The sequence below is a fragment of the Nicotiana attenuata genome, chromosome 3 (assembly GCF_001879085.1).
Source record: "Nicotiana attenuata strain UT chromosome 3, NIATTr2, whole genome shotgun sequence".
Classification (NCBI taxonomy): domain Eukaryota; kingdom Viridiplantae; phylum Streptophyta; class Magnoliopsida; order Solanales; family Solanaceae; genus Nicotiana; species Nicotiana attenuata.
This window is the reverse complement of record NC_031991.1, coordinates 48,673,961-48,746,049: the sequence shown is the minus strand read 5'-3', so window position 1 is coordinate 48,746,049 and position 72,089 is coordinate 48,673,961. Positions and strand designations below refer to the sequence as shown.

The following is a 72,089-nucleotide window of genomic DNA, read 5'->3' as shown; positions in this document are numbered from 1 at the left end:
GATTTCATAGAGTAGAAATTGGGGTTTTGTGTAGAAATAATGGATTTTGTAAAATGAGATTTAGACCTCAAATTGAGGTCGAATCTCAAAATAAATCACATATTTAGACTTGGGGATGAATGGGTAATTGAGATTTTGTCATAATTTCGACCACGTGGGCCTGAGTTGACTTTTCCAATTATGTTAAAGATCGAACCTTTTTCGTTGAGGGATAGTTTCTAAAGCTTGTTTTGACTTGTTTGAACAATATTTGACTAGATTCAGGTGTTTGGAGCCTTATTCTAAAAGGAAATTCATGTTGAATTGTTGATCTTGTTCCGAAAAGAGGTAAGTGTCTTGGTTAAGCTTGATTGAGGGAATTAAGGTGTAATTAAGTCTATTTGCTACGTGATTTATGTGTTGGGGGCGTCATATATACAAGCTGACGAGTGTATGTGTGTTGGCCATGGGATAAACATGTGAGTAGGACTAGCCTTATTTGTTCCATGCTACTTTGTGCATTATGTCTTCCATGCTTAGATAGATTGTAAAACTCTTTGACTTCTCGTATTCTTGTTATTTGCCTATTTTGAGATTATTTAGATATTGGGTGTTGAGATCATTGAACTATTGATTTGGTTATTGGTGCAAAAGTGTTGGTAAATTCCCATATGGCGAATTGTGTTCAAATATAACCCTAATGTTGTTTATGCTTCCAACCTTGCTTGGTACTATGTATATGTGATGTTTGGTGAGGAATAGTGAAATGCACAAAGGGTGTTATTGTGCTTGTGAGGTAGAGTAATTGTACACGAAGGGTGTTTTTGTGTTTTATTCATATATCAATATCATTGCACGAAGGGTGTTTCCGTACTTCAAAGAAAGTGATGATATGAACGAAGAGTATTTCCAAGCTTGCTATTATATTGTGATGTGAGGATGAGAGTAAAAGCACGAAGGGTGATGCCGCGCCATTTGTTGGTTTCATTGATCCTTCCTTCGTTATTCGAATTGTGGACTTGGCTTTGTGGTTTTGTAATTTACCTTTGGAAGGTTGTTCAGAGTTGTTTTAAAAGCATGAGTTGTGATTTACTCAATAACGCCTTCCTTTACATTTCCGATTATTTTTCCTTTACTTATGTACTTATTAACTCTCGCACATATTGATAACCTTTTATCGTATTTGGTTCTTTACTTGCCATCTCTTTATTTCTTGATATATAACTGCACAGGTTATTTGTAGGTGTCTTGTTATAGCCTCGTCAGGGTTAGGCACGATACTTACGGAGTACATTGGGTTTGTTGTACTCATACTACACTTCTGTACTTCTTGTGCAGATTCGGGCAATGGTACCAACGGTGTCCCGAGAGGTGCTTAGCGGATGACACATAGACGACTCGAGGTAGAGCTGCATCTCATTCGCAGGCCTTAGAGTAGTTCCATTTCTGTTGTACTATTTCTTCTTTCCAGACAATTTTGTATTTCTGTCAAGACAATATATTTAGTAAACTCTAGAAGCTCATGTACTTGGTGACTCCACGTCTTGGGATAGTTGAGCGTTAATATTGATCTTAGACTTATCACACTACTAGAAATCCGGAAAAAAGCGACCACAAAAAGCGACCAAAGTTGGTCGCTTACAGGTCAAAAAGCGACCAAACAGGCCTGGTCGATATTATGCTGGTCCCTTTACCTTAGGGACCAAAGTTGATCGCTAATTTAGCGACCAACTTTGGTCTCTAAGGTAAAAGGACCAAATATTCCGGATAAACAATATACCGACCAACTTTGGTCGCTTTATTACTTTAATAATATAAATTTAGCGACCAAAGTTGGTCTCTAATCTTAAATTACATTTTTTTTATTTATTATTAATAAATATAAAGCGACCAACTTTGGCCTGTAAAGAAAATATTATATTTTAAAATCTGGAAAATGGAGACCAAAGTTGGTCGCTATTGTTTAATAGTCTTAATTTTTCNATTTTAAGAATTTAATTATTTTTTTAATATATAAGCGACCAGAGTTGGTCGCTATTCTCCAGAAAATATTATTTTTTTTGTAGGTTAGCGACCAAAGTTGGTCGCTTTTCGAGAAATATGGGTTAATTAGCGACCAACCTTGGTCGCTATTGCCCAGAAAATTATTTTTTTAGAGAGAAAAGCGACCAACTAGCGACCAAAGTTGGTCGCTTTTCTTGGTATAATTTTGGCAGAAACTGCCTGTTTTGGCAGCTACACCACCTGCCAGCATACCAAAATCCCTAAACAGGTATTTTATGCCAACAACAACAACTACAACAACAATAAACAACAACAACAACAACAACAACAACACAACAACAACAACAACACAACAACAACACAACAACAACATTAACAACAACACTAACAACAACAAAGTATAAATTTCAATAGAACTAACACATTAAGCTAACCAAACTAAGTTAACTGTTATTACAAGCCCATTCGAAACCGATTGTATTTTTCTAGTTCAAAGTGTATAAAAGTCAAGGATTGTTTTGTACATCATTATCATCACCGTCTGATGAACTTTCATCACCAAGAAGGTATCCAGAAGGGTGTACTTGTCGAGGACGGGAAGAACGATCACGGGGAGGACGGGAGAAACGAGCACTTGGAGGACGGGAGGAATGAGCACAGGGAAGGCGAGCCTCTGGCGATGACTCACGAGACCGGGGAATCGGAAAAGAGCCAGAAGCTAGGAGAGATTTGATATGCTCTTGCATGCTAGTGAACTGAGCATCTCTAAGCTTTTCTCTTTCCTTGGCCGCTTCTAGCTCGGATGTGAGCTTTGTCACAGTCTCCCGCATAGCGGAGAGGTAACAACTGACCCTAATGAACATATCACTTCTTACACATGTAGAATTAAAGGAAATGACTTGAATGATGACGAAATCGAGTCATTATTGTTAAAAAAACTTTGGAAAAACACTATCAAAAGGAGCTATGATCTGGTATCATAACTTAGCTCCTAACTCCATTGATTCGTTTGCTATGTTGGTGGATACCTTCGTGAAAGCACACGCCGGGGCTATAAAGGTGGCCACAAGAAAATCGAACGTATTCAAGATAAAACAAAGGGACGATGAAATGCTAAGGGAGTTCGTGTCCCGGTTTTAGATGGAAAGGATGGAATTACCCCTGGTCTCCGATGACTAGCAATTCAGGACTTCATGCAAGGTTTGAATGAAAGAAGCTAGATAGCATCTCGACAGCTAAAGCAAAACTTGATCGAGTATCCAGCTGTGACATGGTCAGATGTACACAATCGGTATCAGTCGAAAATTAGAGTCGAGGATGACCAGTTGGGAGCCACCTTGGGCTCAGTTCACCCGAACAGATTCACAGTCAAGCCCCCGAGGGACACATACCAGGGATCAAGATTCAACAAAGAACGTTATCAACCATATGATCGAAGAAACAATGGACCGAACCACAATACCTCTCGGAGAGATTGAAGAAGTGACCAAGGTCCAGGTTCTCGGGGGCTCATGAGCAGTAACGGGTTTGATAAGCACGTCTACCCCGCCGAAACCCCCCGATTATCAGAGTAGAATTTCAGCGTAGACGCATCAGGGATCGTCTCGACTATTTGGAGAATCAAAGATACTAAGTGGCCCTGGCCACTACAGACCGATCCATCCCAAAGGAACCCGAACTTGATATGCAAGTATCATGGCACACATGGTCACAGAACGGAGGACGGCAGACAGCTAAGGGAGGAAGTAGCTATATTATTCAATGAGGGCCACCTTCGAGAATTCCTAAGTGATCGGGCTAAGAATCACTTCAGGGAGAGGGATGCAGGCAGGAAGAGTGAACCAGAAGAACCCCAACATGTCATTCACATGATCATCGACGGAGTTGACGTCCCGCAAGGACCAATATTCAAACGCACCAAAGTATCCATCACAAGGGAAAAGCAGACTTGGGATTACTTGCCCGAGGACACCCTCACATTCAACGAGGAAGACATCGAGGCTTTATCTCAACCTCACAACGATGCACTGATAATTTTTATCCTTTTAAATAACGTTCAAGTTAAACGTGTTCTCGTGGATCCAGGTAGTTCGGCGAATATAATCAGGTCTAGGGGCGTGGAGCAGCTCGGGCTGCTCGATCAAATCATACCGGCATCTCGGGTCTTGAATGGCTTTAACATGGCAAGTGAAACGATGAAGGGAGAAATCATCCACCCAGTCAACGTGGCCGGAACCATACAAGACACCAAATTTCATGTCATCGAAGGTGACATGAGATATAATGCTTTGCTCGGAAGGTCGTGGTTCCATAGCATGAGGGCGGTACCATCGACCCTCCACCAAATGATGAAGTTCCCGACAAAGGATGACGTGAAAACAGTATATGGAGAGCAACATGCAGCCAAGGAAATGTGTGCAGTGCACGACTCAACACCGGTGTCGACTCCATCAACGTCGAAGAAATCGAAGGACGACAGGTGACCAAATAGCAATCGCAGCTCGTGCCCTCGTTTGAGCCCGAGGGACAAATGTCCGATGAACAGGTGGCCGAGAACGAAGAAGAATATTTTCCTCACCCCTCGAACTTCCGTGGCCCCCGAATAATCAGATGCAACGAAATCCACGATCGAGGAACTCGAACATGTCATATTGATCGAGCATCTTTCGGAACAAAAGGTATACCTGGGGACGGGGTTAACCCCCGAACTCAGGGAAAAACTCATTCAATTTCTCATCGATAATATTGATTGTTTCGCTTGGTCCCATTTAGAATTTGACAGGGATTCCACTGAAGATAACTACCCATCAACTAAGTGTCGATCCCAGGTTTAAACCGGTGAAGCTAAAGAGGAGACCTCAGGCTGAGGTAAAACATGAATTTATCAAGGAAGAGATAACCAAACTTCTCAAAATAGGATCCATCAGGGAAGTAAAATATCCCGAATGGCTAGCTAACGTAGTGGTAGTCCCTAAAAAGGGGAATAAACTTAGAATGTATGTAGATTACAAATATTTGAACAAAGCTTGCCCTAAAGATTCTTTCCCATTGCCCAACATCGATCGATTGATCGATGCTACGGCCGGCCACGAGATCCTCACCTTTCTCGATGCCTACTCCGGGTACAACCAAATCCAAATGGACCCGGAGGACCGGTAGAAAACTTCATTCATCACCAAGTATGGAACGTATTGTTATAATGTAATGCCCTTCGGGCTAAAAAATGCAGGAGCCGCATATCAACGTTTAGTTAATAAGATGTTCGAACATCAAATAGGCAAATCCATGGAAGTTTATATTGATGATATGCTAGTTAAGTCCCTGCGCGCAGAGGACCATTTGACCCATTTGAGGTAACATTCGACACCCTTAGAAAGAATAACATGAAGCTCAACCACGAGAAATGCACTTTTGGAGTCGGCTCGGGCAAGTTCCTGGGCTTCATGGTATCGAACAGAGGCATCGAGATTGTTAGCCCAAGATCAGTTGAAGTTTTGAAGAATGACAAATGAACTCAGTGAAGGACCAGGTCCATCTTAGGAGACACAGTTGTAATGGCCCATGCACATGAGATACACGTGAAGAAGATAAGTCCTTGGGGATCAAGCAGCAATATCTTCTGAATATCTTCTGACCTGATCGAAAAGATTGCATATGGGATAAGGAGAAGATGTCTCCTTATAAGAAGAGAACACATCCGGATAAGGGTTGGAGTTTGGATCGGTCTAGGACTCAAACTCAATGGAGGATCAGAAATTGAGTTACAATCCAACTCTAATTACTAATCTAATAAATAACTGAGTTGTTCTCTTTTACAGGTATGCACATGTGCTGAAGTTAAGCAAAATTGAGAGAAAAAGAGCAAGGCTATTTTGCAAGCAATTTATGTGAGATTGAGTGTGCACGCCTGCAGCTACTTGAACAAAGAACCAGTTCCATTGTGTTTATTCTTATTCTAGTTCAATTGTAGTAGGTGATTTAAAACTTGTACCTTTCCAGCTTTCATAGAAGCAATTGTATTAGGTACTTTGAGTATTCAAATTAGAGTTAACTTGAAAGTGTCACACCAGTTGAGGCTGTGTGCCACACTGGAATTAGAGTTAATCCTTAGGTTTACAAGAGTTTTGTAAATGCTGTTTTTGGCTCATTGAGTTTAGTGGATGTTTGGGAAAATCCTACTGAGTAGTAGGTCGTGGTTTTTTCACCTTTTGAGCCAGGTGTTTTCCACGTAAAAATCTTTCTGTTCTTTTATTTTCTGTATTTTAATTCCGCAAACAGTAGTAGTTAGAACACCTAGAAGAACCAGGGTCTTCTAGATCGAAAATTGGGTACCACACAAATCAACCCCCCCTCTTGTGTGGCATTGACGTTTGGAACATCAATTGGTATCAGAGCGGGTTATTCTTGAAGAGGCTAACACCTTAGGAAAAGATCAACATGAGTGCACCACCTGGGAACTGGGAAGGGCAATCCACTGTCAGGCCTCCACTATTCAATGGACAATATTACTCATTGTGGAAGAATAGGATGAAGGATCACATCATAGGAGAAGACTATGAACTCTGGGACATAGTCACCGATGGCCCTTTGGCAACTACAATGAAAAATGAGGAAGGAGAGGAAGTGCCAAAGACAAGGGCTCATTGTACTGCTGAAGATTTGAAAAAATGGGAGAAAAATGCTAAGGCCAAGAAATGGCTTGAGTGTGGACTGGGTCCAAATGAATACAACAGGATCCAAAGCTGTACTACTGCAAAAGAGATATGGGACACTTTGCAAGTGGCTCATGAAGGAACACCTCAAGTGAAGACATCCATAGGAACATTGCTATATTCTCAATATGAGAATTTCACTATGAAAGATGGAGAAACCATTCAAGAGATGTACACAAGGTTCACTACACTGACAAATGAACTTAAGTCTCTTGGAAGAGTTATGCTTGAAGAAGACAAGGTTGAGAAGATCTTGACAAGAGTTCTTCCAGTTGCTTGGGAAAGCAAAATCACTGCCATTCAGGAGTCCAAGAATATGGCCACTCTCAGGCTGGATGAACTGATTGGGAATCTTACTGCTTATGAACTGAGAAGGCAAACCGGGAAGATGGATACACCCAAGAAGGAGAGAAGTTTGGCTCTCAAAATTACAGAAGGTTCAGACCTAGAAGATGATGAGATGGCTATGATCACTAAAGATTTCAAAAAGTACCTAATGAGAGGAAAGGGTTCATCAAGAGGTACAAACTTCAACAAGACAAGAGCTCCTGAGAAACAGACAAATGATGGCTGCTATAAGTGTGGTAAGACTGACCATATGATCAAGAATTACCCTCAATGGGAGATTGAGTGGAAGAAAGCAAGGGCTAAACGAAGAAACAGGAAGAAGGAACAGGTTCAACCCAAGAGAAACAAAGGTTCAAGCAAGGCTATGGTTGCTGCTTGGGGTGAAACCTCTGATGAAGACTCAGAAGATGAAGCTGAAGAAGAGCAAGCTCTTATGGCCATTGGAGAATCAGATGATGAGCAAGAGGTAAGTATTCTGCATCTCAAGGATAAAATTAAATTTCTGCCTAAAGAAAGGTTGGCTGAGCTATTATTAGACTTCATTGATGAGTCTGAAATAGTTAACAATGAAAAGGAAGTTCTGTCTAAGGAACGTGTTATCCTAAAAGCAAAATGCAAAAGTCTAGAATCTAGGGCTGATGAGAGTGATAACAAAAATGCTGAGTTGAAGAACCAGGTTCTTGAACTTGACAATAGTATTCTAGAACTTAGGTCAGAAAATCTAAAACTGAAACTAGGAATAGGAAAGAAGAAAGCTGATCACTCATTTCTCACTCTAGAAGAAAATCTAGGAAAAATGAAAGATGAACTGTATAAGAAAGATGAATTGATTAAGGTTCTAAAAGAAGATCTAGGAAAGGTAAAACATGAACTAGACAGAACTTGCAAATGGAACAAAGCTTCTGATGCTCTCTCATGGTTGCAAGAGCATCACAGTAGCAATAAAAGAGGACTTGGCTATGGGACTCAAGCTCCAAAATGGGACCCCAAAAACAAGTACCTCACTCTTCCTGAAAATAAGATCTGCACACACTGTGGTAAGACTGGCCATTATAAAAATGAATGTAATGCAAAGGAAAAGGCCAGTCAAAGGAACAAAGCTTTTGTTCAAGAAAAACACAAACTGCCTAGCTGGGCAAGAAAGAATCTGATTCATCCTTTTGCCCAAAGAAAGGGACCCAAACTAGTTTAGATTCCTAAGACTAACCTATGATTTCTTTTTGCAGGCTCAAGTGAAAGAGAGTAGCCAAATATGGTACATGGATAGTGGCTGCTCAAAACACATGATTGGGAACAAGGACCAGTTCCGTTCACTCGAGAACCTGAAAGGAGGTAATATCTCCTTTGGAAATGGAAAGAAAGGTGAGATCATTGGGGTTGGAAAGGTAGGTAAGACAGACTCTCATTCCATTGAGAATGTCTACTTGATAGATGGCTTGAAATATAGCCTAATCAGTGTGTCACAACTGTGTGACAGAGGTAATCTTGTAGCCTTCACCTCCACCAAATGTTTTGTAATTAACCTTACCACTAACAAGATTGTTTTGCAGGGAAGAAGAGTTAACAATATTTACATTGTAGATTTGTCAACTCTTTCGGAAAATGAACTCACTTGTCTAAGTGTGCTAGTTAATGATCCCCTCCTGTGGAACAAAAGACTTGGCCATGCCAGTCTAAATCAGCTAAACAAATTAGTCTCCAAGGACTTGGTGATAGGGTTACCTAATATCAGGTTCAAGGAAGACAAAGTTTGTAAGGCATGTGCAAGGGGGAAGCAGGTAAGGTCATCCTTCAAATCCAAGAAAATGTTAAGTACGTCCAAGACGTTGGAACTGGTTCATATGGATCTTTATGGTCCAATGAGAACCTTGAGCAGAGGTGGAAAGAAATATGTGATGGTGCTTGTTGATGATTATTCTAGATTTACCTGGGTACTATTTCTAACATCCAAAGATGAGGCATTTGAAATGTTTACTGCCTTTGTTAGAAAAACTCAGAAACAATTAGGAAATCAACTTGCATCCATTAGGTCTGATCATGGAACTGAATTTGAAAATGTAAAATTTGCTGAATATTGTGATGAAAATGGTATAGATCACAACTTCTCTGCCCCTAGAACTCCTCAGCAAAATGGTGTAGTTGAAAGAAAGAACAGGACTCTTGAGGATATGGCAAGGACTATGCTTCTCTCTAGCAAATTACCCCACAGCTTCTGGGCAGAGGCTGTAAACACTGCATGTTACATAATCAATAGATGCATGACTAGACCTCTTGTTGAGAAAACTCCCTATGAATTACTTAAAGGGAGAAAACCAAAGGCATTTGGTTGCAAGTGCTATGTGCACAATAATGGAAAAGACTCCCTAGGTAAGTTTGATCCCAGAAGTGATGAGGGAGTATTCTTGGGATATTCTTCACATAGCAAAGCATATAAAGTATTTAATAAAAGAACTCTGTGTGTAGAAGAAAGTGTGCATATTGTATTTGATGAAACTAACATTCTTTCTGAGAGACAGGAACATGAAGATGAAGCCATTGGCTTGGTAAGAGAATTGACTGAAGCAGCATCAAAAGAAGGAACAGGTGATGGAACAGGTTCTTCCAGTCTGGGCAACCTGACAGGGGGAACTAATAAGGTAGAAAATGAAACAAACTCTTTATAAGAACCTGTTCATGAACCTGTTCCTCATCAACAGAACACAGGAGAATCATCTAGTAGAAACCAGTTGTTGGTGAAATCTCACAAGTATCAAAGTTCTCATCCCATTGAGAACATCATTAATGATCCAACATCTGGAGTCAAAACTAGATCACAATTAAAGAATCTGTGTGCATTTGATGCTTTTCTATCTCTTATTGAACCTAAAAATGTTGTTGAGGCTTTGCAGGATGCAGACTGGGTCAATGCTATGCAGGAGGAACTCAATCAATTTGAAAGAAGTCAAGTCTGGCATCTAGTTCCTAGACCCAAGGACAGGTCAATCATTGGCACCAAATGGGTCTTCAAGAACAAACTTGATGAAGATGGAACTGTTACAAGAAACAAGGCAAGGCTGGTGGTTCAGGGCTACAGCCAAGAGGAAGGCATTGACTATGATGGGACCTTTGCTCCAGTTGCAAGACTAGAGGCAATCAGACTCCTCATTGCCTTTGCAGCACATATGGAATTCACCCTCCATCAGATGGATGTCAAAAGTGCCTTCCTAAATGGCTACCTCAAGGAGGAAGTGTTTGTGAAACAACCTCCAGGATTTGAAAGCAAGGAATGTCCTGAGCATGTGTACAAGCTGGACAAAGCTCTATATGGGCTTAAACAGGCCCCAAGAGCCTTGTATGAACGACTATCAAAATTCCTACTGGAGCATGAGTACAAAAGAGGTAAAATTGACAGCACTTTGTTCCTAAGGGAAAAAGGTAAAGACCTCCTTGTTGTACAAATATATGTTGATGACATAATATTTGGGGCCACTACTAATAGGTTGAGTAAGGACTTTGCAAAATTAATGGGAAGTGAGTTTGAAATGAGTATGATGGGTGAACTAAATTTCTTCCTAGGCTTGCAAATCTAACAAAGTCCAAATGGGACCATGATCCATCAGCAGAAGTATACAAAAGAACTAATCAAAAAGTTTAAAATGGAGGGCTCCAAAGAAATAGATACACCTATTGCAACTGCCACTAAATTAGATGTTGATGAACCTGTTTCATCAGTTGATCAAAAGTTGTATAGGGGTACGATTGGTTTACTTTTGTATCTTACTGCTAGCAGACCTGACATTGTTTTCAGTGTAGAACTTTGTGCTCGTTTCCAGGCAAATCCAAAGGAGTCACATTTGACTGCTGTAAAGAGGATACTGAGGTATCTAAAAGGCACCACAGATTTGTATCTTTGGTATCCCAAAGGTAGTAATTTTGATCTGGTAGGATATGCTGATGCTGATTATGCAGGTTTCTTAGTGGACAGGAAAAGTACTTCAGGTACATTTCCTGGGGTCATGCCTAGTGTCATGGGCTACCAAAAAGCAAAATTCAGTAGCCCTGTCTAGTGCTGAGGCTGAATATGTTGCTGCTGCCTCTTGTTGTGCTCAATTGCTATGGATCAAACAACAACTGGTAGACTTTGGAATTGAAGTAGGGTGTATTCCAATATTTTGTGATAACACTAGTGCTATAAGTATGACAAAGAACCCTGTTCATCATAAAAGGACCAAGCACATAGATGTTAGACACCACTTCTTAAGAGATAACTATGAGAAAGGGTTAATCTCCATAGAATTTTGTGCTACTGATAAACAAATAGCTGACATCTTCACTAAAGCACTGAGTAGAGAAAACTTTGAAAGGAACAGATTGGAATTAGGGATGATTAAGATCACCTAAAAGGTCCAGTTCATAATGCACAATAAAAAAAATTTGAAAATGAAAAAAAATGAAAAATAAAAAAAAAACAAGTGAAAAAAAATTGGTTAGGAGTTCTTAATTCAATGTAAATATCTAGACTAATTCTTACTCAGTCTCATACTTTAATTAGTATACTCCTGTGACATGTGTTTATATGAATCTTTAATCTCTTACAAAGTTTTTCTATTCTGACATTTGAGGCATGATCAAGAGAAGTTTTACTTGAAGAACCTGGTTCATCAGTATATGCTCATGAGAAAGTTCAGGTATGTTTCTATACTTTGCATAATTAGAAAGATAAAATTACCAATCATGAGCAGAAGTCCTAATTACACCAAACTTTCAGAAATTCTATCCGTTGAGCAGTGAACCAGTTTCATTATCCTAGGAGTCTAACTAAAACGGGATTTTTTTTTAAAAAAAAATAGAGTCACTCATTAATCTCTAAAGAGACCGGAATTCTAATTTGATTAGACTCCTAATTGACTACTGAAAAGGCTGTCGTTATAGGCTTAATCATGATCCTTCTTTAAATACACTCCGCACCTTCTCTCATCACTCACAACCGTCATTCACTTCTCAAATACTTCTGATAAACCCCTTTCTTCTCCAAAAATTCCCAAAAGATTTCCAGAAATTCTCCGCCATGACTAATCCTCAAGACAATCCTGGAACTCCCCCACCTGTTTCCCCTAATACTTCATCATCAACACCTCCAGTTGAAACCCCAAAACCCAGATTTCGCCGGCAAAAGATGTTAGCCAGAAAAACTGTAGCATCCGGCTCTCTCAGAAAAATCTTGAACGAGAAATTAAAGGCCAGTCAAAGGAAAGAGGTTTCAGCTGAAGAATCTGACTCAAGCTCTGAATCTGAAAAGTTCATCTCTGCTAGTGAAGGAGAAGAACCTGGGTCTTCTCATAATGACAAGAGTCAAGAAACCCCAGGTGAGGTAAACACCTGTTATGTATTTTCTGATGTAGTAGAGAAGGAAGATAGTAGGTTTGTGTTGGTGGGTTCTGTAAAAAATGTTGAAGGGGCCGAGTCTAGTAGGAGGAGAAAGAAAAAGAAAGGAGCGGTTCTTGCTATTTGTGGTGGAGGAGAAGAAGGTGGCTTAAAGTCAGGGGGAAGCGGATCAGGAGAGGCTGCTAAGGGACTTGTTCAAATGAATAAGCAACAAGAAGAACATGGTTCTTCTGTGGAGGAGACTTTAGCAGATATGCTAAAGAAAGTAGGGGCCAGTTATGACCCAAAGAAGCGCAAGGCGTCTTCACAAAGGACCCAGTTGCTTCTGAACCCTCAAAGAAAAGCAAAGTAACATCTCCCAAGACTGCTGCTACTTCTGTACCTAGGGGAAGAGCTATAAGGAGCAAAGTAAGGCAAAGTGAAGCAGAACTACAGGAAACATTAGAGAAGAGTAAGAAAAAGAAGAAGGAAAAGGGAAAAGAAAAGGTAGTGGAAAGTTCTGAGGCTGCTGAAGAAGAGGAGGAGGAGGAGATGGAGCTGGTCCATCAAGAGAGGTACAACTGTGGAGGTTCCCACTGACAAACCAAAAAGAACCAAGACTCCTGCAAAGAAGTCTTCAAAATCTGTACCTGCTGAACCTTCTTTGGCTAGAAGAACTAGGTCTGCGGTAAAGGGAAAACAAGTGAAAATTACTGAAGAAGAAGATGAAGAGTGGAGTGGAGAAGAAGAAGAGGCGGAGTCTGAACAAGAGCAAGATCGTTTTGTTATTTTTAGCAGGAGGAAGATATTGAAGGGAAGGCTGCTAAAAGACCTGAAGGAGCCAGGCATGCTTAGGTTGTTGGATGTTTTAGCTGCACAGGGTTGGAAGGACATGGTCCTTCAGATGGATGGAAGACTAGCCAGAAGAGAGCTAATTGAATTCATGGCAAATGGCTCTGTGAAAAATGGGCTAGTGACCAGTGTGGTGAAAGGTGTGAAGGTGAAGTTTGATGCACCTGAATTGGGCAGGATTCTAGACATTCCAAGTGAGGGCTATGATGATTACACCAGGCAAAGGTGGCCTTGTCTAGATGATCTGCCCACAGCACTCCAAATCACCAGGAACTTCTGTGATACAAAGGATGCTGAAGAGGTGCCTGAAGCAAGATTTGTTCAAAAGAGTGAAATGAAGCCAGAACATAAAGTGATCTTTGAGTTTGTGAACAAGTGCCTGCTGCCTAGACAGGAGAGGAGGCACACTGCAAATTACATGGACCTGGTTCTCATGGAGTGTCTTGTGAGGGGTAAGCAGATTAATTGGCCTGCTTTCATAGTAAAACTGCTGGACAGAGTCATCAATAGTTCAAAGGCTCATGCTACTCCTTATGGATTCATTCTAACAACTGTACTGGACAGGCTGAACGTTCCTTTGAAGAAATGGGAAATGGCCTCCAGTAAGGAGCACTTTGGAATCAAGAATCTCCAGGCTTGTGACTATCTGCTAAGTGTAGCCCCTATTGAACCTGGTTCATCAGTGAAGACTCCAGTGAATAGCAAGGTTAGGGCTTTGGTTCAAGAAGTAGGACCAAAGATGCCGAGATTGCTAGGCTTCAGGCTCGTGTGGCTGAGTTGGAAGAAGAAAGGAATGGGCTGAAAGCAGAACTAGCAAAAGAGAAAGAAAAGACTGAAGGGATGCTACAAACAATGCTCAACTTACTCCAATCCCAACCCTCTAGTTCTTCAAAGCCTTAGCCCTCTTTGTCCTAGTTCTGAACCAGTTCAGTTAACCCCCAGTGACCCAGATTAGGGATTTTTCTTGTTTTTGCTTATGGTTGGTTGTTTTTGTTCTTTCTTTTTGTGGACTGTTTTGTAGAAGCACTGCCTTATCAATGACAATTTGCATTTCTCTTATTTTATGATGATTCTGCTCTTAATAGTTATATTTGTCAAGTTGATTTTTGATTAACTAAAGCATGCTTTCACTTGCAGTTGCCCCAGATGTTTATGCAACTTTTACCTAATTAAATCTGGCCCTTAATGATAAGTTAAAGTTTTCAAGTGATGATATTTTAGCTGAGTTCCACAGGTTTTCTGATCAGTAAAAGCACAGAGTTTGTCATCATCAAAAAGGGGGAATTTGTTGGCCCAAGATCAGTTGAAGTTTTGAAGAATGACAAATGAACTCAGTGAAGGACCAGGTCCATCTTAGGAGACACAGTTGTTATGGCCCATACACATGAGATGCACGTGAAGAAGATAAGTCCTTGGGGATCAAGCAGCAATATCTTCTGAATATCTTCTGACCTGATCGAAAAGATTGCATATGGGATAAGGAGAAGATCTCCTTATAAGAAGAGAACACATCCGGATAAGGGTTGGAGTTTGGATCAGTCTAGGACTCAAACTCAATGGAGGATCAGAAATTGAGTTACAATCTAACTCTAATTACTAATCTAATAAATAACTGAGTTGTTCTCTTTTACAGGTATGCACATACGCTGAAGTTAAGAAAAATTGAGAGCAAAAGAGCAAGGCTATTTTGCAAGCAATTTATGTGAGATTGAGTGTGCACGCCTGCAACTACTTGAACAAGATAGAAGAACCAGTTCCATTGTGTTTATTCTTATTCTAGTTCAATTGTAGTAGGTGATTTAAAACTTGTACCTTTCCAGCTTTCATAGAAGCAATTGTATTAGTTACTTTGAGTATTCAAGTTAGAGTTAACTTGAAAGTGTCGCAAAAGTTGAGGCTGTGTGCCGCACTGGGATTAGAGTTAATCCTTAGGTTTACAAGAGTTTTGTAAATGCTGTTTTTGGCTCATTGAGTTTAGTGGATGTTTGGGAAAATCCTACTGAGTAGTAGGTCGTGGTTTTTTCACCTTTTGAGCCAGGTGTTTTCCACGTAAAAATCCTTGTGTTCTTTTATTTTCTGTATTTTAATTCCGCAAACAGTAGTAGTTAGAACACCTAGAAGAACCAGGTTCTTCTAGATCGAAAATTGGGTACCACACAAATCACCCCCCCCCCCTCTTGTGTGGTATTGACGTTTGGAACATCAGAGATCAATCCCGATAAAATCAAAGCCATTGAGGAAATCATTATGGTGAATAATGTGAAAGCCGTGCAATGGCTGACCGGATGAATAGCTGCCCAGGGTCGACTCATCTCGAGATCATCGGATCGGAGCCATCATTTCTTCTCCCTCCTTAAAAAGAAGAACAACTTTTCATGGACCTCTGAATGCCAGCGAGCCTTGGAAGAATTAAAATGGTATCTCTCGAGCCCTCCTTTGCTCCATACTCCGAAGGAGGATAAAACACTCTACTTGTATCTATCCGTGTCGGAGGTATAGGTAAGTGGCGTGTTGGTTCGAGAAGAGCAAGGTACGCAATTTCTTGTTTATTATGTGAGTCGGACCCTAGGGGATGCTGAAACCAGGTATCCACATTTGGAAAAATTATCTCTTGCATTAATAAGCGCATCTAGGAAATTAAAATCATATTTTTAATGCCATCCTATATGTGTACTAACTACATATCCACTTCGAAATGTCTTGCATAAGCCCGAATTATCGGGCAGATTGGCCAAGTGGGCCATCGAACTTGGGGGATATGATATCGAATATCAGCCTCGGACGACCATCAAGTCTCAAATTTTGGTAGACTTCGTGGCCGACTTCGCACCTGCCCTTGTACCCGAAGTAGAAAAGGAACTCTTGTTAAAAATGGGTACATCGGGGGGGGGGGGGGTTTGGACCCTCTTCACAGATGGTGCCTTGAGTGTGAAAGGTCCGGGCTTGGCATCATTTTAAAATCGCCTACGGGCAGTGTTATTAGACAATCTATCAAAATTTCTATATTGACTAACAATGAGGCCGAGTATGAAGCCATGATCGCAGGTCTTGAACTAGCCAAGGGCCTCGGAGCAGAGGTCGACGAGGCAAAGTGTGATTCCCTTTTGGTGGTAAACCATGTAAATAGAAGCTTCGAGGTTCGAGACGATAGAATGCAGAGGTACTTGGACAAACTTCAAATAACACTACACTGCTTCAAGGAATGGACACTGGACCATGTACCTCGAGAACAAAACATCGAGGCCGACGCACTAGTAAACTTGGGATCGTCGGTCGAAGAAGACGATATCGTCCTGGGGGCTGTTATCCAGTTATCAAAGTCAGTGATCAAAGAAGGCTATGCAGAGATTAACTCGACAAGCTTAACATGGGATTGGAGGAATAAGTACATCGATTATTTAAAGCATGGGAAGCTCCCCGCGGATCCAAAGGAGTCAAGAACACTCCGAGCCAAAGCGGCTCGATTCTTTCTCAATGAAAATGGAATGTTATACAGAAGAACCTTCGATGGACCACTGGTAGTATGCTTGGGACCTGGTGATACAGACTATGTGCTACGGGAAATCCACAAGGGCTCTTGTGGGAACCATTCTGGTGCAAACTCTCTGGTTCGCAAGGTGATCAGAGCAGGATACTATTGGGATAACATGAAAAAAGATACCAAGGAGTTCGTTCAGAAATGTGATAAATGCTAGAGATTTGCACCAATAATTCATCAACTCGGTGAACAACTCCACTCAGCCCTATCCCTGTGGTCATTTATGAAATGGGGGATGGGTATCATCGGCCCCCTACCAATGACGCCAGGTAAAGCTAGATTCATTTTGTTTATGACTGACTACTTCTCAAAATGGGTTGAAGCGCAGGTCTTTGAGAAGGTAAGAGAAAAAGAAGTCATCGATTTCATATGGGACCACATCATATGCCGGTTCGGGATACCCGCTGAAATAACATGTGACAATGGAAAATAATTCATCGGCAGCAAAGTGACAAAATTCCTCGAGGACCATAAAATCAAAAGGATTCTATCAGCACCTTACCACCCAAGTGCAAATGGCCAGGCTGAGTCCACCAACAAAACCATTATTCGAAACTTGAAGAAAAGGCTAGATGATGCAAAGGGGAAATGGAGAGAGGTGTTGCCCGAGGTATTATGGGCATATTGGACAACATCGAAGTCAAGCACGGGGGAGACCCCGTTTTCTTTGGTATATGGGTCCGAAGCTTTAATCCCAGTCGAAGTCGGGGAGCCTAGCGCAAGGTTTCAGTATGCCACCGAAGGCTCAAAACACGAAGCAATGTGTCACGCCCCAACCTCGGGAGGCGCGACCGGCGCTCAATCGAGTGAACCCAACTAGCAAGCCTTATTGACTCTTTCTACCCAACTCAATATGATTAAGGAATTCGACTTTCTATTAATTAGACAATAGCAAAATCGAGCATTCTACATTGTTAGTTCATTTTTATATCACAAATCTTAACCCACGGCTAAGTTTCCAAGATTTTATACAGTCATAGCTTAGACGAACTAGAGAATAGAGCTATAACACAGATCATTAAACCATCCAACACCCATACATAACCCACACAACGTCTACGGAGCCTCTATGGATACAAAAGACGAATCATGACAACGCCGGCAACAAGGCCCCGGCTATACCTCAAAAGTGAAAGTCTACAACAAAAGATGCACAACGTAACCCCTTAAAGGAAAAAGGGGCTCACCAAGTCTTCGAGAGGAGGACACTCCGCTACGCGCGATCGACACTGTCCGCTATAGAGCCACCTACATTCGTTTAAAAATGTAGCGCCCCAGGCAAAAGGGACGTTAGTACCATGGAATAGTACTAGTATGTATAACTAAACACCATCTAGTTAGAAAGAACTTTCATACAAGAATAAGAAATCACATGTATAACTCAAAACTTCAAACGATCACCACATTATCAAATAAAAGATTCATACAACTTTCACATTATTTTTCCATAGCTTTTAGTTTGGGGCATTTCACACTATTCATCATTGTTCAAAATACCACCGCTATCTTGAGCGGAGTCCGATCTCGACCCAATCGGCTAGGTTGCCTCATTTGAGACATGTACTTCAATCACAATCTCATTTTCCCTTTTTTCGAAATTCATTCACAATACCACCGCTATCTTGAGCGGAGTCCGATCTCGACCCGATCGGCTAGGCCGCCTTACCAAGGCATTGTTCCCTTCTCATTAATCATTTCGTTTCACATATATCATTTCATAGGCACTTGAGGCCAAAACTTATCACATCATTCTTTGCACTAGGCCGCATTTTACATCGTTCCCAATTTCAATATTAGCTTTGCCATTTAAGACAGTAGGTGCACACAAGAGCAATTTAAATTGTAAGCATAGATAATACTTCCCGTAGGTGGCACAACAATGCAACTTCAATCTACATTTAAGGTCCAAGCATTTCAATACATAATTTATTTCTTTGCCCCTTTCAAGTTATCAAGATAGCACGTTGATCATGTTGAGACACATCTTTCACGCATATAAGGTTACAACACCAATTCATGTAAATCAAGCAATGGAACAATTCAACTTTAATCTTACCATATTCACACAAACACCAATGAAGCTCAATTTCTAAAAGACGGGGTTTTAGCCATACATACCTCAATAAAGCTTTCCTTAATTCATACAAAATTTCGGGACTCTTAGCACTTCAATCTATAGTATAAGAATTACAAATCGAACCAAGAATTAGAGACATGGTTAAGATTTTAGCTCGTTCAGGTATACTATCAAGCACCAAGTGTGCATTGTGATCTTAGGTCCCTTTTTGAAAGAGATTTCTTCAATGTTATACTCCAATTGTTGTCTCTTTAGTTCTCATCCTCCCCATACCCCATTATCTCTTATGCATGCAAGATTATTAGCCCTTTTTACCCAAGAACTCAATTGTTAATCACTTATCTTAAATAGAAATTTCGAAATTACAGATTATGGAACAAGTTCTTACCTTTTTAGGGTGAAGACCTAGCAACTCTCATGGCAATCTTCAAGATTTTGGGGTAAGAGTTGGGTAGGGATTAGATGAAAGTCACTCCCTCTCTCTCTAGAACTCCTTTTCTCAATTTTCAGTAAAAAATAACATAGAGAAGGTCGGATGGGGTGTTTTTAATGGGATGAGGTCGGGTTTTAAAAATTAGAAAATAGGAGCCCCGACTCAGATCTGCGATCGCATAACTGACATTTGGCCCGCAAAATGGATCGCAAAAATGGTCCCAAAAACTGAACACACTGCCTGGGTATGTGACAAGAATGCGGTCCGCATACCTGTTCTGCGGTCGCATAATGCACCGCAAAACTGCTCCTTGCAAAAATCCCAAGGGGATTATGCGACGACTATGCGTCCCGCATATTGAGTATGCGATCGCATAATTGGCCACATAGTTGACCACAAAATCAACCATCACACTGCTTGACTCTGCAGTGACTATGCGGTCCGCAGAGCTGTTATGCGACTGCATTCTGGACCGCAGAATCGTACTTTTCTGGAAAACATTATTCCTTGACTTTTTAATGCATAAATCAGTCCAAAGGGTACAAATTTCTAACATGTATTCCTAACTTGGCACTACGAGCCCTCGGGTTTTGAGTAGAAATTTTCACGGGGCCTTACATTGAGACTCCATGTATGTTTCTAGACCCGTTCAAGGACGAACGTTTGTTTAGGAGGGGGAGGATGTAACGACCCGGTCGGTCGTTTTGAGAGTTGTAGCCCCGTTCCCCCATTTTCTGCTTCTTTTTGTGTTCTACAACTGTATTATGACTTATCGGGTTAGTTGGTTTGGGTCCGGAGTGATTTCAGAATGAATTGAGACACTTAGTCTCTTAATTGAAAGCTTAAGTTGGAAAAGTTAACCGGATGTTGACCTATGTTTAAACAACCTCAGATTTGAATTTTGATGGTTCCGTTAGGTGATTTTGGACTTAGGAGCGCATCCGGATTGTGATTTGGAGGCCGGAGTAGAATTAGGATTGAAATGCCGAAAAATTAGAATTTTGGAAAGTTTGACCGGGAGTGAACTTTTTGATATCGGGCTCAGATTGGATTTTCGAAAGTTGGAGTAGGTTCGTGGTGTCATTTATGACTTGTGTGAAAAATTTAAGGTCAATCGGACGTGATTTGATTGGTTTCGGCGTCGTTTGTAGAATTTGGAAATTTCAAAAATCATTAGGCTTGAATCCGTGTGTACTTCGTGTTTTTGATGTTGTTTGAGGTGATTTGAGGATCCGACTAAGTTCGTATGATGTTTTGGGATTGGATGGTATGTTTGGTTGAGGTCTCTGGGGCCTCAGGTGAGTTTCGAGTGGTTAACGGATCATTTTTGGACTTTGGTTGATGGTTGATATCTGTTGGTGTGATTTTTCTGGTTTCCTTGTACGCGATCGCATAAAATCATTCGAGATCATGTAAGCTTATCTGGGGCAGAGGTGAGTTTGTTCTATGCGGTCGCAGAGTCAGGAATGCGATCGCGTAAGTATGTTAAGTTGTGCTTCGTGATTGCGTGGCTAAGGACGCGTTCGCATAGAAGGATTTGAGCAGAGGAGGATGTGAGGCAATTACTCTACGCGATCGCGTGAAGCTGGGTGCGATCCCGTAAGCCTGAGAGGAAGTAGTCCGCGATCACGTGGAGGTATCCGCATTCACGAAAGGTAAACTGAGGGGCAGTCTGTTTTGTGCTTCGCGATCGGGAAAGGTAAATCTGGGCAAACAATAAATTTAAAAAACGAAGGTTTGAACCCATTCTTCATATTTTAAGCTAGAGACCACAGATTTGGGCCATTCTTGAAGGGATTTTCATGAAGTCGATTGGGGTAAGTGATTCTTACTTGGTTTTGGTTAAATCCCATGATTATGTCTTTGATTTTATCATCTAATTTATAATTTGGGGGGGGGGGGGATTGGGGAAAAGAGGAAGTGTTCTTGAGTTAGATTTTTAAGGTTTTGAATGGGATTTTATTATCGGATTTAAGTAAATTTGGCATGGTTAGACTCGTGAGTGGATGGGGCTTTCGGGTTTTGTGACTTTTGTCGGGTTTCGTGACGTGGGCTCGAGGGCCGGGTTCGGGCCGATTTTGGATTTTAGGCTATAATTTAGTACTTTCCTTGTAGAATTGATCCCTTTAGCTTATATTGATTGTATTATACTACTTGTGGCTAGATTCGGGACGTTTCGACTCGTCACGACCCAGATTTGCCACCCTGGGGAGTCGTGATGGCACCTACTCATGAAAGCTAGGCAAGCCAAATTATGGTTTTAACCCATTAGCAATCAACCCAAACATAACAACAACTATAGCTAAACAAATGAAAATCGTGGAAGAGTTATAACAAATCCAAATAATCCAATACATGTCTACCCATGAATCTGGTGTCACAATATCACGAACATCTACGAATTACTACAAACAATGGTTTGAAAAGAAAAGTACATTGTTTCGGAATGAAAAGAGACAGAAGAAAGCTAAAATAGGGAAGGGGGACTTTAGGCTCTGCGGACGCCAGCAGATCTACCTTGGTCTCCCTGGACTGAAGGCAGCTACCTCAGCTACTCACCGGGTCCGGTACCGAAATCTGCAAAAAAGAGTGCAGAGTGTAGCATCAGTACAACCGACCCCATGTACTGAGTAAGTGTCGAGCCTAACCTCGGCGAAGTAGTGACGAGGCTAGGACACGACAACCAATAAACCTATACAGTTAAATCATATACAACAAGAATCATAATAACAGGAATCAACAGAATAAGGTGGGAAGGGGACATGCTGCGGGGAATGTCTGATTCTACAATAAACCAATAAAGAGGCATCAATAAAGAAGCATAATGAACATCACATCTATATCAACAAGAACAATGAAACGGTAACACGTGCACGGCATCACCCTTCGTGCTTTTACTCTCGTCCTCACCATATGAAACAACAGAAACGGCACGGCATCACCCTTCGTGCATTACCTCTCATAGTCATGGCACGGTATCACCCTTCGTGCATTAACTCTCAAATCATGGCACGACATCACCCTTCGTGCATTAACACTCATAAAATCGGCACGGCATCACCCTTCGTGCATTACACTCACTCACAATATCATGCACGGCATCACCCTTCTTGCTTTATGCTCTTCCTCACCCAAAAAATAGAAACATTACATCCCGGCAAGGGAATCAACAATATCAACAATAACGTCTTGGCAAGGGATTCAGCTATAACCAATCTCGTTTTCAACAATTACTTTACAAAATGAAACTCAACTTGAGTCAATACTCAACAATAGTCAATTACCAAGAAACTGTCATAAGCTTTGTTCAACATTGTTAATCATCAATTTGAGCATGAACGATACATAATAGAGTCACAAAAATAATGATATAAGACTCACGGGCATGCTTGACACTGACGTATAGATACTCGTCACCACACCTATACGTCGTACCCAATACTAACACATTGCAAATAAGACCACAACTCCTATTCCGTTAAGCTAAGGTTAGGCCAAACACTTACCTCGATTTCACGGACAAGATTAAGCCTCAATTACCGCTTTACCTCTCGGCTCCACTTCTGATCCGCTTGTATCTAGTCATAATTTACTTAATAACATTAATAAATGCTAAATAAACCAATTCTAATGCATGAAAATAGGTTTCCCATTATTTTCCCCAAAAAGTCAAAATCGACCCCGGGCCCGCTTGGTCAAAACCCGAAGTTCGAACCAAAACCCGATTACCCATTCACTCACGGACTCAAATATGCAATTAGTTTTGAAATTCGACCTCAAATCAAGGTCCAAATCCCCAAAATTTGAAAATCCTAATTCCTACCCAAAAACACCCAATTTCCCATGAAAAACCGTAGATTTTGAAGTGAAATTATGTAATAAGATGGATAGATTGAAGAAGATGAGTTAGAAACCACTTACTTATGATTTGGAGAAGTTTGAGCATTTGAAAAATCGCCTAAGGGTGTTTAGGTTTTGAGAAAGTTGAAAATGATGAAAAATCCCGTCTGAAATCCCACTTAACAGGTGCAGTTATCGCAATTGCGACCAGGGTTCGCAATTGCGAACCCTTTGAAATCTTGCTACCTTCGCATTTGCGAAGAATATGTCGCATTTGCGACAGAGGGCCCATCGCAATTCCCAGCCCGGACTTCGCATTTGCGATGAGGGTCTGCCCAGGCTTGGTTCGCAATTGTGACACTTTGGTCGCATTTCCCAAGCCTGACCACTTCTCAATTGCAAAGCCTGATCTCGCAATTGTGAGATCAGGGGCCTGTTACACAGCTGCAACATACCAGCAATCTCCCTAAGTCCAAATTCACTCCGTAGCCTATTCAAAACTCACCTGAGCCCTTGGGGCTCCAAACCAACATGCACGCAACTCTAAAAATATCATACGGATTTGCTCGTGCGATCAACTCATAAAAATAACATCAACAACTACGAATTTATCAAATTCATGAAATTCCTTAAGAACATTGAAATTTCAATTTTTCTCAACTAAAGGTCCGGTTTATACCAAATCAACCCTGATTCTTATCAAATTTCACAGATTCGACTTAATTATTATTCTAAACCTGTACCAGGCTCCGAAACCAAAAAACGGGCCCGATACTATCAAGAAAACGCATCATTTCATTTCAAAATGTCTTTATATTTTCCAGTAAATAATTTTCTTTAAAATTCTTTTCTCGGGCTAGGGACCTCGGAATTCGATTCCGGGCATACGCCCAAGTCTCATATTTTACTACGGACCCTACGAGACCGTCAGATCATGGGTTCGGGTCCGTTTATCAAGAATGTTGACCAATGTCAACTTTAATCAATTTTATAGGCCAAATTCATTGTTTTTCTTAAATTTCACATACAAGCTTTCTAGAAATGCACCCGAACTGCGCACGCAAATCGAGGTGAGACAAAAAGAGGTTTTTTAAGGCCTAGGAACATAGTTTTGACTTCTATAAAAAGAGATGACCTTTCGGGTCATCACATTCTCCACATCTAAAACAACTGTTCGTCCTCGAACGGACATAAAAAAGTACCTGAGTCGGTAAAAAGATGAGGATAACGGCTCCGCATATTGGACTCGGACTCCCAGGTCGCTGCCTCAACAAGCTGACCTCTCCACAGCACGCGAACTGAAGGGAAATTCTTTGATCTCAACTGACGAACCTGCCGGTCTAGAATAGCTACCGGCACCTCCTCATAGGTCAAGTCCTTGTCCAACTGGACAGTGCTGAAGTCTATCACGTGGGATGGATCGCCGTGATACTTCCGAAGCATGGACACATGGAACACTGGGTGAACAGCTGATAAACTCGGCGGCAACGCAAGCCTGTAAGCCACCTCTCCTACTCGATCAAGAATCTCAAAAGGACCGATGAATCTAGGGCTTAGCTTGCCCTTCTTCCCAAATCTCATCACGCCCTTCATGGGCAGAAGCCGAAGCAACACTCGCTCTCCGATCATGAATGCCACATCACGAACCTTACAGTCGGCATAACTCTTTTGCCTTGACTGAGTTGTACGAAGCCTATCCTGAATGATCTTAACCTTATCCAAGGCATCCTGTACTAGATCTGTACCCAACAACCGAGCCTCTCCCAGCTCAAACCATCCAACCGGCGATCGATACTGCCTACCATATAATGCCTTATAGGGAGCCATCTGGATGCTCGACTGGTAACTGTTGTTGTAGGCAAACTCTGCTAATTGCAAGAACTGATCCCACGAACCTCTAAAGTCAATAACATTTGCTCGGAGCATATCCTCCAAAATCTGAATAGTACGCTCGGACTGTCCGTCCGTCTGAGGATGAAATGCTGTGCTCAACTCGACCCATGTGCCCAACTCACGCTGAACTGCTCTCTAGAAACTCTCTATAAATGTGAGGTAAACTGTGTACCTCGGTCACAAATGATACACATGGGCACACCATGAAGACGAACGATCTCACGGATATAGATCTCTGCCAATCGCTCCGAAGAATAGGAAACTGCCACAGGAATGAAATGTGCTGACTTAGTCAGCCTATCAACAATAACCCATACCGCATCGAACTTTCTCTGAGTCCGTGGGAGTCCAACAACGAAGTCCATAGTGATACTCTCCCACTTCCACTCAGGAATCTCAATCTTCTGGAACAAACCACCAGGTCTCTGATGCTCGTACTTTACCTGGTGACAATTCAAACACCGAACTACATACGCAACAATATCCTTCTTCATCCTCCTCCACCAATAATGCTGCCGCAAGTCCTGATACATCTTAGCAGCGCCCGGATGAATGGAATACCGGGAACTATGGGCCTCCGCTAGAATCAACTCACGAAGTCCATCCACATTAGGCACACAAATACGACCCTGCATCCTCAAAACTCCATCATCTCCAACTGTAACCTACTTGGCACCCCCGTGCCGCACCGTGTCCCTAAGGACAAGCAAATGAGGATCATCATACTGCCGATCTCGGATACGCTCAAATAATGAAGAACGAGAGACTGTGCAAGCTAGCACACGGATGGCTAAAAAACATCCAACCTCACGAACTGATTGGCTAAAGCCTGAACATCCAAAGAAAGCGGTCTCTCACGGACTGGAATTTACGCAAGGCTGCCCATACTGGTTGACTTCCTACTCAAAGCATCGGCCACTACATTGGCCTTCCCTGGGTGATACAAGATGGTGATATCATAGTCTTTCAATATCTCCAACCACCTCCTCTGCCTCAAATTTAGCTCCTTCTGCTTGAACAAGTATTGCAAACTCTTGTGATCCGTGAACACCTCACACGGCACGCCATATAAATAATGCCTCCAAATCTTCAGCGCGTGAACAATGGCTGCTAGCTCCAAATCATGAACTAGATAATTCTTCTCGTGGATCTTCAACTGTCGTGAAGCATATGCAATAACCTTGCCATTCTGCATCAACATCGCACCAAGTCCAATACGAGATGCATCACAATATACCGTATATGGCCCTGAACCTGTAGGCAATACCAACACCGGCGTCGTTGTCAAAGCTGTCTTGAGCTTCTGAAAGCTCGCCTCACACTCGTTCGACCACCTGAACTGGACCCTTCTGGGTCAATCTGGTCATCGGGGCTGCAATAGATGAAAACTCCTCCACAAATCGACGGTAATAGCCCGCCAAACCCAAGAAACTCCGGATCTCTGTGGCTGATGTGGGTCTAGGCCAGTCCTTGACTGCCGCAATCTTCTTAGGATCCACCTGAATACCCTCTGCGAATACAATATGACCCAAGAATGCAACTGAACTCAACCAAAACTCATATTTCGAAAACTTAGCACATAACTGACTGTCCCTCAGAGTCTGGAGAACGACTCGAAGATGCTGCTCATGCTCCTCCGGCTGCGGGAGTAGATCAAAATATCATCAATGAAGACAATCACAAAGGAATCCAAATAAGGCTTGAACACTCGGTTCATCAAATCCATGGAAGCTGCTGGGGCATTTGTCAACCCAAATGACATCACTAAGAACTCATAATGCCCGTACCGAGTGCGAAAAGTTATCTTAGGGACATCGGATGCCCTACCTCAACTGATGGTAGCCAGATCTCAAATCAATCTTCGAAAACACTTTGGCACCCTGAAGCTGATAAAACAAATCATCAATCCTCGGCAATGGATACTTATTCTTGATTGTGACCTTGTTCAACTGCTGATAGTCTATGCACATCCTCATCGATCCGTCCTTCTTCTTAACAAACAATATCGACGCACCCCAAGGTGAAACACTAGGTCTAATAAAGCCTTTATCAAGCAGGTCTTGTAACTGTTCTTTCAATTCTTGCAACTCTGGCAGGGCCATACGATATGGCGGGATAGAAATAGGTTGAGTTCCCGGAGCCAAATCAATGCAAAAGTCAATATCCCTGTCGGGTGGAATACCCGGCAGATTTGAAGGAAATACCTCTGGAAACTCACGAATAATGGGAACAGAATCCATAGAAGGAACCTCGGCACTAGAATCGCGAACATACGCCAAATAGGCCAAACATCCCTTATCAACCATACGCCGAGCCTTCATATATGAGATAGCCCTACTAGTAGAATGACCAGGAGTCCTTCTCCACTCCAAACGAGGCAACCCCGACAATGCTAAGGTCACGATCTTGGCGTGACAGTCCATACCACATGATAAGGGGATAACCAGTCCATCCCCAAAATGACATCGAAGTCTACCATATCGAGAAGTGGGAGATATAGACGGGTCTCAAGACCCCCAATAATAACCACACATGAGTGATAGACTCGATCTATAACAATAGAATCACCCACCGGTGTAGACACATATACAGGTGCACTCAAAAAATCACGAGGCACAACGAGATAAGGGGCAAAATAAGATGACACATAGGAATATGTAGACCCCGGATCAAATAGAACTGAGGCATCTCTACTACAAACTGAAATCGTACCTGTTATAACTGCATCGGAGGCCTCAGCCTCAAGTCTGGCTGGAATAGCATAACATTGGGGCTGGGCTCCACCACTCTGAACTACATCCCGAGGACGGCCTCCTGCTGGCTGGCCTCCACCTTTAACTACCGGACCTCCACCTCTAACGGACTGACCTCCACCTCTAATGGCCTGACCTCCACCTCTAACACCTCGACCCCTACCTCTAGCTGGCTGCACGGGCGGTGGAACACTCGGTGCCTGAACCATGGCATGGGAACCCTGATGATGAGAGCTGCTCGGTGCTCGAGGGCAAAATCTAGCAATAAGCCTTGTATCGCCACAAGTATAACAAGCCCTCGACTGCTGGGACTGCTGACCCTGACGGCCTGAGTAACCACCCTGAAAACTCTAGAGCGGTGGTGCACTCATAGGAGCTGGTGGAGCACTGTAGGGCAACTGATCAGAATACTGCATATGAGAACCACGGCCACCTGGAGCACCGTGAGAAGCCTGAAGTGCTGAATGAAACGGCCTGGAAGGATGGCCTTTACCAAAAGAATCCCTGCCTCCAGATGAGGCACCATTGAACCTGCCAAATGACGAGGCCTCTTGTCAGACCCCTAAACACTCCCCTGTAATAGAACCATCTCGACTCTCCGGGCCACATTGGCCGCATCGTGAAAAGAAATCTCGCTCCCCGTCTCCTTAGCCATCTGTAGTCAAATAGGCTGAGCGAGTCCCTCAATGAACCTCCTCACCCTCTCTCTCTCTCTCTCTCGGTGGGAAGTATAATAAGAGCATGACGGGCCAAGGCAATGAATCTGGTCTCGTACTGAGTGACGGTCATAGGACCCTGCTGGAGATGCTCAAACTGCCCTCCGATAATCCTCCCTCTGAGTGATAGGTAGAAACTTCTCCAAAAATAGCTTAGAGAACTGATCCCAAGTCAAAGACGGTGACCCAGCTGGTCTAGACAAACAATAATCCCTCCACCAAGTCTTGGCGGAACCTGACAAACAAAAAGCAGCAAAGTCGACCCCATTGGTCTCCAGTATCCCCATGTTCCGTAGAACCTCATGACAACTATCCAAATAGTCCTGGGATCCTCTGAAGATGTACCACCATAAGTAGTAGTGAAGATCCTTGTGAACCTGTCCAAACTCCACAATGCATCAGCAGACATAGCTGCTCCATCACCGATCTGAGCCACAACATCCAGCTGAACTACCCCTACTGGCTGAGCTGCTGGAGTCTGAAACTGAGGAGCCATCTGCTCCGGAGTGCGAGTAGCGGGAGTGTGTGCTCCTCTCCCAGCCTGAGAGACGGCTGGTGCTACAGGAAGTAAGCCTGCCTGGGCGACACTGTCCATAAGGCCCACTAGACGGACCAGAGCATCCTAGAGTACCGGGATAGCGATGAACCTCTCTAGGACCTGGGTTGGCCCTACTGGAACGGTCTGGGCTGGAGCCTCCTCCTCAAACTCTACAAGAGGCTCCGCCGCTGGTGCTGCTGCTCTAGCTGAGCCCTGCCCCTACCTCGGCCTCTAGCACGGCCTCGGCCTCGGCCTCGTCCTCTGCCCCTCGTAGGAGCTGCCATTGGGGGCTCGGGCTCCTGATCAGCGGATGAAGAAGCACGTGTTCTCTCCATCTGCGAAAGAACAGAGTAGAAGTTCAATTAGCATTGAGAAGTCAAATCGCACGACAGATAAGAATAGATGTGAAGTTATTCCTAAACTCTGTAGCCCCTGGAGGATAAGCACAGACGTCTCCGTACCGATCCCTCAGACTCTACCTAGCTTGTTCGTGAATTGTGAGACCTAAGCAACCTAGAGCTCTGATACCAACTTGTCATGATCCGAATTTCCCACCCTCGGGAGTCGTGATGGCGCATACTCGTGAAAGCTAGGCAAGCCAATTATTAAGGTTTTAACCCATTAGCAATCAACCCAAACAGATATAAACAACAACTATAGCTAAACAAATGAAAAGCACGGAAGAGTTATAACAAATCTAAATAATCCAATACATGTCTACCCATGAATCTGGTGTCACAATTTCACGAACATCTACGAATTACTACATACACTGGTCTGAAAAGAAAAGTACATTGTTCTCGGAATGAAAAGAGACAGCAGAAAGCTAAAACGAGGAAGGGGACTTGAGGCTCTGTGGACGCCAGCAGATCTACCTTGGTCTCCCTGGACTGAAGGCAGCTACCTCAGCTACTCACCGTGTCCGGTACCGAAATCTGCACAAAAGAGTGCAGAGTGTAGCATCAGTACAATCGACCCCATGTACTGAGTAAGTGTCGAGCCTAACCTCGGCGAAGTAGTGACGAGGCTAGGACACGACAACCAATAAACCTGTGCAGTTAAATCATATACAACCAGAATCATAATAACAGGAATCAACAGAATAAGGTGAGAAGGGGACATGCTGCAGGGAATGTCAGATTCTACAATAAGCCAATAAAGAGGCATCAATAAAGAAGCATAATGAACATCATATCTATATCAACAAGAACAATAAAACGGTAACACGTGCACGGCATCACCCTTCGTGCTTTTACACTCGTCCCCACCATATGAAACAACAGAACCGGCACGGCATCACCCTTCGTGCATTACCTTTCATAATAATGGCACGGCATCACCCTTCGTGCATTATTCCTCACAATATCGGTATGGCATCACCCTTCGTGCTTTAACTCTCAAATCATGGCACGGCATCACCCTTCGTGCATTAACACTCATAAAATCGGCACGGCATCACCCTTCGTGCATTACACTCACTCGCAATATCATGCACGACATCACCCTTCGTGCTTTATACTCTTCCTCACCCAAACAATAGAACCAATACGTCCCCGCAAGGGAATCAACAATATCAACAATAACGTCCCGGCAAGGGATTCAGCTATAACCAATCTTGTTTTCGACAATTACTTTACAAAATGAAACTCAACTTGAGTCAATACTCAACAATAGTCAATTACCAAGAAACTTTCGTAAGCTTTGTTCAACATTGTTAATCATCAATTTGAGCATGAACGATACATAATAGAGTCACAAAAATCATGATATAAGACTCACGGGCATGCTTGACACCAACGTATAGGTACTCGTCACCACACCTATACGTCGTACTCAATACTAACACAAAGCAAATAAGACCACAACTCATATTCCCTCAAGCTAAGGTTAGGCCAAACACTTACCTCGATTCCACGGACAAGATTAAGCCACAATTACCGCTTTACCTCTCATTCCACTTCCAATCCGCTTGTATCTAGTCATAATTTACTTAATAACATTAATAAATGCTAAATAAACCAATTCTGCTACCTTCGCATTTGCGAAGAATATGTTGCATTTGCGACAGAGGGCCCATCGCAATTCCCAGCCGAGACTTCGCATTTGCGATGAGGGCCTGCCCAGGCTTGGTTCGCAATTGCGACACTTTGGTCGCATTTCCCAAGCCTGACCACTTCGCAATTGCGAAGCCTGATCTCGCAATTGAGAGATCAGAGGCCTGTTACACAGCTGCAACATACCAGCAATCTCCCTAAGTCCAAATTCACTTCGTGGCCTATCCAAAACTCACTCGAGCCCTCGTGGCTCCAAACCAAACATGCACGCAAGTCTAAAAATATCATACGGACTTGCTCGTGCGATCAAATCATCAAAATAACATCAACAACTACGAATTTAACCTCAAATTCATGAAATTCATTAAGAACATTAAAATTTCTATTTTTCTCAACTAAAGGTCCGATTTATACCAAATCAACCCCAATTCTTACCGAATTTCACAGATTCGACTTAATTATTATTTTAAACCTGTATCGGGCTCCGGAACCAAAATACTGGCCCGATACCATCAAGAAAACGCATCATTTCATTTCAAAAAGTCTTTATATTTTCTAGCAAACAATTTCTTTAAAAAAACTTTTCTCGGGCTAGGGACCTCGGAATTCGATTCCGGACATATGCCCGAGTCCCATTTTTTACTACGGACCCTACGGGACCGTCAGATCACGGGTCCGAATCCGCTTACCAAGAATATTGACTAAAGTCAAATTTAATCAATTTTAAAGGCCAAATTCATTATTTTTCTTAAATTTCACATAAAAGCTTTCTGAAAACGCGCCCGGACTGCGCACGCAAATCAAGGTAAGATAAAAGGAGGTTTTTTAAGGCCTCGGAATATAGGTTTGACTTCTAAAATAAGAGATGACATTTCGGGTCATCACATGAGACCGATTTGAGAGGCTAAGGTATTTCGGAGTAGAGATTTGCTTGGTTTTAGGTGAGTAACGCTTTCAAACTTGGTTTGAGCATCTGAGAGTGTGAGCACATGAGGCTGTCAACATGGTGCATCACATACAGCATGTGCATTGGCATGTAGAAATAGAAGAGTTATATTCTTTACATTGTTAAGCTCTTATCTATTTTTACTATTTAGAGCTATCTGTTTAACTTGAGAGCATGCCTACATTTTTGCACAGTTATTTCTGTATTATCTGTATCGGTTGAGTTCGTCACTGCCTTTCAGTCCAAATGTTGGACTTGTTACTTACTGAGTTGGATGTACTCACGTTACTCCCTGCATTTCGTGTGCAGATCTAGGCGCTTCTGGTCACGGCGGTTGCTGATTGAGGTTGTAGAGTTGGGAGACTATCGAGGTAGCTGCACGGCGTTCGCATGTCTTGACTCTCATTCCTTATCTCTATTTGTATTTCAGTTTTATTCTCTAGACACTGTAGTGGATTGTATTCTGATTTAAACGCTCATGTACTAAGTGACACCCCGATTTTGGAACAAATTATATCGCAGTTGGTTTATTTATGTTTTCATAAAGGCTTTTCTTAAATATTAAATTGTTTCCGGCTTTTTGTAGAAAGATTTTTACTGTGTTGAGTTGTTGAGTTGAGGCTGGCCTAGTTCCACGATAGGCGCCATCACGACGGTTGATTTTGGTTCGTGACAGTTCCAACTTGCTTGTTAGATAATTGTATCGTAATTGGTTTATTTATTCCTAATGTTTTCCTAATGTTTTTAAATTGCTTGCTGGCCTGTTTTTGAGCCTGTGATTCGGGCTCTAAATAACGCGATGCGACGATTTTAACTACTTGTTAATATCTCCCTTGCTTTTGAATGTTACTGAATATTATTTATCATTTTTAAGTTATATTTTGCTCAAATTCAATCTTTATTTCTTCTTTTTAACATTTTTGCGTTCGATAAGACCTCATTATAAACGAAATTGCAACAACATCTGGAAAGAGATAGCACAATCTACTATGCTAATATCAGAACATTTGTTACAACTTACAAAAAATAAAATAGCCTATTATGCTAATCTCAAAAAAATTAAAATCTTTCTTCCATTTGTCGTTTTACCAGTATTTTTTCTTAGATGAAGTAATATTTTGATACTTGAAAATTGGTTCAACGTTCCAAAGCGCAAGGATTATCAAAACTTAAATATTAAATCATGAACTGAATATACTTTCTTTTTATATATTTCTCAACATTACATTTCTGAAGTTCTTGAGGTTTAAACGGAAGGAAGAAAAAAAAAAGTTGAACATGTATTAAATAACTCTAAAGTCTTTGGTCATGAATTACATATTCTGCACTTACTTTTGCACAATTATTTATCTAGATTTACTAGTCATTTAAAGTAATTTTTTTTGTTGCAAACCTTACAAAGAACGAATCATAGACTACTCTCCTAAATAAGAGATAACAACACGCACTTTATGAGCAATAATTATTCTTTTTTCATAAAAACATATTTAGATTCCTACAATCTCCATACACTAATATCAGCATAATCTTCTCCATTAATGTAGAACCATAAATGTGGATATTATATGCTATAAAAATAGTTCAATGACTCAATCATGACTTAGAAAACATATGAAAAATGAATTCAATGAAAATATCATTAGTGATGTTCTTTATCACTCTCTCTTTTGTAAATCTTTCTTTGGGCGATTTGATTGAAGATGTTTGTCGAAAGTCCAGTGACTACAAATTATGTGTCGAATCTCTTAGAGCAGACCCAAATAGCTCTTCTGCTGATCAAAAAGGCTTGACACGTATTATGCTTCAATTGTCTTTAGCTAAGGCTAAGAACATTTATAATGAAGTCATAATTCTATTGCAGCAAACAAAAGAAGCCGTTCTCAAGCAATGTCTTCAAATTTGTAAGGACAATTATGATGAAGCAGTGGATGACATTACATCTTCTATTGAATATTTAGATGCAAATGAGTTCTTTTTTGCCGGGAGTTTTGCAGTAGATGCCACAGATGATTCCAGTTCTTGTGAAGATTCATTCACTGAACCGCCTATTCGCAAATCTCCATTAAAACCAAAGAGCGACGATTTTCTTCATTTTGTTGAGGCTACAATATCTTTGATAAACTTGTTAAGAAATTCGTAAGAGCATCTCGTTTAGCGTTGCGCCCTAAAATAAAGACTTAGTAAAGCTGGATAAACAAGCTTTCATCTTAATTATAAGATGTTGTCATAATTACTATTTGATGATTTATCCAAATGTTTGCTTTACAAGTTATTTTCTTCTTTATTTTTTTACCCTTATATTCAATCTTTATATTAAAACTAACTTGCTAGAAAAATGACATTCAGAATTTGCAACAGGTATTTTATGATTTTTGCGAAATTAAAACATCTAAAGTGTTCCCTGACTTTGATCCTATGATTCAGGCTTTGAATACCGTGGTACAACAATGTTAACTACTTGTATCATCTCCCTCACTTCTTAATATTACTGGATCACGTTAGTGTAATATTTAGCACGGTTATGTTTTGCATTTTGCTCAAATTTTAAAACCAAACGGACCAACAACCTTGAATGCGTGCCAAGTGTCTAATCATATAGTTATGTGTATATATGTTCATCAAGTTATGGGTATATATGTTTGACTAATAAGATAATAGAGGTTCTTTTGATCCAATAATATAACATAAGGTAGTTTTACAATTTCTAATAGTAAAGGGTTATACTAGAACCTTTTTCGTTAGATCAATTTTAAGTACTCGTGTGTTTGTTGAAGTTATGCTTTGCCTCTTATATGCTTTTATTGTTTGATTATTAGAATTATTAAAGGACGTTTTGGATAATATTAAGTTGTTATAACCACGCTATGTAAGTGAATACGTGATCGAGACAAAATTTATTAGTTTATCATAATCGCGTCTTGCAAGCGAATCCGAAATCATGATAATTAATTATTTAAAGTTAAGAAGTAATTAAAGCTATTGAAAAACAATATGAGATTATTTATGTATTAATTATTGAATATAAAAATCACACTACGCAAGCAAATCCATGAAGGCAACTAATATTACTTAAAACGTGCCTAATGATTGCTTAGCGCTTTTGGAAAGATTTAATTATTTATTTATTAATAGTGAAAAATAGGCAACACTTTCTTACAAGAATGTAATCCAATTTATCATTAAAATAGGGTTAACCCATTATTTAAAATATGTGCTAGCTATGAGAATTTGGGATACCGGGCCGTTTTGGATAGGGATTCTTATATACCTATACACTATTTGAAACTTTATTACCCTCTTTACTCAAGTTTTAATTTAATTACATCTTATATACGAATTTACCAATTATATACACTTTACGAATTAAATGAGTATCCCTTTATATTAGGAATCAATTATTTCTCATCCTTATTCTCTCCCTCCTTCGCTCTCTCTCTCTCTCTCTCTCTCTCTCTCTCTCTCTCTCTCTCTCTCTCTCTCTCTCTCTCTCTCTCTCGACGTCATGCTCTCTCTCTATCTCTCAATCCCTAATTCCAGTAATGTAGAGCAAAAGAAAAGAACGTAGCAATTCCACCATTGACAGCCATTAAAAAGTTTTAAAGCTTTGAATTCGAATTTGGGTTTTCGAAAATCATTGTTTGTTTGGATTGCTTGTTGCCAACAATTGAGAATATTGTTTGGAGTTTATATCTCAATTTTGAGAGTGTTTTGGTGAATATTAGACTTGATTTTGGCTGAATTTCAGATTGAAACTCGAAGAAGAAGAAGAAGAAGACGACATGACATACATTACGAAATTGAAGTAAAGTTGTAGAAAAATTGTATTCTGTTGTTTATATATATTTGTTTATTTAAATATTGTATGAAAATTGAACAATATTGTATAAAAATTATATTTTAAGTTGTATGTTATTGTAGTTGTATATAACTGGGTAGAAATAATATATAAAAATTGTAGATAAGTTGTATGATATATAATTAGTTGTATGATAGAACCTAGAAGAAACTAATTTATAATATCAAAAATAATAGAACAAGTTTCCTTCAGCAGAACACAGTAGTTTTTAGAGCTTCAAATAAAGAGACAACATCCACATAGAACATTTTATACCTTAGATCTTTAATATCTCAAATGACAAACAACTTGGTGCTTACTGCTCCTTTAGTTTCTATTATAATTGAAAATAGAAAATTCACTTTCATGTGCGTTAGGACCATTTTGTGCTTAGTGTTCTGTTCTATTGCATTTCAAATGTAAATATTCTCTTACTCTACATAGAGGCCTGAAACAGAAACTCTTATAAAGTTCCATAGAGAGTTCCTTATTAACGACTTTAAAAAATGAATAAAATAAATCATAAAGAAAAGTAAACTATCATGCTAGAAGGTTCAGAGATGAATATTTCACTTCCCTGGAAGCTAAAACGATAGAAAGTAACATAACCACTCCGAAAAAATTGAACAGACAATTTTTTCCTTAGAGAAGAGTAAAATCACTCGTTAGCTTCAATTCAAGGAAAAGCGATGCTATCTCTTTTATTCTCAAGTAGTTTAATAATCTTTTGTACTTCATAGATAGAATTAAGGAGCACATTTTCTTTGGGAAAAGCTTCACTCAATAATTTCAATAAAGAGTCAAAAGAAGTATTACTCCAACCATGCAGGCACTTCATTTGAAAAAGACGCATTAAAATGAGAGTTTGGAGAACTTTGCACAATCTGGATACAACTTTTGCTCTGCATCTTTTAGTAACCGATAAAAACTTTTAGCTTCTATATTTGGCTCTTCGTACCTAGACTCAGTGGTCTCATCAAACTCATGACTATTAGAGGGAATACCACGCATGTCATGCAACATTTCAAAAGTACGAGCATCATCATTCCCTAAATTTGAATCTGTATCAAAATTTATTTCATCATCTGAAGATAAATCTGACTCGCCGTGATAAATCCACCTATTATAAGTTGGATCTATTCCCCACCTAAGTAAATCCGTCTTGACCTCACCGCGTGATTTTCTAAGCATATTATTACATTTAATGCACGGACACTGGATTCTTACACCAACCTCAGGTTTAGAAAATACAAAGTTCAAAAAATATTCCACAACATTCAAGTATTCCGGTAATGTCCTATTCTTAATAAGTACCCAATTCTTATGCATCATATACTTACCTACAATGAAATATAAAACTATATAATTAAAATTGTAAAACTATATATTTAACTTTCTCTTGCTGCAATTAATGGCACAAATGCAATTTAATAGGGCCACAATGCAAGAACGAACACCGATTAAAAACTAAAAAATGCGCATTATTAACCTTTTCAAGATTATACAGATTTACTCCCAAACATCATACTCAGGCTCAACCCGAGACACCAATAAATAACTATAATAAAATGTACATTATTAACATCTTTAATATTATGAGTATAAAGTAGAATCCAACAAAATAACTTGTGATTTCGCAAGTGAATATTGGGTACCATCAAAGAAGAAATTATCAGACAGGATTAACCACTTCTAAAAATTTTATTCTATTGCAACATCAACTTAGAAATTCCATAACTTAAAAAAACAAAGAAAAAAACAAAAACTAACAAAATAATTCTAACGAAAGTCCAGAAAAGTAAAAAGAATGAAAATCAAACTTGGACACGCGCGTCTCTCTCATGTTTGTCTCTTTGCATGATTTTGTATTCTGTTGTCGTTCTAAAGTATGGCTAGAATTTCCAACTTATAAGAGAGACCACATTATTGGACGCGAGCAAATGATCAGTCGGAAAAGATGTAAAAAATACATTCAGTAAAAAAAAATGGATTCTATCTCAATACAAGGAAGACTACTTCATAGTTCTATCCAATTAAGCTCAAGAACAGTAATTTATGAAATCCTTCAAACCCAGTGGAAACACTAGAAATACTAGTACTGGTTGGGTTAATCAATGGCTAGCCCTTCATTAATACAACCAATTATTTATGATTTTTCCGAACGCCGACAGGGTATTTCAAATTAAGGTGATGATTGACGTTGTTGATCAATTGATACAATTTCTAACTTCTTTTCCCACTAACTAAAAGACAAAATTTTAGACTTTTTTTTAGTGAAAGTGGAAGAAATTGATGATTAGAAAAATTTAAGGGGAATATCTCTTGATAATTTACAAACTTTTCCAGAAAAGTAAAAACAATGAAAATCAAAGTTTCTTTACTTTCCTCAACCAGAAAATAAGCCACTAAATAGCAGCAAGAGAAACTTCAGTTTGAGGTATAAAAACCCCCTTCTCAAAAATCCTATCTTCTCCAATTCTCATCTTTTTTCCTAGTCTAAAAATTTTGAGTTGTATCATAAAAAGAAAGAAAAAAACGGAATAGATTCCATAGGTATCGCAAATTAAGAAGAAGAATACCCATTAAACTAAATCAAAAGCTCAAAGCAGTAGAAACGAAATCAAAAGCGAGAACTCACCAGATTCTGGGTTGAACACAACAGAAGAGATGGAAGAATTGAACACCAGACCTTAGTTTAGCAAAACAATGAAAAGAGAAAACCTACAGTGGAAACTAAAATTGGGCGCTAAGAATTTGGGGAAAACTGGAAAAGTAATAGAACGGGAAAATTTGGCGCGTTTGTTTTGGCGGAAAACTATTTTGGCGTAAAATTTACTAAATTTTAGGCCACAACTAAAGGGGGTTGTAAAGAAAGTTTTGTGTTTAGCAACAACTAAAATTTGTTGTTGCCAATTATTTTTATATTTTATATTTATTATATTACTCCTGAGTTATAAATTATATGATACAGCAACAATCTAATCCCGTTATTGCCATTTAATAAACTTAGCCAACAACCATAATGTTGTTGGTAAGAAGTCGTTGCTGGTTTATATATATGTAAAATTTATTATATTATTTTTTTAAAATGGCAACAATATTAAAACTTCTGCTAACAAAAAAAATTTTGTAGGTAAAAATTTTATGATATAGCAACAACTAAATGAAGTTGTTGCCATTAATTATATTTTGCAACAATATTATTGTTGTTGTAAAAAGATTGTTGCCAATTCTAAACTTTCTTGTAGTGAAAAGACATAATGTATAAAATTTATATAAAAATTATATTTAAGTAGTATGATATTGTAGTTGTATATAACTGGGTAGAAATAATATATGAAAGTTGTATAATATAATTAGTTGTATGAAATTTATTTTTAATATGTATAAATCAGATAAAAAAATAAACAAAACACATATTGTATAAAATTTATATACAAATTGTATTTACGTGGGATCACAATTATTAATAATAGAAACGAGAATCTACAAATCAAAACTAATTGGCGAAAAAATAGCGTTTCGCCGGAAAAGAATTAACTGTTCAGATCAATAATTATTTCTTCATCTTTAGACAATTTAGGCATTCACTTCTCTTTACGTATTCAAGAAGAATTTTGGTACGCGCAACCCAATGATCCAAAGTCTCCACTTGTACATAGAGATCGGCTTCGAATTTTTACGTCAAAGTCGACGACTCCAAGCTATTTCCAACAAGATTGAGCAACACTTAATTGATTTTCAACACAAACATTTGAGTTTAATTGAAACCAGATGAAGCTTCAACGTGAGGAGAGAAAGGTATAACGGAAGATCCGGAGAGAAAAGGGGAAAGAGGAGAGAAAAAAGGAAAAAAGTATAACTAAATTCCTTGATTAAAGGCACGGATTGGGAACCTTATAAGGTGGAATCTATATATTTTAGATAAAACTTGTTAAAGTCGGGTTAACTAAACGTGGACATTTTTGTAATAAAGTTTCAAATAGTGTATAGGTATGTAAAAAACCCATTCTGGGGAACTTAGTCCAAAAAAAGCTTACTATTTCCTCAATCCCTCGGCCCAAATTAATTATAACTGATGGACCATTATATTTGCAAGACCGACATTTGCTAATCATCCTTTTCATCATTTAACTACTATATTTCATGCTCATAAAAATATAAATCAACACCCAAATACTTATAAAACAACAATTACAGTAAATAGCACATTAACCCAAATAGTAAATGACGTCATGGAATCATTGACCAAAAATCTCAAGAATATGGATAAACAAAATAAACTCACTAAACTAGTGAAAGGAAAAGACTATAAAACTAAAAGAAAGCATTCTTCATGAAGCATGAATTAGACTAAATCATGAGATACTTCTCTAGCTGGAAGTATACACTGCGATGAACACATAAACAGGGATTCCTCATTCACAGATAAAGAAAGGATCTTAAGAAGCTTGTTTTAGCATTGAATAATTAAAAAATACTTATAAAGCGTAACACAAATTGTCCTTTGGACATGAACAAGAAATTGAGTACAAATTCAAACATGTCTATCAACACACTAGCTTAATATTTACAACTAAAGCTCAATACTACCAAATGTTAAAAAACAGACTCCAAGAAAGAACACAACATGTAAGATCAAAACTACTCTATTGTGAAAGAAATTACTTTAGAAGGTTAAGAACATTACCTAGTTGCAGAAAATACTAAACAGCAGCAAAAGAATGGCAGTTACCAACAAGCATTCAGCAAATAAGACTCCAACAGCAACAATGAGACTCAAGACTCAAGACCTCTTCTCCAAAATTGAACCCAAAATCTGTCCAAAGGGTGAGAAAGGACAGTGCTCTTCTCCAATTTCAGACACAAGCATAGAGTAGATGTACTCCCAGCAAACATGTACTTTACTCTCAAGTATTCCTATATTACCTAAGCTTTTGTCAATACCAAACCATCCTACTACTTTAACAAGTACAAAAACAGAAAATTTAGCATTCCAAACTCCAAAAATTAAACTAATGCTAATACAAGTAATCAGAGACAAAATAAAATTCAACGATTAGGCAAACAATGTATTGACAGAGATTAGCTAATCAAAATCGATTAACTAAAACAACGGCGAAATCAGATATTAGACCGAATCATGAATTATATCAAAACGAAACTCACTCTCAACTAAAACCTACAATCAGATAAAAGAACAAATTAAAAATCAAAGACGAAGAAGCGAGGGGATAGGATTTCACCAATCGAGGGCACTCGAAGCGGATTCAGGCCACCAGAAGAGGCCGAAGACATGGAGTAGCAGCTGTCCAACCTCAAAACACGCCTTTCTTGTTGGAAGAGACTGAAATTGTGGACCTCGATGAACTAGAGATCAGTTATAGTCTCATCACCAACAGGAAAAGCCTGTTCGAGACTGTTTGTGGCCAAAAAAGGTCGCTGGGAAATCTGCCGGAATTGGTCACCGGAAATTGGGTTCAAAACAGTACCAATTGACAGATCAAGTAGCGAAATACACTCTCACGTAGGTCTTATGGGGGTAAAGGCAACCGAAACTTGACAAATTTCATAAAGAAAAGGGGGCTAGGGTTTCTAACTTTATCAAAATCGCGAAGATGAGGTAAGAATTGAGGGATATGGGGCTTGGAATCATGTAGAGGAGAGTGAGATGAAGAAATGGTGTTATTTGGTGGTGGTTGAAGGTAATCCGCGGCCGGTAGACGGTGGCATGGGCGGCGCCGGCGATAAAGGGAAAAAAGGAGAGAAGAGAGGGGACCAAGGTTTAGGAGAGTGAAATGAAGCCTAAAATCAGATTATAGGATCTTTTATATGACAAATAAAATTAGTTCTGGACCATTGGATCAAGGATAATGGAAGCCTGAGATTTGATCTATGTAACCTAATCAAACGGCGTAGTTTTACACGTCGTTTAGCCTCTCCCCTGGCAGCCCTCTCTGTTGGCCTTGATATTGCATTCTTGGCCAATATCTCTTTCGAATTTGGCCTAATTTCTCCCCTATCCCCTTATATTTAAACCATTCAAATTATAATCCTATTTGATCTATCAAACTACATAAGTACAGTTAATTATTAATCATCTAGTCAATTAATCAATTGATTTAATTACTTGATCAAATAATTTTACACAAACAAATAAGGAAAATATTATGGTATTTTTTATTTAAAAATGCAAAAATTTTGCATTTACAATACATATAAACTATATTTGCATTCTGATAACTAGTGGAACTTGCATGGGTATTACACAAACTCTATTCCTAAAGATCTAAATAATGCGGAACATCGGCAGGAATCCATTTGTCACCTTTTATGAAATGTTTGACCGTGAAATTTGATGCAATCTCTGAATTTCTAGTGGCAGACGCCCACTTCACTCGTCCCTTTCTAATTGCGCCAGGTCCTCTATTCTCATACTCAAGATAGTATGGTTGAACTAACGGCCTGGTTATAAATTCAATCCATCCTTTTGGATTGATAAAATTGTCAATGTAACTTTGCATGACCACTGTTCTAGAGAAATCACCCCATGGTCGACCTAAATATGTGGTAACATTGCCCATTTTCTCCAACTCTTGAGTTGCTTTTAGTGTGCAGTTTTGCAGCACTACTCCCGTTGTGTTGTTTACAAATCTTCTACGTTGGGCTGTGATTGTATTATATTGATTGGGTAGCGGCAGGCGTGCTTCAATTAAGCAGTTCTGAAACACCGCGGTTGCATCACCACAGATGAAATCTATGGTGCCAAATATTTCACAATCCCTATAAAATTGTAGGCCCTTTTTTGTGTATAAGGTGTCTTGAAAGCCATCGAAACGACACCTATAGAAAGTGAGATATTCAGCTTCTGCTCTTAATGCTACTGCTTGTTGGTTCTCTCGTCTAGCATTGTTCCTAAATGTGATATCTTGGGCCATGAAGCCCTTTCCATTGACACCTAATTGAAATGAAACAAAGAATATTCACATCAGCAGAATTAAAAATATCATACTATGGTTTGAGTATAGTAACAATCGATCACTTACCCACAGTAGCAGTGAGACTTGTCTTGATGCCATCGCCACCGTAACTCTTATTCCCTGAAATTATGGTATTATCCATGCCTTCACCGATTAGGACTATGTTTGTCTTCCATTTATCTACTTGAATATATTCATAATACGTCCCTTGCTTAATTATGATGTAGTATTTATTTAGACTATTGTTTGGTGCTGAAATTATGGCATCCGTTATTGTGGTGTAATTCCCTGAGCCATCTTTAGCAACAATTGCGTGAGGTGTTTTCACTTGTTGGCCTTCACCACATAAAAGGAGTGGCAAAATGGCAATAACTGCAATAAACCACATAGCTCCGACTGAGATTTTCCTGCACTTGATGAGCCACGTATCAAAATATTATTCAAGTCAGGAAAAATATTATGGACTAGAATATACAATGAACTCAAGTTTAATTATGGTCATCGATTATAAGATATGCAACAAGATCTAATAAACAAAACGGCTATATAACCTTGATTGTTTTAAAATTTGTCACTGGCAAAAAACAAAATTGAGCTTCAACTTCTTTCGTGATGCTTCTATAGAGAAAATTAAAGTATGTAGCCAACTTCAAATGTAAACATTCGTAGTAATGGTATGTTTAGTGGAGATGATTTCACCCAATTTATAGTGAATTTTGATTTCCATATTTGATAGTCTGCATATGCATTAATGGAATCCTTCAAATGGAACATTTCGATGTTTTTCGTATTTTCCAAATGCCTCCATTATCAGCTGCAATGTGTATACTTTTTTCGTTCATATAGTAATTATAGTATATCTTGCTTTAGATGTAGCATTTCTTATTTTAGATTCTTTTTTGGAGGAAGGGGATGAGGGAAGGAATGACTTGTAAATGGTAGAAGAAAATGACATGAATTAATACTCTAATAGTTAATGGTGTTAGTTGAGTGGGAACTGAAAATCTGGAATTATTTTTTATTTAGTATATGGGCTTATTTGGTTAGAGATGCTATTATTATTTTCTGTTATAGCACGTAACACTAATTACAGAAGAGAACATTAATTTTTCTCTTTGGAGAAATTGAACATATATTGACAGGATTGTCTTTATATAAAAAATCGGATTACTACTCCTTTGAGGCGGAGCTATACTTCGACTTATGAGTTCGGAATAATTCAATAACTTTGGCCTAAACTTTGTATTTGTGTTTAAAATTTAATTAATATGTACGTACAAAATATTCAGAATCCCAAAATTATTAAATTTTAGATCCGCGTCCACCTACAATGTCATTGTGCAGTTGTAGAAATATTTTCGTTCATATAGCAATTATAGTCTATCTTGTTGATATGTAGCATTTCTTTTTTTAGATTTTTTTTTTTTTTTTTTTTGGAGGGATGAGAGAATTAGGAAAGAGGCAACAACCATATAACATTATTAAAATAAAAAATTGGGGAAGTTACTAATATCTGGTCTATTTCTCAAATGGCTATCGTCCTTTAATCAATATTTATTTTGTGTTTAGGCTTATTTAGTATTATGTTATTAGTGCTATTATTTTCTGTTACAATACTAGCACTAACAGCAGAACTTCTCCTTATAAGAAGAAAAATATTATACAAGTTTCAGACTTCTTCAACGTGGTGATGCATTAAGGTAAACATTAAACTGCAATTGCCCATCAATTAATTGGTTTGTACCCCCTTTTAGTCTTCTTTTCGTAAAAGTAGTTTTCTTGCGTGTTCCCCTTATTTATTTTCCATTAATTATCCCTAAAATAATGGTGTAGACGCTTTCCTTAACAACAACAGATCATTAGAAAAAAAAGAAACTGAAAAAGCTACCACTTATCGGTCTATTTTTCTAAACTAGTATTAATATGGTCTTTTAATCAATTTATTATGATATTTAGTCTAAATTAGATGTCTTTTATGTTTGTTAAATAATACTCTTTGTACCTTTTGATTGTGACCATTTACTTCCTTAATCTTAAAATCAGTTGTCAAAATATTGGCCCGTTACTTGGACTTTGAAAATATAAAAAATGAACCTTCACTTGTAAGGAATTGTTGCACATTTTCTTTTGAAAAATGAAGATAAAAATATCCAAAATACCCAATAGTAATGTATAGAAATGAATAATATCTATCTAATTGCCCTGAATAAACATTACCTTAGGTGACATTAACATGGACCAATTAGTTTGTGCCACAATAATGTTATTTTAATTAATTTCACTTCATAGTATTAACCAACCAACTTATCGGCATAAAGATATGGTTTAAAATTTGGATAATTCGAATCGCGATTTTTTATGATTTAAATCGAGAACCAAAGGGAGGAGTTGGTTTATGCATTAGACAAACAAAACAAGTGAAAATTCTGTTTTTTTGTTAACAAGCAAAATTCTGAAGTTATCGAATGAATATTTCGGAAAGATTCTCTCTACCTTCAAGATCGAGGCATAGTTCTTTTGCTACAGTTTCATCTGAATCTATAACTTTCGACGTTAGAGTATAAATATATGTAAAAACTTACTAAAATCTCAACAAATATTAGATATGAACCCATAATTTTAACAGTACAATGAGTTCAATGCTGGGAATCTTAAAGTAGAACCCGTTAAATTTAAATCTTGGATCTGCCTCAGGGGATAAGATATGCGTACACACTATTCTCCCCAGACTCCACCTGTGGGATTATACTGGATTTGTTATTGTTGTTGTATTATCGAATGAGTGTTTCGCTTTTTCAAGGGTCGACTGGAAATTAACCAAGATTTTTCAATGTATAATCTATGTATATCGGCTGGAAAAAGTAAATATTGAATCTGCCACCTATTTATATAACATGTAAGCATAAACTATAATTCTACCAGGATCTTGAACATGATAATCTTACATGTAATCGTCATAGAAAACATACCTGAAGCGGAATCCATTATCTTGAAGCGGAAGCGTTAATCAGTAAATTGGTTTCTCGCCCCTTACCCTAGCTTTCGTTACCGCCGCCTTTAGTGATGGAAGAAAGAAAAAAAAATGGTAACCCTAATGGGTGGGGAGAGGACCAATTTATAGAGGTTCTCACTTAATCTGGTACGTCCATCAAGTAACCAATCGGACGGATGAGTTTTGATAATTAATTAAATATTAGTTATGGGCCTTAACCTATTGGGCCACATACACTTAGGAAAATAACTTACATTCTCCCACTTGGCCCAATAATCACATAATATTAATATTTAATATATGAACATTAGTTGCGCATAAACAAATCTCTTCTATAATGTCCATCATAAATACCATAATACGATAAACTACTAAACGTGAGTTATGGCGGTTATATATAATTTGTCTACATACTCCCTTCCATATACTACAACATTAGCAACTCACCGCACTAGGTCCATAAGCTATAAAATATTATGGTCCACAATAATATCTCATTGAGACTTATCCTGTAACATCTCAAAACAATAATGTGTACACCATTATGAGAAACAAGAAATCACTAATGTATATCAGAAACATATAAATGAGCTCAGAGTGTCAAAACATCATAAATACATCAATCATAAATACAGCCAAGACCCATTCTATGTACATGTTCTTTAAATATCTTTGGCTGTAAACCTTTCGTTAACGGATCTGCAATCATGAGATCAGTTCTAATATGCTCAAGTGACACTCTTTGTTTCTGAACTTCCTCCTTGACGGTAAAGTACTTTAATTCCATATGCTTGGAACCTTTGGAGTATTTATCGTTCTTGGAGAAGAATACTGCTGCAGAATTATCACAGTAAATTTTCAGCGGCTTGGTAATGGTGTCGACAACCCCAAGTCCTGAAATAAAGTTTCGCAGCCATAATGCATGAATTGTGGCCTCAAAACATGCTACAAATTCTGCTTCCATCGTGGATGTAGCAATGACAGACTGTTTGGCACTCTTCCACGATATTGCTCCTTCAGCTAATTGGAACAAATAACCAAATGTGGATTTTCTAGTATCAATACATCCAGCGAAATCTGAATCCGAGTATCCAACAACTTCCAAATGCTTGGATCTCCTATACATGAGCATGTAATCCTTCGTTCCTTTCAGGTACCTCAAAACTTTCTTTGCAGCTTTCCAATGATCAATTCCTGGGTTACTCTGATATCTTCCTAACATTCCGACCGCAAAACTGATATCCAGTCTTGTGCAAGTCTGAGCATACATCAGACTACCAACAATAGAAGAGTAAGGAATTGATTCCATTTCTTTTCGCTCTACATCATTCTTAGGGCATTGCATGAGACTAAATTTGTCCCCCTTTTGAATTGGAACAATTCCTGCTGAACAATTGTTCATATTGAATCTCTCTAGAATTCTTTCGATATAGCCTTTCTGAGACAATCCCAATAATCCTTGTGATCTATCACGGAATATTTCTATTCCTATCACATAGGATGCCTCACCCATATCTTTCATTTCAAAATTCTTAGAAAGAAAATCTTTAGTCTCACGCAATATGCCTAAATCATTAGCAGCAAGTAGAATATCATCAACATATAGGACTAAAAATATAAACTTGCTCCCACTGATCTTTTGGTATATACACCGATCAACGGTATTTTCCACAAATCCAAAAGATGTTATGGTATCATTAACCTTTATATACCATTGTCGTGAGGCTTGTTTAAGTCCATATATTGACTTCTTCAGTTTACACACCATTTGACCTTTTCCTTAAGTTTCGAAACCCTCTGGTTGGTCCATATACACTTCCTCCTCGAGATCTCCATTAAGAAAGGCAGTTTTCACATCCATTTGGTGTAACTCTAAATCATAATGAGCCACCAAAGCCATAATAATTCTTAACGAGTCTTTCTTTGAGATCGGTGAAAAGGTCTCTTTATAATCAATGCCTCCTTTCTGAGTATAACCCTTGGCAACAAGTCTGGCTTTGTATCTCTCAATATTGCCATTTGAATCGCATTTGGTCTTAAAGACCCACCTACACCCGATTCTTTTAGAACTTTCTGGCAATTCAACAAGATCCCAAACTTTATTGTATTCCATGGATTTTAACTCTTCCTTCATGGCATCAATCCATTTGTTAGACTCATTACTTTCTATGGCTTGTGAAAATGAAACCAGATCCTTATTAAGACCAATGTCAAAATCTGACTCTTGCAAATAACCCACGTAATCATCCGAAATAGCCGATTTTCTAACTCTTTGAGATTTTCTTAATGGCATTTCTTGTGGTTCATTTGTGTCAGATATTTGTGAGTTAGTTTCCTCGTGAAGTGTTTCATCCAAATGTTGCTCGGTGTTATCAAAGTATTCTTCAACAACTGGAACAATATTTGGTATTTGTGTGGAAGTAGGCACATTTCTGGGTAATAGAATATTGACCTTCACCTCTTTAATTTTCACACTTTGCTTTTCAACACTCCCACTAACTTCACCATTTTCAATGAATCTTGCATTACCGGTTTCAACAATTCTCGAACTATGGTTTGGACAGTAAAACACATACCCTTTAGATTTCTCTGGGTAACCAATAAAGTAACCACTTACTGTTCGAGAATCTAATTTCTTTTCTTGTGGATTATAAACTCTAGCTTCCGCTGGGCAACCCCAAATATGCAGGTGCCTCAAACTAAGTTTCCTTCCTGTCCACAGTTCAAAAGGGGTCTTTGGAACTGCCTTACTAAGAACCCTGTTTAATAAATATACAGCGATTTTAAGAGCATACATCCACAATGATTTGGGTAATGAGGAATTACTTATCATGCTCCTAACCATGTCCATAAATGTTCGATTACGCCTTTCTGCAACACCATTTTGTTGAGGTGTTCCTGGCATAGTATACTGTGCACATATGCCACGTTCCTCGAGGAACTTTGCCAATGGACCTGGACATTGTCCTGATTCATTATATTTTCCATAATATTCACCACCTCTATCTGACCTAATGATTTTCACCTTTTTATCTAATTGTCTTTCAACCTCATTAACAAACACCTTGAGAGCATCTGCTGCTTAAGATTTTTCTTTCAGCAAATTGATGTATCCATAACGTAAAAAATCATCGATAAAAGTGATAAAATATTTCTCTCCACCAAATGATGGAACATCAAAAGGTCCACAAATATCGGTGTGTATAATTTCAAGAAGCTGGGTGCTTCTTGTGGCACCTTTCTTACTATGCTTGGTTTGCTTTCCCTTAATGCAATCTAAACATATAGTAAGATCAGTAAAATTTAGATTCGGAAGAATCTCATTATTTACTAATCTTTCTAACCTTTCTTTGGATATATGACCCAAACGTCTATGCCACAAGTAAGCAGAACTTTCATCTAGTGAACTACGTTTAATTCCAACATTATGTTGAACAGTAAGAAGGGATTCAGAAAAACCAATATCGAGTTTCAATTTATATAAACCATCACTAAGAAAACCAAAACCATATAAAATAGCATTCTTATATAAATTGAAACATCCATTTCCAAACTTTAAATCAAATCCAGAAACATCAAGTCTTGAAAGAGAAATCAAATTCCTAGAAACTGAAGGTACATAAAGAGTCTGTAATAGATCAAGGTGACGTCCAGTCTCCATGATCAAACGATAAGTCTCTATGCCTTCAATTGGAGCCTTCATACGATTTCCCATGAACAAGAAATCCTTATTTGGATTTATAGTTTGGATCGTAAGGAATCCCTGCAACGTAGTAGATACATGAGCAGTTGCACCAGAATCAAGCCACCAAGTATTATTAGGAACTTCTACTAAATTTGATTCGAAACATACAAAAGCACTAAGTACCTTTCTTTTCAAACCAAGCTTTACGTTTCAGGCAATCTTTCTGATAGTGTCCTTCCTTGTTACAGAAACGACACGTATCTGCCTTATGTTCCTTGTTAGCATCCTGTTGAGCTTTAGCAGGTGTTTTCTTCTTCTTGAACTTGTTGGCCTTCACTTTAAGTCCTTTACCAGCTCCTTGACCCATGAGGTTAATTGAATGACTCCCTTGTTACTTAAGTCTTGACTCCTCCTGAGTAAGCATACTGGATAATTCACTAACATTCCACTTATCCTTAATAGTGTTATAGTTAATTTGAAAAGGTCTATACTCAGGAGGTAACGAGTTCAGAATAAACTGAACCAAGAAGGAGTCATCCACTTTCATCCCCAAGGTCTGAAGTCTTGCTGCAATGTTAGTCATCTCGATGATATGGTTTTGCATACTACGGGACCCATCAAACTTCATGGTCGTGAGTTCAGCCATTAGTGTACCAGCGAGAGACTTATCTGCAGAACGAAAACGTTCTTCCACAAACTTCAGGTATTCCCTGGCACTTTCTGTTTGTGGAATAGTACTCTTAATGTTGTTGGCAATATTCATTCGCATAAACATAAGGCTTAGCCTGTTAAAGTGTTCCCATGCTTTATGAAAAGACTTCTCATCCGCACTGCTCGAATCAGTAATGGCAGCGGGCTTATCATTCAGTAGAGCCAAGTCAAGATCCATTACACCTAAGTGGAACTGGACTTGTTCACGCCATTCAGAGAAGTTCAATCCGTTGAACACAGTAACAGACGAAGCAAGCGAATGAAAAGGAATAACTGCAAAATAGATAATACATGCTCACAAATTAATATGGATTCAACAAAACAGTTAAAGCATATCGCAATTCTCTTTTGGGTAAATACTACGACACACTATCATAATTTAAATGCCATTTAGTCTTTAATAGGTAATTAAATATTTTTAACCAAATATATATGCCATCTTTGGACAGACAATATATATTTGAGTAAGAATGTTAATTTACCTCATCATATTCACTATTCATAGAATAATTGATTCACCTTTGGGTAAATCCTTAAGTTCTAGCAATGGTGAAAATTAATTTACCCACTAATTTTTAATTATAGGCATTTCAATAATTTCATGGATAAACTATATTTTATGTATGCATATTTTTCATAAACATACTAGTTTGGCTACTTTGGTGACTAACAAACTATATAAACATAAATTCACACATAAAATAAATATCTGAAGATTTTATGCATGTGAATACTTTAAACAATCTAGTTTGATCACTTTGGTGATTAACAAACTATATAACTTTAAACACATACATAAATAATTAATGGCCCTGATTTTAAAATAGTAGCCTAAAGAAACAAACATAATTTCATGACCATAATTATAAAACAGGGACATAATGGGATAACTTAGTAACAACATAATCCCTATACGGCACTGCAAGGTGAAACCACTGAATTATTCTTCAAGATATAGCAGTTCTATGCATAGTATGTCCTTTTCCAACAACAAGGTCTTTTTAATTTGGTCGTCTAGTCAGATATAAAGCATATCAAAAGTTGTAGCAGCAACAACTACTGAGAAATTTCACATTACCCATAGAAGCATGACGCTGATGAGCTTAAGCTCAAAAACCATCTTGTAATATATTATTAGAACAAATTTCTTATTGAAAATTTTGATCTGGATCGGTAACTTTATAACTTTAACAACAAATCTTATTTTATTTTACTTAATAATTTAATGATGGACATCATGAACCAAATTGCTTAAAGATAGTAACAGTCATAAGCGTTTTCTATCAACAATTACTTTTAACAGTATTTTGTTGATTTCAAAAGGAACACGAAGTCCAAAAATAGACACATAATTCATACATGAACACACGTTATACATATATGTGTTTAGCAATTATTCTTTCACGAAGATTATCGGTCCAAGTAATCCAGGCTCGTGATACCACATGTAAGCATAAACTATAACTCTACCAGGATCTTGAACATGATAATCTATACATGTAATCGTCATAGAAAACATACCTGAAGCGGAATCCATTATCTTGAAGCGGAAGCGTTAATCGGTAAATCGGTTTCTCGCCCCTTGCCCTAGCTTTCGTTACCGCCGACTTTAGTGATGGAAGAGAGGAAAAAATACGGTAACCCTAATGGGTGAGGAGAGGACCAATTTATAGAGGTTCTCACTTAATCTGGTACGTCCATCAAGTAACCAATCGGACGGATGAGATTTGATAATTAATTAAATATTAATTATGGGCCTTAACCTATTGGGCCACATACACGTAGGAAAATAACTTACACCAGCTTCCAACATTCTATTGCTTTTCCACCCAAAATCACAAGTTTCGAAAAACAGCTCTCTTCTACTTAAGAAACTATAGCAAAGAGAATAAGTTTTCTCTTTTCAATTAGTACACAACACTGGAGACATTATGAAAAAGAAGTACTTTAATAAATAAAGGATCAGGTCGATCGAGCTAAGGTCGAAGTGTCATGACTCATGATAGCAAAATCCGCTCACACATGAAATAACTGAAAGAAAGTACAAATGCATACTTTGTATTTACATCCGTAACACTTTCATTTCACTTGCTTTAGTTAAAAAAGTATACCAAAATCTTCAAGTTTTTACTAAAACAATGAGATGTGGTGCGTATGACTTAAGAAATTCTGATCAGTCACATAGCGGTGGGTCCAAATTTTGGTTCTCTGAATGAAAATCAAATGGCAAAAATACAGTCAAAGCTCTACCCTTTTTTCTCTTAAGAAGATTTGTGAATAATCCTAGAATTAGTAATCTAGTTTTAAGATAAGCTGAGTCATGTTGTTATCTGAGGAAAATGCTTTGATGCTTCCACTATCAGAACTGGTCTTCCATAGATATCAAAATAGTCATGCACATATGCTTTTAACCGACTCTTCTTGACAAGTCTGATACACCAAATTCATGACGCCATCTCTGATAAATAAGGTATGAAATATGTCATTGTTAATATCCCTTCTTACTTTTGAAGCTTAGAGTAACTATTATAGCATTGCAAATATTCAATTCTGATGCAGCTTCTATGTAATTTCATGATAATTGAAACAAAGAATTGACTCAGTGAAGCATCAAGTGGCAGGCAAGAAGAACGATATTCCTATTCTTGTCATCACCATTAGGTAATGGAACGTTTGTAGTAATCTTAGCAATCCAGTGTCCCATGTTTATGATTGAGAAAACCTCATGGGTGCAGATATCATGCTCCATCAAATCTCTCCTTTACATACAGCACAAACTGCAAAGTTGAAATGTGGCCCCATCAGATTCAGTCACAGCATTGTCTGTGTAAGAAGTGCATACACGGTCTCATGAGATGAACGGAGCGAACATAGTTTCTAGCATTTAACTAAGAGTTTTCAATCAAAAGAGGCTATCACATTCAGTAGATCATGATATGTACTTCCCTAATCTCGTTGAATTAGCTAATAGGGATCTCATAATGTTTCATGGACTCGCTTATTCATTTGAGAACATTTCTATTGTTTGTCCCAAAGTCAGACACACATTCAGAACCTTGCGGATAATTACTTCAAATCAAATCATTGCATAGAAATTCAAGAGCCTAAGAGGCTGAGAATAAGATGGAACAATAAAGGTTGAGAAACTTAAGCTTGTTGAAGAGCTACTTCTAAGATGACATGTTTGTAGTTAGCACACTAACAATGTTGAATATGTAGTTAAGGCTCAAGTCGTTCACTTAAGAAAGCAAATATAGGATCAGCAAATTGACTTCTTGAAGAGCTGAAGCAGATACCAAGCATAAAATCTAAGAACTCTTATCTATTCAACAACTAAAAAGGCCAAAGACATTTCATATCCTCCTTTAGTGAATTGAGAATATACATACCAACACGATTTAGATTAGGTGAATTTTGAGAATCTTTTCACTATAAGAATGACTTTTTAAATTTCGACAAGTTAGAATAAAAATGAGGTTTATTGGTAATAAGTTGGGAATTTAATCTGGGATAATATCGCATCACTAATTTCTATGGGGCTGAGTGTTGGCCCGTCAAGAAGTTCCATGTCCAGAAGATGAAAGCAGCTGAAATGAGGATGTTGAGATGGATGTGTGGTCATACCAGGAAGGACAGGATCATGAATAAAGTTATTAGGGACAAGGTAAGAGTAGCATCCGTGGAGGACAAGTTGCGGGAGTCGAGGCTGAGATGGTTCGGGAATGTGAAGAGGAGAGATATAGATGCTTCCGTTAGGAGGCGTGAGAGGTTGTCCATTGCGGGTCTGAGGAAGGGAAGGGGCAGGCCTAAGAAGTATTGGGGAGAGGTAGTTAGGCAGGACATGTCATTGCTCCAGCTTACTGAGTATATGACCCACGATAGAATGACGTGGAGGTCGATGATTAGGGTTGTAGGTTACCGGATAGTAGTGTGTTCCTCCTAGGCTTACCAGTAGTACTAGGACTATTTTTGGATTATCTTATTCATGATTCTTTACTATTACATGCTGTGTCATTCGTGCCCGTTACCTTAATTATTTTTTTTTGATAAGGTGCCCGTTACCTTAATATATTATTGCTACTATTGTTTGCTACTTGTTGCCTTATCTCCACTGTTTCTTGAGCCGATGTAATATACTAGATTAGGAAATTATAGAAGCAGCAAATGCGTGTATTATTGATAGAAGAATCCAAATTACACTCAATTGTACAGAAGAATGTAATATAGTAGCTAAACTAATGAGCTCTAATCAGCTGCTCCAATGGCGGTTACCTGAAATTAGAGAAGGAAGAAGAGGAGTGAGGAAGAGAGAGAGAAATGAGAAGTGAGAAGAGAGAATCAGAAGTAGTTAGGAATTTACCAGAATCATAACTCCCCCTGAAAGTTCTTCAACGATTTTATTTAATATGTTGAAGTCTAATCTCAACCCTTGGCTTGTAACTAAGGCTTTGAATCTCGACCGTTCACTTTTACTGAATGCAACGACACCGTTCTATTAATAGACATGTGTAGCTCACGTGACTCACTCCAGCAAACCCTAATATACACGCCTCTTTCCCATTTCTTCTAGATATTACCACTCCCCCTTTCCTAATTCAGCTGCGTTCGTAACAATACCTCCCCCATTGAGACAAACCTTGTCCTCAAGGTTGAAGCTGAGCTACAAAGTCAGGAAATTGACTCCTTATATAACCCCAATCCTCCCATGTGGCCTCGTCTGGGCTGAGATTCGTCCAGTGAACTAACACCTTGACCTGGACAACATTATTCACCTTAACCATTTTGCGTTCAAGGATCGCTAAGGGTTGGACTATTATCCGACCATGCACATCACAAGTCGAAGGCTGAAGTTGTGGATTCACCTCCGGTCCTACTCGCTTCTTCAATTGGGAGACATGAAACGCAGGATGGATCTGGGAAGTTGCTAGTAGCTCCAAACGGTAAGCAACACTGCCTATCTTTTGTAGAATCTTGTAAGGCCCAAAGAATCTGGTAATGAGCTTAAGATTCTTTCGAACTGCAATAGATGACTGTCTATATGGTTGTAGTTTGAGATAGACCCAATCTCCTACCTCTAAGACCCTCTCAGACCTATTCTTGTCAGCATAAAACTTCATGCAAGCCTGGGCTTGTACCAAGTTGTCTTTGAGGCTGAGTAACATCTGTTGTCTTAGAGCTAAATTAGCTCCCACTTCTGTCTGTGTTGACTGAGGTAATGACCCTAGGGGTACCTGTGTAGGAGGAAACCCATAAAGTGCTTGGAAGGGAGTAGTTCGTAGAGAACTGTGATAATTGGTGTTATACCACCATTCAGCCAAGGGTAGCCATTTCAGCCACTTTTTAGGATTAGCAAAAACCATGGATCATAGTTAGGCTTCTAGGCAACGGTTGAGTCTTTTTGTCTGACCATCCGATTGAGGGTGATAGGCTGTTGACATGTTCAACTTAGTACCCATAGCTCTGAAAAGTTGTTGCCAAAATTGACTGGTGAAAACAACATCTCTGTCAGTGACTATAGACTTCGGTAGCCCATGCAACTAGTAAACCTCTTGTAAGAATACCTCAGCTACTTCTTTAGCTGTATAAGGATGTTTTAAGGCCAAGAAATGACCATATTTGGTCAATCTATCAACCACCACTAAGATTACATCCTTATGATAAGAAGAAGGCAATCCTTCCACAAAGTCCATAGCTATGTCTTGCCAAGGCATCTCAGGTATTGGCAATGGCTGAAGTAAACCAGGAGAATGGACATTCTCATTCTTCATCCTCAGACAGATGTCACATTCAGATACCCATTTGGAAATATCTGTCTTCATGTTTGGCCAGTAGAATACCATTCCAACTCTCTTCTAGGTCCCCAATTGACCAGAGTGACCTCCCAAGGGGGATTGATGGAGTGTTTCAAATATCTTAGTCCTCAAATTAGTTCCTTTGCCCACCCAAGTTCTATTGTCAAACCTGATAATACCTTGTTGTAGCTTGAGCTTAGGTTTACCAGAAGGGGCTGCTATCAACTCAGCTATCAGTTGTAGTGCATCAGAGTCACCTTCATAGCTTTGACATACTTCTTGCATCCAAGTAGGATCTGATGAGGTAATGGCACACAAATTAGAGTCACCTTCCTGTCTCCTGGATAGAGCATCTGCTACTCTATTCTCTGTTCCTCTTTTATACTGAACCTCATAATCTAAGCCCAATAATTTAGTTAGACCTTTCTGTTGTAGTGCTGTAGTAATCTTCTGCTCCAATAGGTATTTGAGGCTTTGATGATCAGTTCTTATAATGAAATGGCCCCCCATTATATAGTGTCTCCACCTTCCTACTGCAGTTAGTACAGCCAGGTATTCCTTCTCATAAGTAGATATGCCTCTATTTCTGATTGATAAAGCCTTGCTGAAGTAAGCAATAGGTCTGCCCTCTTGTAATAGAACTGCCCCCATTCCTGTGGAACAAGCATCTGTCTCTATGATGAAGGTTTTAGTGAAGTCAGCTAATGCTAACACAGGGGCTATTGACATGGTTGTTTTAAGCTGCTGGAAGGCTGCTTCTGCTTCATCAGACCACTGAAATGAATTCTTCCTCAATTGATCAGTAAGAGGTCTGCTAATATTGCCATAGGCCCTTACAAACCTTCTGTAGTATCCTGTAAGCCCTAGGAAACCTCTCAATTCTTTGACAGATTTAGGCCTTGGCCAATTGGTCATGGCTTCAATTTTGGCAGGATCTGTAGCTACCCCACTTCCTGAAATAATATGCCCCAGATACTCTACACTATCCTGTCCAAATGAACATTTAGATAACTTGGCAAATAGTTGTTCTTGCCTCAGAATCTCCAGCACTTGTCTTAAGTGTATACTATGGCTATAGACTGAAGGACTATAGACCAGTATGTCATCAAAGAAGACCAAAACAAATTCCTGAGAAATGGCTTAAACACATCATTCATAAGACTCTGAAATGTAGCAGGAGCATTAGCTAGGCCAAAAGGCATGACCTTGAACTCATAATGACCTAGATGAGTTCTGAAAGCAGTCTTATAGATATCAGTCTCCTTCATTCTGATTTGATGATAACCAGCCCTAAGGTCAATCTTAGAATAAATGGAAGAGCCACTCAATTCATCCATTAAATCATCTACAAGTGGGATAGGAAATTTGTCTTTGACAGTCAACTTATTCAATTCTCTATAATCAATGCAAAATCTCCAACTACCATCCTTCTTTTTAACCAATAAGACTGGGAGGAAAATGGGGAATGGCTGGGTTGTATAATTTGATTACTTAGCATCTCATTAACTTGTTTCTCTATCTCATTCTTTTGAAAGTAATTGTACATGTAAGGTCTCAAGCTAACTGGATTGGCATTGTTCTTCAGGGGTATGTGGTGATCATGAGCTCTTTTGGGAGGCAGCCCTTTGGGTTCAGCAAACACATCTGGGAATTCAGCAATGACTTCAGAGATTGCCACAGGTATCTTTTCTTTCTCTTCCTGGTTCTGGCTGGGCTGTTATGGTAAATAAATGAACCCATATAGCTTGCCCTTTCTTCAACATCTGTTTGACTCCTGTGACTGTCATGCTCTTCAGTTCTGCTTGACTGTAGATTCCTTTCAACTCTACCCTTTTACCCTTATGAGTAACCTGCACCTTATACTCTATAAAATCTAAAAGTACAGGGTTGTGTCCCTTCATCCAATCTCATCCCAATATCATGTCATTAGCTCCTAGTCTCACCAGTCTGACTGAGTTTTCAAATTCCACTCCTTGAATTTTCCATTTTAACTTTGGGCAAGTGTGGAGGCTAAAAATGTGATTTCCATTAGCCACAGTTACTCTCATAGGGACTGCATCTCTAATGGTGCACCCTATCTTTTTAGCAGTTTCTAGGTCCAAGAAGCTATGAGTGCTTCCGGAGTCTAGGAGAATAGTAATTCTATTCCTTTTAGCCTCCCCCCTCAATATGATAGTATTAGGAACCTCAGTCCCTGATAAAGCATTTAAGCAAATGGCCTCATCCATTGGTTCTTCCATTGTTTCTACATTATTGTTCATAGTATCCCTTCAATTTCTCCATTTTGTTCCATCTCTTGATGTTCATTTGTAGCAAATATAGCATTCAGTTTCTGCTTGCACTGATGTCCTGGCTGATATTTGTCTCCACATTTATAGCATAATCCCCGAGCTCTCCTAGTTTCAAACAATCTGTTACCAATATTTTCCATTGGTAACCCTCCTCCTCTAATATTCTGTTGGTGATTTGAAGTGGTAGCTTTGTTCCACTGTCCTCTTTCTTTTTTACTTAATGTACTTAGTAAATTCTCTTGATGTCTAGCCTTATCCACAGCTTGGCTTAAAGAAAATGGATTTAGCATTTTAACAGTATGCCTAATTTCCTCTCTAAGCCCTTCCACTAAGAATTCTAAAAAAAATTCTTCAGGAATAGTAGGATTCCTAATCAGTGCCCATGCTTTCAGGTCTTCAAATTTCTCCAAATACTCATCTACTGGCCCTTTCTGTTCAATTATTTTAAATTTCCCACTAGATTGAATTTACTATTACTAGCTCCCTTAAATCTTTTACAAATCTCTTCAGTGAACTCATGCCATTTGATTGTTCCTTGGCTAATTTGATAGGAGAAAAGCCAGGATTCAGCCTTACCCGTCAAGTGAAGAGCTGCTACCTCTAATTTCTCCTCTAGATCCAGGATGCGATGATAGTGGAAGTACCTTTCACCTTTCCTCAGCCATGAACAGGGATCATCACCATCCAAATAAGGAAACTCGTACTTAGCATAATGATTGCTCCTCTGAGATCTGCCCTACTCGCTGTACTCCCCTTTATAGGGTCGACTTGTTGAATTATCCAGCTGAAGTCCATCCCTAGGTGCACTGCCCAGAATTCCATCATGGTGGTGAACCATTTTCTCCATCAACAAGTCTAATTTGCTACCCAGTTCCTCCATTTTTGAGTCATTGGACTCGATGTAACTTTGAAGCTGGTTTCAATCTTCTTCACTGTTTCTTCTGTAACTTTTGAACGAGTTTCTGTTATTGTCGTGTTGCCAGGATTAAGCTCTGATACCAAGTTGTAATATACTAGATTAGGAAATTATAGAAGCAGCAAATGTGTGTATTATTGATAGAAGAGTCCAAATTACACTCAATTGTACAGAAGAATGTAATATAGTAGCTAAACTAATGAGCTCTAATCAGCTGCTCCAATGGCGGTTACCTGAAATTAGAGAAGGAAGAAGAGGAGTGAGGAAGAGAGAGAGAAATGAGAAGTGAGAAGAGAGAATGAGAAGTAGTTAGGAATTTACCAGAATCATAACTCCCCCTAAAGTTCTTCAACGATTTTATTTAATATGTTGAAGTCTAATCTCAATCCTTGGATTGTAACTAAGGCTTTGAATCTCGACCGTTCACTTTTACTGAATGCAACGACACCGTTCTATTAATAGACATGTGTAGCTCACGCGACTCACTCCAGCAAACCCTAATATACACGCCTTTTTCCCATTTCTTCTAGATATTACCACTCATCTTTCCTAATTCAGCTGCGTTCGTAACAGCCCAGGGTCTATCGGAAACATCCTCTCTGTCTTTATAAGGTAGGGGTAAGGTCTGCGTACACACTACCCTCCCTAGACCCACATTTATGGGATTACACTGGGTTCGTTGTTGTTGTTGTAGTACTAATTTCTATGCGTTAGAAAGTAAAGACAAGGATAATAGTGACAAGTTATGATATTTGATATCAAGAAATGATGACGGTTAAATTCTCCAAATTATGTCAATTCTAAAGAGAGTCCTCTGATTCTCGTTTTCAAAACTTGATTTCTTGATCTTGAATTTGACAGATTTGGGCTGGTTTCAAATGTTTGAGAGATCAATCTTGAATAATATGTATTATCCATCTCGAACAATTTTATGATTATCATGAACAATGATTCGTGATTCAACTGGCACGGACGGATGATTTTGAACCCTCACACTTCGAATATTGATATGAAGTTGTTTATTGAGCTTTAATCATGACTGCAGGCAAAGAATTTAAATGTTTCGTTCTTCAGAGCTTTCTTTAGTTTTCTCGAACCCTCTTGATATTTATATATTAATTTTATTAATTTATAAAATATGAAAAATTAAATACTCATGGAGCTTGCGCCTGCGCCTCAGGACTTATGACTCGCCCGTGTTAGATAAAGCGTCTCGCCTTACACCCACGCCTTTTAAACATTGTTCCCAACTTATCTGTTATGACCCTGATTCCCTGAAGACCTTTGTTAGGCAAATTTACTCTCATGCTTGTTTTGCTACTCACTCTCTACCTATATATATTTATTCATTTGTTTATTTATGTATTTATTTTGACTTTTCAAAACCCAAATTGAACAAAAGTTAAACACGTCCTTAAATAAATATATACCCGTTTAGAAAAATCTTCTATATTATAATACTATCTACGTAATTTATCTTTTTTTCCCTCCTAATATACAACCATGGTATCCGGGCCAGTTTGCACACACCTCATCTAATTCCACAGGATATCTGCTACCTCCCACCGGCATTAGGTACCCGATAACTCTGTCTATTAAGGTTCTAGTTTGTCTTCAAAAATTGTGAAATTCAATCCCGGAAATGGTTTTGACTAAAGCCAAGCTTGAGCGGAGAAAGTCAAATCAGATAAACATTTTGGGATAAAGTACAAGAATAACACGCATGGTAATGCCAAAGTTCTTTATCAAGGGAATTACAGTTATCCACTCAGTTTTCTGCAGAATTGATCACAGTTCCATTAAACCATAATAGAAGTGCCAAATATACAGAACATGAGCATCATCCGTCGTTTGGATTCATGTTATTTTTTGAATTCAATATGTACATAGGAAGCAACCTTTCATGCCTCTCTGGTTTCTATAAGGGAGACTTACAACAACGATCGAAGAAGCTTCAAGCTCACGCCCAAAATCAGTATGCAGCAACTAGATTGGATTCACAACCACTTGCTCTAGATCCAGTGACATCAACCCACACTTCATTGACACGCCCAATGATCCGGAAAGGAGAATTATACCGCGCTATAGAGTAAGCATATTCACTTGTAGAAGCAGTGGAGTTTGCCCATGGAGATCTACTCAAGCTCAATGCCAGTTTCTGAGCTTCTTTAACGATATTGCCATCTCTTGCAAATCCTGAAAACTTCCTAACAGCAATGCAATGACTAGTCCATGGATCAGGTTGAAGGTTCAGTTCCGGAAGGGGAAGAGGTGGATCAGTTTGGAACTTCACAGGCAAGTACAGTTTAACAAAGTACGCTGATGAGTGAAGAGGACCAGCTCCTGGGACAATGCTTGTCAAAACTGGCTTTGTCATATAAATACGAGAAAAGTTCAAATTTGCACCTTGGATGAACTGGAATAATCTGTATGACAATGAGGGAACACATAAGAAATTCAAATGTAAGCTTTCAATTCATCTACACAAACTTGAACTTTGCTAAAATCATAGCCAGTCCCAAACTTAGATAAAGTAGGAGGGATGTGGAGGTTGTTTGCCAGCTTAAAAATAGTTAAATTATGTTAGATCCTCTGAATACTACAGTTGTTGAGACGTATTCACCTAGACATATTACCTCAAATAGAACATAATTAATACAGAGGATTTATATTGCTGATCCAAACCACTTCCCGAGTTTCTTGTGCATTGGTCAGTACAACTGTATTTGTTCGTATTTGCAACCAAAACTGAGTAATGCTAACTAAAAGAACGTCTCTAAATCTTCATACGCCATTAGAAGAGCCACAAACCTAACTCTGGTACCATTTACTAGAAGCAAATATTCTCTGGTGATTAGGTGGAAATTTCTGTTTAGCATATATCATTAGGTAACTGGTTCAGAGATATATATCTGTAGCAGCCCTAATGGCTCGAGAAACATAAGAAAGAACGTAGCATATAGTTGACAGTGTGTTTAGAAGATAATCTAAAGGTCAAATTGATATCAGAAGACCTCAGTAGTCTATAGTATTTATGTGCCAATAAGACGCTCATATACCTCTCATACTAAAACTTGTCACAGTTTGCTAGTCAAAGAAAAATGTATTCTTGATTAGATACTTCCATTTTGACACATGCAAAGCCCACAAATATCCTTTTTTTCCTCTTTCCAATACAACAACAACAAGAACAACAACCCAGTATAATCGCACTAGTGAGGTCTGGGTAGGGTGGTGTGTACGCAGACCTTACCCCTACCCTGACGTAGAGAGGCTGATTCCGATAGACCCTCGCATCCCTCCCTCCAAGAACTCCCCACCTTGCTCTTGGGGTGACTCGAACTCACAACCTCTTGATTGGAAGTGGAGGTTGGAAGTGGAGGGTGCTTACCACGAGAGCAACCCACCCTGTCCTCCCTTTCCAATAGAGACTTCAAAACTTCTAAGTAGTCAATTTATTTTAACAATAAAGTCCAAAAGGGAAATTGGTGTACAAAATTAGGCATAATACAAGAAGAAGAAAAGGGGAAAGATTGTTAACCCTCAATAAGTTAGCTAAAAGAAGAAGCTAAATAGTTAACTCCAATTGTCGTAACCAGTGAAAATTACCCATTTAATAAACAATTAAACAAATTTAAAAAAGGGGTACCTGTGAAAACCATCTCTGGTGGCTTTTTCGAAGGAGATTTCGTTGACGGGTGCCGTCATCCATACCGATTCCCTGTAACGTCTGATTTCAAAATCTGATTCTGAGTGCACCACTGTGTACCCTGGTGATTCGATCGCTTTGCACAAATCCGTCGAACATGCAATAGTTATCGCCGATAGGATTATTATTAAAGCATTCTTCAAACTTGACATTGCCATTTTGGTGCAGGAAGGTAAACTTTCAGTGATAATTTATGATTTATCAGCTTCTTTTGAGGAAAATTCACTAAGGCCCTCAATTTACTATTCAGTTGCCAAATGCATCGGTTTACAATTTCTGGATTTATGATTTAACCCCTAAAGTTTAATCATTCCTCAATATTGTATTCATCAAGCAGTTTCCTGGTGCATTTTGCTCCTTAAATTGGCTGTTTCTGCACAATTGAGTGTCTTCGTGCAAGCATTGAAAAGAACGTTGAAAGATCAATGACTTAGTTATTATTTAAAAAACATGCAAGAGATGATTTTACTACTCATTCTTTTTTATAGGTATAGAATAAGCAAAGTAAAGAGTTGTGAACTTTAAGATAAGTTCCTGTTTGACCATAGATTTTGGCTACGTTTTAAATAAATATTATTTGTTCATAATGATCAATTTTTGAAAAAACTTTAATTTTTTTTTTCAAGTTCCCAAAAACTACCAGTTTTTGGGTAAAAGTTTTTCTTCCACTTAGAAAACTTCAATTTTTTTTCCAAATAAAATGCATGTCCTAACACAATTTCAACTTATAAAGGTTATTTTTCAACATAATTTCAAAAATTCTTTTTTCAAGTTTCAACCAAATCTAGCTAAAAGTTCGTCTGAGATAAACAAAATATTGTACAGTATTTTTTGTTTATTAAAAGGTTGCACCATTTCCCAATGGCCTTAAGAGGAAATATGGAACTTTAATTTGAGATGGAAAGATTTTTCTGGAAAAGAATTACAGTATATTGGTTATATTCTTGAACCTTAAGGAGTTAAGTATTACTCTGAATTTTCTGTAAAAAACTTAAGAATTTGGAGTCAAGCTAAATCTTATGGAGTAGAAAGAACAACAGAATGGCTCTAATAAGAGTGTGATAATAGATTTGCTTAGATATAAACGAGGACACACAAGTAAGTTCCTTTGACTTAAGATGTCATTGCATTAACTTTTTTTCTTTTGATAATCAAAAATAATAAACTTTTTACGGTTTCGAAACTAGGTGGATAATGAGTCCATCCCTCTAAGCTTCTCCACTTGAATACTATACTTGATCCAAATCAAGATTCCAACTAGTGATGTGCACCCACCACACATTTGAATTGTAAAACTTTTACCTTTGAATTTAAGTCTTGGGGCATCTTGCTTTATTGTATACGGATAAAACCAAGTACATTGTACTATCTTTTAGTTTGATACATCATAGCTGTTGTAAATGGTCCTAACTCTAACACAGGGCTTCGGGGAAAAGTGACTTTCTCATTCATGCAAATATGAAAAGACTATAATCCGATAACCCCATTAGTCCTTTCCATCATTGAGCTTGTCATCGTTATCTTGGCCGACGCTTCTTTATATCAAGATTCAGTCTTTTCTATTCTTGCGTATATCAAAGTTTTGGTGTACCAGGTGCTCATGTCTTCATTTTCTAAAACTAGCTGGGACTGTCTCTTCTGTAAAATACTCCTCTCTGACATCCTTCGCCGAACAAAATCTCACCTTTCAAATTGCACATAGAGAGTGTTAGATGATAACATATCAAAGCAGCTGAGATAACTAATTTTATTCTGCCTAGACATGATGAAGATTATGTAATCAGATTTTGAGATGGTCATTTCTTATCTTGTCCAATTGATTAGTGGCAAAGCATAAAAGATTCAAATGACAGAAACAAGTGTTCACTGAAAAAGAAGAGAAACTGAAGAATAATGCATTGAATGCGCCAAATCATATGGATATTTAAATGCTGCTTTAGCCTAGAGGCTCACTGTATAAGGGTAAAAACAGATGTAGCAGACATGAAAAGTGAGGTTACAGGCAGTAAATAGACTATCTCAGTGTGTCCGTCTAAACACAGGCATCAGTAGCAACCATGAAGAGCTGATTCACAAGGGAAATACCTTCAAAACCTTGTGTAACTCTTCAAATAAAATCATAATGAACTAGTTTATTATAAAGTGAGAAGATAAGTCGAGCTTTTGGATATAAGCCATGACTCAAACAGAAACAATATACATATGATAAGTCAGAAAAGAAATAACTTCTTAATTAATAGCACGGAAGTCTTACCAATGAAGCGTATGACTTGAGCACAGGTTTGACAAGCTGCCACAATGGTTTGAAGACAAAAGGAGCATCAACAAAAAGAACCTGACCCAACCGTCTTGGATAATAGTAGTAGAATACGTCAAACTGTGCCAAAATGATTAAAGAGAAATTAGCATGCAATTTTAAACTGTTCAAGATCCGATGAAAATTGCTAAATACTATATAGTAAACACAACCGGAAGGTAGAGAACATGACATTAGCAAGTCATCTATAGGCCTGTTATCAACCCACTTGACAGAATTGTTGAGAAAATGAAAAGAAGCTGGTTTTCGAGGGTGTTATGTTAGAAGAGGCACCAAGAGCAACAGCATTAAGTATTTTTCAATAAGAAGCTTTCACGCATAAAGTTTCATGATGTATTAGCATCATGAAAGTTGAGTTTTACTTGATAAAGCAATATTATAAGTGCCCGCATAGTTTATTCACAAAAGAAGAAATAAAAAGAAGATAGAAAACCTTATGAATCAAATCATCCTAAGCTAACACCCAGAGAGATGAACCATGCAAACAATATTACTAAAGAGCAACTACAGTGGACATTACCATAAAAGTAAGGAACTTAAGATCTGCATTCTCCGTTCCAAACCCTCTCAGATCAAATATACCAAGTATATCTTGTTTACCAGGGGGAAGTCTGCTCAATGCTTTCTCAATTAGAAAGACACATAACTTCTCATCTTCATCAGGATCCTGCTTCTGTGGCACCAAATTTTAGTGTACAACATCAGAACTGCAGAACAGTATCTACAGGGGAAAAACTTTATTTCATAAGAAATCTCCAGCTTCCAACGTTCTATTGCTTTTCCACCCAAAATCACAAGTTTCGAAAAATAATTTCCTTCTCCTTAAAATTTAGTTGAGGGATAAGTTTTATATTTTCAATTAGTAAAACAGTGGAGGCATTTTGAAAAAAAAAGTACTTTAATAAATATAAAGGATCAGATCTATCAAAAGTTGAAAGTTTTCTTGTAGCAAAAAGACACTCATGCGTGAAATAACTAAGAGAAAGTACAAATGCATTTCGTTACATACATCACTAACACTTCCATTTCAATTGCTTTAGTCAAAAAAGTAAAACAAAATTTCAAGTTTTTACTAAAACAATGAGATGTCGCATGTATGACTTAAGAAATTCTGATCAGTCAAAAATAGGTGGGTCCAAAGTTTGGTTCTCTGCAGGGGCTGCCCGACGAATTTTGTGGCCTAAAGCCAAACTTTACGAGGAGCCTTAACTTTTTTTAAATATTTATTTATTTATTTGAAGTCTATTTTTCTAGCTTTTCTTAGATACAAAGTTATTAATGATTTTCTTATAATCAATAACTCCTAATAAGTATTTTTCAATTGACAATATAACTAATCCACTTAACCTTTCTTGAGACATTGTGAATCTTTGGTAAGATTTTATTAATTTTAATTTTGAAAACTTCTTTGCACTGAAGCACCGGTAACAGGAATTATTAACATTATTCCATAAGTAATATAGACATTTGGAAAAGAATCAGATCTTTTTATTTGATTGAGTGTATCAATTAAATTGTTATCTTCTAATTGTACTATTTTTCTTAATACTTTTAATTAGAAAATAAATCTAAATCATCAATATCGAAATGATTATTATGCTTTAAGGAACATTCAAGATTAAAGCAATATGTTTTCATCATCTAGTGATCTTAGTTTTTACCGCTAAATAGAAAACCAAAAATATTTTCATATGCTTCGAATTGCTCAAATCTATTCTGAAGTGAAAAAATAGTCTTGTCTATTATGTATAAAAGTAATCGATGGGTAACGTAGGAGACATCTCTATTTTTTTCACGGAGAATTTTTAGCTAGCGCTTGGCCATAGATTCCCAAATTTAGTTTTGAAAAATCTGATTTGGGTGAAGTTTGGCTTGAAGATTAAAATGTGTTTGGACATAAGTTTTCAAAAAATATTTCACGTTTTTTTTTAAAAAAACATGTTCGTAAACCATAGTTTTGAACATAAATAAATTTGGCACAAATTATTATTTTTATAATGAACTACATAATACACTATCAGATGACCGAGAAGAGGAAGTAGCATTGTTACAAAATAATAAATGGTGAGCTTTTTTATAAAATACAAAAGTTTGGGACAATTTTTAAAAAATGTAATAGTGATATTTTGGGTAAAAACCAGCTCTTGAGCTGGGTTTGGGATTTGAGTTTTGGGTTTTGGGACTTTACCATAATGCAGATAAATTCTATGCCAAACATGTATTTGCCAAAAGAAATNATCATCAATATCGAATTGATTATTATGCTTTAAGGAACATTCAAGATTAAAGCAATATGTTTTCAAATTTTCATTATCTAGTGATCTTAGTTTTTACCGCTAAATAGAAAACCAAAAATATTTTCATATGCTTCGAATTGCTCAAATCTATTTTGAAGTTAAAAAATAGTCTTGTCTATTATGTATAAAAGTAATGGATGGGTAACGTAGGAGACATCTCTATTTTTTTTTTCTAGGGAAATTTCCACTGCTTAGCTTTTACTTCGCTCCATCAAATAAAATGTGAATAACCCGTCCTCTAAAGGACTCTTCGAAAGATTTTGAGATTTCATTATCAATATTATCATCAAATTCTTACTTCATATATATCACACATTTCTTATGAAATTTGGGTTCGATATTCATTTCAAGTGCAAATTTCCTTGGCAAAAATCTTAGCAGTCGCAAATCGTTATATTTATTAAAGAAAGAAATCGAACTTTTTCCCTTCACAAAACTTTTTTAAAATGATACATAACCTATAGGTGTAACAAAAATGGGGCCCCACAATATGGGCCTAAAACAATTGCTTACTTGCTTTATGAAGGCGCCCTGCTCTCGGTGATGATCAAAGGTAAACTATGGTCACGTTACGTGTCATAGTGTTATATATATGGATTTGTTTTGTATTAGTACAATATACATTAGGTAAAATATTAATCAATTTCNAGTTTTCATCATCTAGTAGTATCTTAGTTTTACCGCTAAATAGAAAACCAAAATATTTCATATGCTTCGAATTGCTCAAATCTATTCTGAAGTGAAAAAATAGTCTTGTCTATTATGTATAAAAGTAATCGATGGGTAACGTAGGAGACATCTCTATTTTTTTTCCCAGGGAATTTTTTGAATTTCCACTGCTTAGCTTTTACTTCGCTCCATCAAATAAAATGTGAATAACCCATCCTTGAAAGGACTCTTCGAAAGATTTTGAGATTTCATTATCAACATTATCATCAAATTGTTACTTCATATATATCACACGTTTTTTATAAAATTTGGGTTCGATATTCATTTCAAGTGCAAATTTCCTTGGCAAAAATCTTAGCAGTTGCAAATCGTTATATTTATTAAAGAAAGAAATCGAACTTCTGTGAATGAAAATCAAATGGCAAAAATACAGCCAAAGTTCTGTCCTTTTTTCTCTTAAGAAGATTTTTGAATAATCCTAGTATTCGTAAAAATCTAGCTTTAAGATAAGCTGCGTCACATTGTTACCTGTGGAAAATGCTTTGATGCTTCCACTATCAGGACCGGTCTTCCATAGACATCAAAACAGTCATGCACATATGCTTTTCCGGTTTCAGCAACACTTTTAACCGATTCTTCTGACAAGTCTGATACACCAAATTCATGACGCCATCTCTGATAAGGTATGAAATACATCATTTTTAATATCCCTCCACACTTTTGAAGCTTAGAGTAAGTACTATAGCATAGCCAATATTCAATTCAGATGCAGCCTATATGTAATTTCATGATAATTGAAATGAAGAATTGACACAGTGAAGCAAGATTGGCAGGCAAGAGGAATGGTATTCTTCTTTTCATCACCATGAGGTAATGGAACATTTGTAGTAATCTTAGCATTCCAGTGTCCCATGTTTTATGATTGAGAAAACCTCATGTAGCGTATAGTAAATATAGCATTAGAAATTTCAAGTCGAGTACAGCTAGAGCCACTTCATGAGAATTGGATTTAAAATCTTTGACACAATGAACAAGTCAACTGAAAGGCAGAGGAAGACTAAGTCCATTCTCTCCACCATCAGAAACCAGATGGAAGGAGGAAAGCAAATCAGAAAACAGTAAAAAGAAGAAGATATCTGAGGCCTTATGGGTGCAGATATCATGCTCTGCGATATAATTTACTATAAGCTACATGAGGTTTTCCTTTCAATAATCAAGTTCTAGTATGGAAGTCAAATTAACGAGATGATTCTAGCAAAATAAACGATATATTTACAATGGCTTTATGCAGCTTGGAAACAGCATCTTCAACTGAGAATTTGCGATCCTTCAGGAACCATAAGATCATCTCCTCATCATCTCTTCCATTTCTTCCCACCGGGAGATCTGTATATTCCCTTTCAAGTCTCTCCTTTACATCCAGCACTAACTGCAAAGTTGAAATGTGGCCCCATCAGACTCAGTCACAGCATTGTCTGTGTAAGAAGTGCATACATGGTCTCATGAGATGAACGGAGTGAACAGAGTTTCTAGCATTTAACTAAGACTTTTCAATGAAAAGAAGCTCCTTATCCTATCACATTCAGTATATCATGATATGTATTTCCCTAATCTCATTGAATTAGCTCATAGGGATCTCATAATGTTTCATGGAGTCACTTATTCATTTAAGAACATTTCTATACTTCAAATCATTTTTTATAAAATTGCAGGACGTTGGTTGTCTTTAAAGAATTAAGCTTATATTTGGGGGTGTAGGGGGGGGGGGGGGGGGAGGAAAAGAGAAGTTCCAAAACCACACTGTATCAAATGCTTTCGAAGACGTTAGACGACTGAAAATCATTGCATAGAAATTTTAAAGCGAAATAAGATGGAACAATAAAGGTTGAGAAAAAGATGACATGTTTGTAGTTAGTACTCGTAACTCTGTAACAATGTGAAAGATGGTCTAAATTCTCTAGTAAAAGTCATTCACTCAAGAAAGCAATTAATGGATCAGCAAATTGACTTCTCGAAGAACTGAAGCAGATACCAAGTATAACTCTAAGCAGTCAAACATCAGTCCTATCTATTCAACAACTGAAAACCCCAAAGACATTGCTTTTCCAAAGGACTGTTGACGTGGGTGAGCTCTAAACTTCAAATAAAAAGACAAAACTTTACATGACAAAAACCGTTTTTAAGTTAAAAAGAAGGATCTTGATTACTTCTCCACAGGAAAATTAACAAACAGATTGCAGCAATTAAAAAGCGAGCACCTTTTGGGATTTCTGAGGGTCCATTGTGACGCAATTCCGAATACATAACCTGGAAAATCCGTTGGGCTTCTTGGGAACAAGCGGAGTAGCTTTGACAAGATGGCCACCCACTGGAGCTCTAAGAACTAACTGGATTACCATTCTGATGTTCTCTTCAAATTCCCAATTCTTCTCCGCTACTCATATGCCAGCTTATATGTACATAGAAATCTCGGGCAAATTGGACGATTTTTTCTTTTTAATGTAGTTAGAATGTTAGATACAGAGAACAGTGGGAGAAGAATATAGAAATGGAGGAAAAACAGATGTAGAAATGGGTTCGTGTACGTTATGTCGTTATATGTATGGTGGCGGGTAAGGTGCCACCTGTTCTGGCTCACCCATCTAACCAAAGTTATTTTTCTTTTTCTTTCACTTTTTTTTTTTTTAAAATTAAAAGAATGTAAATCATACATAGTACATTACATTGTGTTGTTTGAAGGACTTGAGGATAAGCCAGTGAGTTAAAATCAAAGGGCTTTTAACAATTTGGCCGCTCGATTGAATATAATTACAATCGCCAGCTAAATATATAAAAAAAATATACACTTGTAATGTATAAATATGTATATTATATATTAATATACAAAAAATATATTTTTTTTGACTATTATTTTGGAGGACGACTATACATCATAGAGTTTCCAAAAATCAAAACTTATACCTTAAGAACAGGGTATGTATTAGGACTCAGGAGTGCTTGATTTCGCTTTCATCCCCTTCTTTTTCCTTTTCAAATAGTGTTTGTTCTCCACAAATTTGATTACACGAGCTAAGCATTATTTACAAAAATATGAGGTGCAGATAATTCTCACTTTATATGACGAGCGTCCTTCACAAGTATTTTATCGGCAACTCCAAAAAAGGATTATGTTGAGCTAGTAATATTACGAAATATTATTCCCTTGTGGTATAAAATTGAATGTCCAGACCACTATTACATTCTGAGGGGTAGAGAGCGAAAGAGAGATTCTCAACAGGGCGACATCAGAGTTCCAGATTTTTCTAGGTTGCTTTAGAACAATGCTCGGAATATAAATGCATAAAAAGCGCAAAACTGATCCAGGACTTGCATTAAGATAAACCAAGCAATGAATTTGTTACTGAAACATAAGTGGGCAAATAGCAAATGAAAAATGTGTCTCAAATATCTACTCCTAGGGTACAACTGGAGCTTTGACAAATAACTAACAAAAAAGAGTACAACTGGAGCCACAAATTTCTTCTCTTTCCTTCATTTATCTTGCAAACAGCTTGCTCATAACCGTTACATGAATGTAAATATGTAATAGCCTCTAGTGCATTTTATAATCCTATGCTAGATCCTTTGCAAATCAATCACTTTACAATATGGAAATTGATCTAAGAGACAACATGCCCTTCTGCGCAAATATTGCAGAGGGGCAAACAGAAACCAGCATGCAGGTGTATCTGAGATCCTCTTCATGTAGTAAAATGTGGCTACGTTGGCTGCCGAAGCATCTGTTGAAGCTGAATGACCTGCTGCTGCTGATCTGGTGGCAGTGAACTTAGCTGTTCAGGAGTCAGACTCAGTACTTGTTGCAGCAAGGC

At 38.2% G+C, this 72,089-nt stretch overlaps 6 protein-coding genes across 8 annotated transcripts in view; 1 reads left to right on the top strand and 5 right to left on the bottom strand.

Annotated features, from left to right (window-relative positions):
- On the top strand, positions 33,645-34,166 carry LOC109224343 (pectinesterase inhibitor-like). Its single transcript, XM_019388928.1, has one exon. It carries the CDS (start codon positions 33,645-33,647, stop codon positions 34,164-34,166), a length of 522 nt encoding a protein of 173 aa, XP_019244473.1.
- Positions 42,019-43,494, bottom strand: LOC109224638 (pectinesterase/pectinesterase inhibitor PPE8B-like). Of its 2 annotated transcripts, XM_019389176.1 has the most exons (3): positions 43,393-43,494; positions 42,908-43,248; positions 42,019-42,819 (listed from the first exon to the last, which is right to left on the bottom strand). In XM_019389176.1, the coding sequence occupies exons 2-3, from the start codon at positions 43,227-43,229 to the stop codon at positions 42,143-42,145; spliced, it is 999 nt and encodes a 332-aa protein (XP_019244721.1). In that variant the 5' UTR covers positions 43,230-43,248; positions 43,393-43,494; the 3' UTR covers positions 42,019-42,142. The 2 variants fall into 2 exon arrangements, with proteins under 2 accessions (XP_019244721.1, XP_019244722.1); XM_019389177.1 differs by lacking the exon at positions 43,393-43,494 and having other exon boundaries at positions 42,908-43,364.
- On the bottom strand, positions 49,910-51,766 carry LOC109224342. The gene is made up of 2 exons (XM_019388927.1): positions 51,751-51,766; positions 49,910-50,502 (listed from the first exon to the last, which is right to left on the bottom strand). The coding sequence occupies exons 1-2, from the start codon at positions 51,764-51,766 to the stop codon at positions 49,910-49,912; spliced, it is 609 nt and encodes a 202-aa protein (XP_019244472.1).
- On the bottom strand, positions 60,931-63,256 carry LOC109223702 (heme-binding protein 2-like). The gene is made up of 2 exons (XM_019388101.1): positions 62,878-63,256; positions 60,931-61,654 (listed from the first exon to the last, which is right to left on the bottom strand). Exons 1-2 carry the CDS (start codon positions 63,093-63,095, stop codon positions 61,201-61,203), a joined length of 672 nt encoding a protein of 223 aa, XP_019243646.1. The 5' UTR covers positions 63,096-63,256; the 3' UTR covers positions 60,931-61,200.
- On the bottom strand, positions 64,225-70,798 carry LOC109223701 (motile sperm domain-containing protein 2). Its single transcript, XM_019388100.1, has 6 exons — positions 70,479-70,798; positions 69,497-69,649; positions 68,749-68,895; positions 65,775-65,927; positions 65,192-65,314; positions 64,225-64,621 (listed from the first exon to the last, which is right to left on the bottom strand). Exons 1-6 carry the CDS (start codon positions 70,617-70,619, stop codon positions 64,544-64,546), a joined length of 795 nt encoding a protein of 264 aa, XP_019243645.1. The 5' UTR covers positions 70,620-70,798; the 3' UTR covers positions 64,225-64,543.
- Positions 71,564-72,089, bottom strand: part of LOC109223700 (cleavage stimulating factor 64) — a 7,151-nt gene continuing 6,625 nt past the window's right edge. For both annotated transcript variants that reach the window (XM_019388098.1, XM_019388099.1), the window contains one exon: positions 71,564-72,089. This exon is cut by the window's right edge and continues 27 nt beyond it. In XM_019388098.1, coding sequence (XP_019243643.1) covers positions 71,979-72,089 — 111 coding nt within the window. In that variant the 3' untranslated portion in view covers positions 71,564-71,978.

What these genes read in the sequence shown, in the direction of transcription:
- LOC109224343 (XM_019388928.1), top strand. Translation starts at nt 33,645, where the DNA reads ATGAATTCAATGAAAATATCATTAGTGATGTTCTTTATCACTCTCTCT.
- LOC109224638 (XM_019389176.1), bottom strand. Translation starts at nt 43,229, where the DNA reads ATGTGGTTTATTGCAGTTATTGCCATTTTGCCACTCCTTTTATGTGGT. An exon ending in AAGTCTCACTGCTACTGTGG is followed by an intron (nt 42,820 to 42,907) that starts GTAAGTGATCGA and finishes CATTTCAATTAG; the next exon opens with GTGTCAATGGAAAGGGCTTC.
- LOC109223702 (XM_019388101.1), bottom strand. Translation starts at nt 63,095, where the DNA reads ATGGCAATGTCAAGTTTGAAGAATGCTTTAATAATAATCCTATCGGCG. An exon ending in ACCAGAGATGGTTTTCACAG is followed by an intron (nt 61,655 to 62,877) that starts GTACCCCTTTTT and finishes ATTGTCATACAG; the next exon opens with ATTATTCCAGTTCATCCAAG.
- LOC109223701 (XM_019388100.1), bottom strand. Translation starts at nt 70,619, where the DNA reads ATGGTAATCCAGTTAGTTCTTAGAGCTCCAGTGGGTGGCCATCTTGTC. An exon ending in ACCCTCAGAAATCCCAAAAG is followed by an intron (nt 69,650 to 70,478) that starts GTGCTCGCTTTT and finishes TCAACTTTGCAG; the next exon opens with TTAGTGCTGGATGTAAAGGA. An exon ending in TTAAGTTCCTTACTTTTATG is followed by an intron (nt 65,315 to 65,774) that starts GTAATGTCCACT and finishes ATTTTGGCACAG; the next exon opens with TTTGACGTATTCTACTACTA.